General features: G+C 44.1%; 1 long non-coding RNA gene across 1 annotated transcript; it reads right to left on the reverse strand.

Annotated features, from left to right (window-relative positions):
* Positions 1-20,626: 20,626 nt before the first annotated feature.
* LOC141055720 (uncharacterized) lies at positions 20,627-49,572 on the reverse strand. Its single transcript, XR_012221520.1, has 2 exons — positions 49,353-49,572; positions 20,627-21,329 (listed from the first exon to the last, which is right to left on the reverse strand). It is a non-coding gene; the product is annotated as an uncharacterized lncRNA (long non-coding RNA).
* Between the last annotated feature and the right edge of the window lie 22,517 nt (positions 49,573-72,089).

Here is a 72,089-nt window from a genome sequence, read left to right on the forward strand (position 1 = left end):
ACCACAAGTTAGATGACCAATAGGAGGCTCAGCCTTACACTATTCAACCATCTAGCAATGACAACAGCAAAGTGTGTACTATCTCCAAGGACAGCGGAAAAACGTGTACCACCGTATCCAGAGACAATCTGAAAGTATGTCCAGCACAATTGCGTGAACGAGTTGAGAATGAAGGTACTGTCACACTTAGCGATGCACCAGCGATCCCGACCAGCGATATTACGCGGTCAGGATCGCTGGTACATTGCTAAGTGGTCGCTAGTGAGCTGCCACACAGGCAGATCTCACCAGCGACATCGCTGGGGACGGGGGTCGCTACTTACCTGTCACACTAGGCGATCCTGATGTTCTCCCGCCCGGCTCCACGCTCGTCTCTCCACAGGAAGCGCCGCAGGAAGCTGAAGACGAGAAACGGTCCAGCCTATTCTCGCACGATCAGCAATAAGAAGCGGGGGAGCGGGTCATAGGTAAGTATCAGACACAGCGATATCGCTATAACGTCACAAGTTATAGTGATATTGCTAGCGATATCGCTTAGTGTGACAGTACTTTTAGGAAGACTCTCAGCTAAAAGAAAAGACTGATACAAAGATTTGCACTGTTCTATGTGAATTCCCTAGTTCTTGGCTACAAGTTAACAACACAGTGGTAGTTCTTTACCAGAGACACCAAATTGTTCTGGAAGCGACGAGTCGCTAATGCCAACCACTATCACTTTGCAGGTGGAAGAATCAGAAAACGTGCCCATAGTCAGCAGTGAACCTGTTGTACCCATTGTTAGGTTTAAAGAATAGCACATAGCGCCAAACCCCTTCTCCCTATAGAAATTATTTGTAAATAGTCTAAGATTAACAATTAAGTTTAGAGTTGTACTTACGTTGAACTTTGCCTTAGGTAACGTTACTAAAAATGTTAAAGAAATTGTGCCCACATGGACTAATGTGAGATTTCAGTAGTTATATATTTTCTACTACAAGAACTGTTGAAAAGACTCTTAAACTTGAGAAGAAAAATCTGTTTATCATGCCTTGGCAGGAAGCCATCTAAAACAGCCTGTGCAGTGAATTTTCTATTATGGTCTGTGTGCCCTGCAGCTGCACTCAGGGATGATCCAAACAATTGGAAGTGGTTTTGGGCTGTAATCCACGCTTCAACTCAGTTACTGGGACTGTTCACCCATACCCAGGTTAAATGTTATGTCATTTTGTTGTATGCTTATGTTCCGTGTGTAGCCCGAGGACAGCCAGTCAGTTTATAAACCCCATCTACACAGCCCATCAGTTTATTCCCCCATCTGCACAACTCCTCACCTCATTTTATTTCCCCCATTAGCACAGCTCCTCACCTCATTTTATTCCCCCCATTAGCACAGCTCCTCACCTCATTTTATTCTCCCTCATTAGCACAGCCACTCACCTAATTTTATTCCCTCTATCACCACAGCCCCTACACTGATTTTATTCCCCCCATTAGCACAGACCCTCATTTCATTTTATTCCCCCATCTACACAGACCCTCAACTTATTTTATTCCCTCATCAGCACAGCTTTCATATCATTTTACCGCCCACCATCCACACAGCCCCTCCGCTCATTCCCCCCTCTGCACAGCACCTCCCTCCATTTTATGCCCTTCTTAACAGTAATATAAGAATTACAAAAAAGCTCACACTCACCGAATCCAGGCTCCCGGTCTACCGTCTTCTCCGTGCATCAATGAACGCTGGATCTCGCGATGACACTGCGCAGCGCCAACCAACGTCCTCTGCGCGTGCATATTCTCCAACAAAGCGCAGTCCAAATGTGGCCTGTGTATTGCTGGAGATCCCGGCAGAGCAGGGGAGATGACAGTTCCACTGCTCGTGTCCCATGCGGCACATACAGCACAAGAATGGGGTGATGATTGTTACGTGGGACAGAGAGAGGGGTGAGTGGTGACAGTGGCAGACATTGCTTACCCTGCCTACCTCTCATCCTAGCCAAGTGTGGGTTATATCATGCTCTACCTGCCCTCTATGTGGAGTCTGTCACTCCCTACCTGCCCTCCATGTGTAATGCAGGGGTCTGTCACTGTCTACATGCCCTGCATCTGTAGAGCAGAGGTCTGTCACTCTCTACGGGCCTTCCATGTGTAGTGCGGGATATGTAACTATCTACCTTTCCTCCATGTGTAGTTCGGGGTCTGACACTCTCTATCTGCCCTCCATGTGTAGTGCAGGGTCTGTCACTCCCTACCAGCCATCCATGTATAGTGCAGTGTTCTGTCACTGTCAACCTGCCCTCCTTGTGGAGTGCAGGTGTCAGTCACTCTCTACCTGCCTCTGTGTAGTGCGGGGTCTGTCACGCCCTACCTGCCCTCCATGTGTAGTGCAGCAGGCTGTCACTCCCTACCTGCTCTCCATGTGTAGTGTGGGGTCTGTCACTCTCTACCTGCCCTCTATGTGTAAGGCGGGGTCTGTCACTGCCTACCTGCCCTCCATTTGTATTGCAGGGTTCTTTCACTCTCTACCTGCCTCTGTGTAGTGCGGGGTCTTTCACGCCCTACCTACCCTCCATGTGTAGTGCAGCAGGCTGTCACTCCCTGGACCTGCTCTCCATGTGTTGTTTGGGGTCTCTCACTCTCTACCTGCCCTCTATGTTTTCTGTGGGGTTCTGTCACTCTCTACCTGCCCTCCTTGTGTAGTGCAGTGGTCTGTCACTCTCTACCAGCCCGCTATGTGTGGGTCGCCCTCCCAGGGCTGTGGGGTACTCGGTAGCAGGCTGGTGTCGTCGGGATGTGTCACAGCAGCGGGGACCCGGTCCATGGCCCTGGGCGCCCAATTAATAGGGGGAGTTTGAATGGTAGAATGTAGTAAATGGAATAGTTCGTGACGCCACCTGTGGTGTTCGGCAAGTGAGATGTTAAGCCGACGCTGCTTGCAGATCCTCTGGAGCTGGTGGTGTGTTGCAGCAAAGATGGTGAAGCTCCCCACAGGTGAAGCTATAGCCCCAGGGCAGTGTAGATGTGGAGTTAGAGGAGAGGCACAAGCAGTGTCGAAGCTGGTACCCAGATGTTGCAGTGCTGGGTGTGCTGACGCAAGAATCAATGGAGGATACCTGGGCTTGTAGTTCCAAAGTTTTAATCACAGTCTGTAGTACACACAGGTGCCTGCCTCCGTACTGTGTTCTCCGGGTCAGAGGCTCAATCAACCTCCAGGTCAGATGGAATGCTCCCTTCCAGCGCTCCACCAACATGTACCTTTCTGAACTTCTCCTCTTATAGCGCCTTTAAGTGTGAAGATGTCCTAGTACTGAGTTACACTGGAGTTCCACCTGACAGATGTTCCCAAGAACTCTACTTGTATGGCAGACAGCTGTAGCCTGCTTCGGGGACTCCTCACTCCTGAGTCCCGGCTCACTATCCAAGTTGCTGTTGTGCCCAAGTCTTAGATGGGAGTAGTGCATTTACAGCCCACTACTCCACCGGTGTCTGCTGCAGAACCATTAGTGTCCATACAACCTCGGGGACCGGACCCCGGCCTTGCGCTTAGAACTTCTAGGCAGGGCTCTTCCTCTAACCCATGTCCTCTGTTCCCTTTTACTCCTTCGTTCTGTACTAATCTCTCTCTCTGATGGAAGATCAGGTTTCAGTTCAATGTCTTTCTCCTTCTTTCCTTTCCCGTGCCAGCAGACCCAGGTCACTGAGGTCTGCAGCAGCACCTCCTTCCTCCATCCCTATCTCAGGGATCTTCTTTCCTCACTCCTCTCTGAGTGGCTTCCTCTCCCATACTGACCTGTAATCCTAAACATTCCCGCTCTTTTATGTATTCTGAACTCCACCCGCCTCCCAGCATGTTTCGTGTTCCAAACAGGGAGCCACCAAAGGTGATCTGCTACACTCCAAGCAAGGAGTCGCAATGTGGCTTTGCTGAACTACTGTGTTGTGTGGGGTGTGAGTGTTGGAGCATGGTCAGGAGCCTCCAACTTACCTGGATGGTGGGGCACCACACCTCAGGAGGAGGTGCAGTACCTCTGTGGCGACTGAGCCTCAGGGGCGCCACATGTGTAGTGTGGGGTCTGTCACTATTTACCTGCCCTCCTTGTGTAGTGCAGTGGTCTGTCACTCTCTATCTGCCCACTATGTGTAGTGCGTCGGCCTGTTACTTCCAACCTGCCTTCCATGTGTAGTGCGGTGGTCGATCACTCCCTACATGCCCTCCATGTCTAGTGTGTGGTTTGTCAATCCCTTCCTCCCCTCCATGTGTAATGCGGTGGTCTGTCACTCCCTTGTATTGCCAAGTTTTTAACACTAAGGTTCGGACACGGCTTTAAAGAAGGCTACTGCTTGCAATATAGCACAATTTTATTACAAAATTAAAGGAATGGTATGATTAGACAGTATGATTGCGTACACTTTTGTATAATTTAAGATACAAAGGTTAAGTACAGATAAAGATTGAATACATATGATTAGGTATATATATAAAGATTAACTATATACAGTATACTCACATCATCAATCACCAAGAGGCTTTTAAACATCATCCGTCTGGAATATCAGAGAAGCAACACTAAGACAGAGACCCCTGGAAGATTCACAACACTGCACGGGCGTCCCCACTTATGCAGGTATCAACACTGTACACATACAGGTATCCAGTTTTTGCTTCTGTCTAAGTCATGTTTCTCTGGCCTTATATAATAAATTACACTAATGTGTAACTAGCTTCACCCAGCCCATCCAGTGGCCGGTCTTCAAGGTTGGATGAAACAGACAACATGGCATCATCAGACAATGTGTCATAAACACTAACAATATAAAAGCCACATGGGTTTAGATAAAATCAACACAGGTGGAGGTTAATAAACCTTAGGCTGTGTTCACACACAGCGTTTTTTTAGCGGTTTTTACCGCGGTTTTCACTATAAAACCGCTAAAAATAAGCTTCCCATTCATTTCTATGCATTTTGCACTTTCTGTGCACATTGATGCGTTTTTTACCGCGAAAAAACCGCATCGCGGTAAAAAACGCAGCATGCACATTAATTTTGCGTTTTTTTCCGCGGTTTAGGCTTCTCCCATGCTTTTAGAAACCGCTGCGGTAAAAAACGCATCAAAAACGCATCAAAACCGCGCAAAAAACGCGCAAAAACCGCCGCGGAAAAATAGGTGCGGTTTCTGGGAAGGGATTCAGGTTTTTGTGCAGAAATTTTCTGCAACGTGTGCACATACCCTTAATGTTTTACAATGACAAACAGCAAACATAGATTCTCAAGATTGTCAATATAACCATTATCTTGTCTGTAACTGTTTGACTGTTTGGTATCAACAAGAGTTACTCTGTCAACAAAAGCGGAAACAAATGACACTCAAAAACACTCACGAGCAACAAGCAGTGCGTTCGGAAAGAAAAGAAGAGTGGTAGTTGTGGGCGACTCACTACTAAGGGGCACGGAGGCAACTATCTGCAGGCCGGACATAACCGCACGAGAAGTATGCTGCTTCCCAGAAGCAAAAATCAAGGATGTGGCCAACAGGATACCAACTATCCTCAAATCCAAGGACGACTACCCTTTCCTACTGATACATGTAGGCACAAACGACATGGCAAGAAATGACCTACCAACTATCTGAGAAGACTTTGAAATTCTGGGGAAGAAAATAAAGGAACGGAACGTACAGGTTGTTTTCTCATCAATCCTCCCAGTCGATGGCCATGGCATCAGAAGATGGAATAGGATACTAGAGGTGAACAACTGGCTACGACGTTGGTGCAGGCAGCAAGGATTTGGATTCTTGGACGATGGCGTGAATTACCTCTACGATGGACTTCTCGCAAGAGATGGGATACACCTCACAAAACCTGGGAAACACACATTCGCCAGAAGACTTGCCACACTCATCAGGAGGGCTTTAAACTAGAAGAAGAGGGGATGGGAGGAAAAACAGCAGACAAGAACATGCAGCAGAAGGACAAACTAATCAAGAATACTAGACGTGGTAAAGAGGACCCAAGACAGGGTACTCAGAAGGAAGCTAAGAAAAAGGAAGCAAAACTTCTTTCCTGCATGCTGACCAATGCAAGAAGCCTGACCAATAAGATTGAAGATCTGGAGTTGGTAATGTATGAGGAAAAATACGACATAGTAGGAATAACTGAGACATGGTTAGACGACAGCTATGACTGGGTGGCTAACTTGCAAGGATATGATTTGCTTAGTGATCGTAAAAAAAGGAAAGGGGGTGGAGTCTGTCTATATATAAAGTCTACTTTAAAGCCCACACTAAGAGAATATATACAAGAGGGAAATGAAGAGGTGGAGTCTCTATTGTGTGGAGATACAAGGAGAGAAAAGTAAAAAAATCCTCATAGGGGTTTGTTATAAGCCATAACAGAAACCACTGAAAATGTATTATTGAAACAAATAGACAAAGCAGCAAATCACAATGAGGAGATTATTATGGGGGACTTCAACTACCCCGACAGACTGGGAAACTGAAACCTGCGTATCTTAGAAAGGAAACCAATTTCTGTTAGTAACCAAGGATAATTATCTGTCACAACTTGTGCAGGGCCCAACTAGAGGGACAGCCCTTCTGGACTTAATTTTAAGCAACAGGCCAGATAGAATAACAGAAGTATGAGTCGATGGTCACCTAGGGAACAGTGACCACAATATAATACAATTCCACTTGTCCTTCAGTCAGGTGCCCTGGAAGGGGGTTACAAAAACGCTGAATTTCAGGAAAGCAAAGTTTGATCAGCTTAGAGAGGACCTTCGCCGAATTGATTGGGACAATGTCCTCAAAAATAGGAGCACAGAAAATAGATGGGAAATATTTAAATCAGTTTTACACACCCACTGCGAGCTAGCCATACCGTACAGAAATAAAAGGGCTAGGAACAGGAGAACACCAATGTGGCTAAATAAGGATGTAAAAAGGGCAATAAATAACAAGAACAAGGCATTTAGGAAGCTAAAACAAGAAGGCAATGAAGAAGCATTAAAATTTATAGAGAAAAAAATAAAATGTGTAAAAAAACAAATACATTTAGCAAAAGTGGAAACTGAGAGACTCATTGCTAAGGAAAGGAAAACAAACCCCAAACTATTCTTTAATTATATAAACAGTAAAAAAATGAAAATTGATGGTGTCGGCCCTTTAAAGAACAATGAGGGTGAAATCATAGAGAGCGATGTGGGAAAAGCAAATGATGTAAATACTTTTTTCTCAACAGTGTTCACACAGGAAAAGGGTTTGCCAGGGGAAATGCAGAGTGATAATGTAAACTCCCAATTAAGTATTACCTGCCTAACCCAGGAAGAAGTGCAGAACCGCCTTAGTAAGATTAAAATTGACAAATCACCAGGCCCTGATGGCATTCACCCTCGGGTATTAAGGGAGTTAAGTAATGTGATAAACAGGCCTCTATTCCTTATATTTAAAGACTCTATAGAAACAGGGTCTGTTCTTTTTGATTGGCGGCAAGCAAATGTGGTACCAATATTCAAAAAGGGGTGTAAAACGGAACCTGGAAACTATAGGCCGGTAAGCTTTTCATCTGTTGTGGGTAAAATTTTTGAACGGTTTCTAAGGGATACCATTATGGAATATCTCAATGTTAATAAATGTTTAACTAAATATCAACATGGATTTATGAAGGATCGCTCCTGTCAAACTAATCTGATCAGCTTCTATGAGGATGTAAGCTCTCGAATGGACCAAGGAGAATCATTGGATGTCATTCATCTCGACTTCTCTAAAGCATTTGACACTGTCCCACATAAAAGATTGATAAGTAAGATGAGAAAGCTTTGGCTAGGGGAAAATGTGTGTAGATGGGTAGGTAGCTGGCTTAGTGATAGAAAACAAAGAGTGTTTATTAATGGGGCATACTCAGATTGGGCCAGGGTTACTAGTGGGGTACCACAGGGTTCTGTATTGGGCCCCCTACTATTTAATATATTTTTTAATGATCTAGTGGATGGCTTACACAGTAAAATATCAGTATTTGCAGATGATACAAAACTATGAAAGGTAGTTAACACAAAGGAGGACAGTTTGCAGCTACAGACAGATTTGAGTAAATTGGAGAATTGGGCTGAAAAATGGCAAATGAGGTTTAACACAGATTATGTAAGGTTATGCACATGGGAAGGAGAAACAAATGCTATAATTACTTACTAAACGGGAAACTGCTGGTGAAATCAGACATGGGAAAAGACTTAGGCATCTTAGTCAATAAGAAGCTAAATTGGAGTGCCCAGTGTCAGGCAGCTGCCACTAAAGCAAATAGGGTCATGGGATGCATTAGAAGAGGTCTGGGGACACGAGATGAAAACATTATTCTCCCTCTGTACAAATCACTCGTCAGACCACACTTGGAATATTGTGTGCAATTTTGGACGCCGGTGCTCAAAAAAGACATTACTGAACTTGAAAGGGTATAAAGGCGGGCTACTAAAATGATAAATGGAGTTGGTTCACTACAATACCCAGAAAGGTTATCAAAATAGGTCTATTTACTCTAGAAAAGAGAAGACTTAGGGGAGACCTAATATATATGTACAAGTATATCAGAGGGCAATACAGAGATCTCTCCAATGAACTGTTTGTACCAATGACTGTGACAAGAACAAGGGGGCATTCTCTTCGTTTGGAGGAAAGACAATTTCTGCACCAGCATAGAAGAGGGTTCTTCACGGTAAGAGCAGTGAGGCTCTGGAATTCTCTTCCTGAGGAAGTGGTGATGGCCAACTCACTGAATGAATTTAAGAAAGGAATGGATGCTTTTCTTGTGAGTAACAGTATAGAAGGTTACAAATAACAGAATATTATAGGTAGATGGATGACGCAGCTTAGGGGAAGGAATTTTTTTCCCTATGGAGAAAATTGGCTTCTACTCTGTGGTTTTTTTGCCTTCCCCAGGATCAACAGTACAGAACAGCTGCACTAAAAATAGGCTGAACTAGATGGACATAAGGTCTTCCTTCAGCCTTCAAAACTATGTTACTATGTAAATGCAGCTCTGTCATATACAGAATTCATTCTATATATTTCAATATGGACTCAAAATAGCCATTTTTATATTCACACTACAGCCCTCCAAGTGTAGGTTGGGGTCTGTCACTCCCTACCTGCTGTCTATGTGTATTGTTGGGTCTGTCACTACCTTTTTGCCTTCCATGTGTAGTACAGTGTCTGTCACTATCTACCTGCCCTCCATGTGTAGTATGGGGTCTGTCACTCTCTACCTGCCCTCTATGTGTACTGTGGGGTTCTGTCACTCTCTACCTGCCCTCCTTGTGTAGTGCAGCGGTCAGTCACTCTCTACCTGCCCGCTATGTGTAGTGTGGGGTCTGTCACTCTCTACCTGCTCTGTGTGTGCTGTGGGGTTCTGTCACTCTCTACCTGCCCTCCTTGTGTAGTGCAGCGGTCTGTCACTCTCTACCTGCCCGCTATGTGTAGTGTGGGGTCTGTCACTCTCTACCTGCTCTCTGTGTGTGCTGTGGGGTTCTGTCACTCTCTACCTGCCCTCCTTGTGTGCTGTGGGGTTCTGTCACTCTCTACCTGCCCTCCTTGTGTAGTGTAGCGGTCTGTCACTCTCTACCTGCCCGCTATGTGTAGTGTGGGGTCTGTCACTCTCTACCTGCTCTCTTGTGTAGTGCAGTGGTCTGTCACTCTCTACCTGCCCGCTATGTGTAGTGCAGCGGTCTGTTACTTCCTACTTGTCATCCATGTGTAGTGCGGTGGTCGGTCACTCCCTACTTGCCCTCCATGTGTAGTATGTGGTCTGTCACTCCCTACCTGACCTCCAAGTGTAGGTTGAGGTCTGTCACTCCCTACCTGCCATCTATGTGTATTGTTGGGTCTGTCACTACCTTTCTGCCTTCCTTGTGTAGTACAGGGGTCTGTCACTATCTACCTCCCCTCCATGTGTAGTGTGGGGTCTGTCAGTCCCTACCTGACCATCCATGTGTACTGTGGGGTTCTGTCACTCCCTACATGACCTCCATGTGTACTGAAGGGTTCTTTCACTCTCTACCTGCCCTCTGTGAAGTGCGGGGTCTGTCTCTCACTCTACCTGCCCTCCATGCGAAATGTTCTACCTACACTTCCAGCAAGCATCGGACTGGAGCACCCTGGGCCTACCAAAGAAAATCATTCTTGGGACCCACTTTGTAGCTACATAGAAATAAATACAATACCACCAATTGTATGGTTATACACACTAATGTCAGGGTATAATATAAGGTAGTACACTTCTTAATAATATGCTAAGGATTGGCACCCATATTGTGGTACAAACTCAATGATCTCCTGGTGCTTATTAACCATATAGAGTCTGCCTATGGGGAGTGCATTATACAATATAGAGTCTGCGTACGGGGGTGCATTATACAGTATAGAATCTGCCTTTGGGGTGTGCATTATACAATATAGAGTCTGTCTATGGGGAGTGCAGTATACCATAAAGAGTATGCCATAGAGGCCTATGGGGAGTGCATCATAGTATATATTCCTATGGGGGGTGCATTATACAATATAGAGTCTGCTTATGGGTGGTGTGTTTTACAATATGGTATCTGGCTATGTGGGGTGCATTATACTATTTAGAGTCTGCCTACAGGGGTTCATTACATAGTATAGAGTGTGCCTATGGGGGGGCATTATTCCATACAGAGTCTGCCTATGGGGGGTGCATTATACTACAGTTGAAATTAGATAAATAAAATGCCTTAAAACATTCTCTCTCTCATTATTCTGGCATTTGGCAAATATTAATAATTATGGTAATCCTAATTGACCTAAAACGGAAAAGATTTATTCTGATTTCTTGTCAGCTATTGAGAAAAACATGCATATGTGTTTTTATATAGTGTATGTAAACTTCTGGTTTCATACATACAGCATTGAAATAACCTGTTCACAATATCAAGTATCAAGTATGTCATAGGGTGGGCAGGGGTTAAACAGTCAGCTTTGATGACATCACAAAGCACATACACATCACAGACATCATATGACATCACAATTGGCATAGAATGAGGAAAGTGCAACACATGAGCCATCTTGTTTCATTAGAGCCTGACAGCTTGAAGGAAACAAGTCCAGGTAGGGAACTCTTCACTTATGACGCCACTCACAAATTGTTTAGATGGGGGATTAAAAGTGGGATTCAGAGCTGCATCATTCATCTGAAAATCTTATCAAAAAGTGCTATAGCCTGTGAAATTTATAATGATTCTAAGATTTAAAAAAATGCTATTGATCAGCTTCTAAGGAAAATCTGCACATTTGGGTTCTTTCTAAGCGAGTGTGAGCCCAGCCAAACAGGAGTTACCACTCTGGACCACCCCTTCCCTAAATGTGGAGGTGCTGGCGATCAAATGATCATTGTCACTGGTCTTCAAGAACCTCAGGAATCGGCTGGTTTTGCCCTCTATGACACCCATGTGCTCTAATAAAAGCATATAGGAAGGGGTGGGGCAGTGAGACAACTCCACTTGGTTCCATTTTTGGGTAGCTTTGCCATTAATGCTGTGAAAATGGTATCAGAACATAGATTTAAATGAAGACTGCTACAGTTCTCCATTGTCAGCTCTCTTGGTCCTGTTGGATCAGGGGTGACCAGGAACTGACGGTTTACCGTGGTCAGGAATTGCAGTATGGCGTCCTGTGTTTTCCTTTAGTGCGTAGAAAAGCAGGTGATACAGACTAGAAAAATTGGGGGCAAATGCTTAGGTTTTAATATGCGTCATGACTCAGTAAAAAATGAGGTTGGTGGTTATTTGCGGCCTGTGATTTTGCTTTATTAATTCTGCTCTTGATGTTGGAAACTTGATACATAACACACCAGTGGCAGTTATTACGACAGGACACATGACATCACTGGGCACATGACATCATAGAGATCACAGGACACATCACATCATACATATCACAATTGGTACAGAATGTATAAAGTCATTATCCTGAACCACCTTGTATCCCCAGCGGAAGCATTTTGAGGAAGACAAGTCCAAGTAGGTAGCTGCTCAATTAACACTAAGGCCCCATTCACACATTGTGTAGCTGTGAGGTGTTTGTGGTGAAGTTTAGAACTGCACTATTTACCCCTAAAAAATCTCAGCAAACATCTCGCTCTTTTGTGCATTAGAATGATTCCTTAAATAGAACTTACCATTTAATCCTCTTTTTTGTACTGATAGGTGTTATGTCTCATCTAGTTCAAATGATCTGCTGCAATGAAGAACGGACACATGACGGTGGTGCAGCAGGAAGGCTGAGCAGAATCAATGGAGAACGTAGTAGCACGATGGAAGCAGGAGGACCAGAACTGGAACCACAGGATATCATGAGCAGAATTGATTTAACGGCAACTGCCGTAAGAGTTGCAGACTCCGATCAGGCACAGATCAGAATTGCATCAGTTTTTCTCGGGCGTTGAGAGGGGGGACAAAAGGTTTCTCCACCTTCTGAATTATGTCAGTCTGTGAAAATCAGACACACTTAGATGTCATCCAAGTGGAGTCCAATTTTTTCATGGGCCCAAAGACTTGCATTGCCGATTTTGATCTGACACTGGGATCAAAATCGGATTTGTCTCCGATTTTTTCCATGGAGCACTGGGTCCGAGCAAAAAATCTGACATTTGCACAGGCCCATAGAATATCATAGGTACGAGTGCTATTCGTCAAAACCATGAACAGCAAACTCATATATATTTATTTATTTTACTCGTTCACATAGCGCCATTAATTCCACAGCGCTATGTATACATACTATATATAGAAATGAAATAAATATTTAGAAATAAATATAAATATATTTATAGATATATATGCACTCATATATATGCTCTTCGATTTTCACAGACTGACAAAATGGAGAAAATTTTTCCCCCCTTCTCCACCTCCAAGAAAAACTGATGCCACTCTGATCACACTCTAATCAAAGCCTGATCGGTGTCTGCAACTCTATTATGTATGTGGGTATGTGTATGAGTGTGTATAGTACAGTCAATGTGTTGCATAGTATATGTATTGTATAGTATATGTATTGTTTAGTAAATGTATAAATTTATTGCATATCTAATATAAAGTATATGTATTTTATAGTATATGTAAAGTATATGTATTGTATAGTATATTTATAGTATAGTGTAGTAAATGTATAGTATATATGTATCTCTATTGCATAGCATACGTCTATGTCTGTTGCATGGCATACGTCTATGTCTGTTGCATGGCATATGTCTATGTCTTTTGCATGGCATATGTCTATGTATGTTGCATGGCATACGTCTATGTCTGTTGCATGGCATACGTCTATGTCTGTTGCATGGCATATGTCTATGTCTGTTGCATGGCATACGTCTATGTCTGTTGCATGGCATACGTCTATGTCTGTTGCATGGCATACGTCTATGTCTGTTGCATGGCATACGTCTATGTCTGTTGCATGGCATACGTCTATGTCTGTTGCATGGCATACATCTATGTCTGTTGCATGGCATACGTCTATGTCTGTTGCATGGCATACCTCTATGTCTCTTGCATGGCATTCGTTTATGTATGTTGCATGGCATACGTCTATGTCTCTTGCATGGCATACGTCTATGTCTGTTGCATGGCATATGTCTATGTCTTTTGCATGGCATATGTCTATGTATGTTGCATGGCATACGTCTATGTCTGTTGCATGGCATACGTCTATGTCTGTTGCATGGCATATGTCTATGTCTGTTGCATGGCATACGTCTATGTCTGTTGCATGGCATACGTCTATGTCTGTTGCATGGCATACCTCTATGTCTCTTGCATGGCATTCGTTTATGTATGTTGCATGGCATACGTCTATGTCTCTTGCATGGCATACGTCTATGTCTGTTGCATGGCATATGTCTATGTCTTTTGCATGGCATATGTCTATGTATGTTGCATGGCATACGTCTATGTCTGTTGCATGGCATACGTCTATGTCTGTTGCATGGCATACGTCTATGTCTGTTGCATGGCATACGTCTATGTCTGTTGCATGGCATACGTCTATGTCTGTTGCATGGCATACATCTATGTCTGTTGCATGGCATACGTCTATGTCTGTTGCATGGCATACCTCTATGTCTGTTGCATGGCATTCGTTTATGTATGTTGCATGGCATACGTCTATGTCTCTTGCATGGCATACGTCTATGTCTGTTGCATGGCATATGTCTATGTCTGTTGCATGGCATACATCTGTGTCTGCTGCATGGCATACGTATATGTCTCTTGAATGGCATATGTCTGTGTCTCTTGCATGCCATACGTCTATGTTTCTTGAATGGCATACGTCTATGTTTCTTGAATGGCATACGTCAGTGTCTCTTGCATGGCATACATCTGTGTCTCTTGCATGTAATACATCTATGTCTCTTGCATAGTATTTGTATATGTCTATTGCATAGTATTCTTCTATGCCTATTGTATAGTATTTGTCTAGATCTATTGTATAGTATATGTATTTGTCTATCGTATCGTGTATGTCTACTGTATAGTAGTCGTATATGTCTATTGTATAGTATTCAAATATGTCTATTGTGTAGTATTCGTACGTTAAGTCTATTGTATAGTATTCGTATAAGTATATTTTATAGTATTCGTATATGTCTATTGTATAGTATTTGTATATGTTTAGTGTATAGCATTAGTATAAGTCTATTGTATAGTATTCGTATATTTCTATTGTATAGTATTTGGTTATGTTTAGTGTATAGCATTCGTATAAGTCTATTGTGTAGTATTCGTATAAGTATATTGTATAGTATTCGTATTTATCTATTGTATAGTATTTGGTTATGTTTAGTGTATAGCATTCGCATAAGTATATTGTATAGTATTTGTATTTATCTATTGTATAGTATTTGTATATGTTTAGTGTACAGTATTCGTATAAGTCTATTGTATAGTATTCGTATAAGTGTATTGTATAGTATTCATATATGTCTATTGTATAGTATTAGTATATATATATATTGTATAGTATTTGTATATGTTTAGTGTATAGCATTCGTATAAGTCTATTTTATAGTATTCATATATATCTATTGTATAGTATTTGCATATGTTTAGTGTATAGCATTTGTATAAGTCTATTGTATAGTATTCGTATAAGTATATTGTATAGTATTCGTATATGTCTATTGTATAGTATTTGTATATGTTTAGTGTATAGCATTAAAATAAGTCTTTTGTATAATATTTGTATAAGTATATTGTATAGTATTCGCATATATCTATTGTATAGTATTTGGTTATGTTTAGTGGATAGCATTCGTATAAGTCTATTGTATAGTATTCGTATGAGTATATTGTATAGTATTCATATTTATCTATTGTATAGTATTCATATTTATCTATTGTATAGTATATGTATATGTTTAGTGTACAGTATTCGTATAAGTCTATTGTATAGTATTCGTATAATTATATTGTATAGTATTCATATATGTCTATTGTACAGTATTAGTATATATCTATTGTATAGTGTTTGTATATGTTTAGTGTATAGCATTCGTATAAGTCTATTGTGTAGTATTCGTATAAGTATATTGTATAGTATTCGTATATATCTATTGTATAGTATTTGGTTATGTTTAGTGTATAGCATTCGTATAAGTCTATTGTATAGTATTCGTATAAGTATATTTTATAGTATTCGTATTTATCTATTGTATAGTATTTGTATATGTTTAGTGTACAGTATTCGTATAAGTCTATTGTATAGTATTCGTATGGGTGTATTGTATAGTATTCATATATGTCTATTGTATAGTATTAGTATATATATATTGTATAGTATTTGTATATGTTTCGTGTATAGCATTCGTATAAGTCTATTTTATAGTATTCATATATATCTATTGTATAGTATTTGCATATGTTTAGTGTATAGCATTCGTATAAGTCTATTGTATAGTATTCGTATAAGTATATTGTATAGTATTCGTATATGTCTATTGTATAGTATTTGTATATGTTTAGTGTATAGCATTAGTATAAGTCTATTGTATAATATTTGTATAAGTATATTGTATAGTATTCGTATATATCTATTGTATAGCATTTGGTTATGTTTAGTGGATAGCATTCGTATAAGTCTATTGTATAGTATTCGTATAAGTATATTGTATAGTATTCGTATTTATCTATTGTATAGTATATGTATATGTTTAGTGTACAGTATTCGTATAAGTCTATTGTATAGTATTCGTATAATTATATTGTATAGTATTCATATATGTCTATTGTACAGTATTAGTATATATCTATTGTATAGTATTTGTATATGTTTAGTGTATAGCATTCGTATAAGTCTATTGTATAGTATTCGTATATATCTATTGTTTAGTATTTGCATATGTTTAGTGTATAGCATTCGTATAAGTCTATTGTATAGTATTCGTATAAGTATATTGTATAGTATTCGTATTTATCTATTGTATAGTATTTGTATATGTTTAGTGTACAGTATTCGTATTCGTATAAGTCTATTGTATAGTATTCATATAAGTATATTGTATAGTATTCATATATGTCTATTGTATAGTATTTGTATATATCTATTGCATAGTATTTGCATATGTTTAGTGTATAGCATTCATATAAGTCTATTGTATAGTATTCGTATAAGTATATTGTATAGTATTCGTATTTATCTATTGTATAGTATTTGTATAAGTTAAGTGTACAGTATTCGTATAAGTCTATTGTATAGTATTCATATAAGTATATTGTATAGTATTCATATAAGTCTATTGTATAGCATTCGTATAAGTCTATTGTATAGTATTCATATATGTCTATTGTATAGTATTTCTATATGTTTATTGTATAGCATTCGTATAATTATATTGTTTAGTATATGTATGTGTCTCTTGTATCGTTTATGTATATGTCTATTGTATAGTATATGTATATGTCTATTGTATTGTATAGTATTCATATAAGTCTATTGTATAGTATTGGTATATATCTATTGTATAGTATTCGTATTATTCGTATATGTTTATTGTATAGTATTTCTATATGTTTATTGTATAGTATTCGTATAAGTATATTGTTTAGTATATGTATGTGTCTCTTGTATAGTTTATGTATATGTCTATTGTATAGTATATGTATATGTCTATTGTATTGTATAGTATATGTATATGTCTATTGTATAGTATATGTATATGTCTCTTGTATAGTCTATGTATATGTCTGTTGTATAGTATATGTATATGTCTATTGTAAATTAGAGTGTAAGCTCCTAGGAGCAGGGTGTATATTTTATATTAGATTGTTAGCTCCAAGAAGCAAGATGCATTTATCTTTTCCCTTCCATATCAACTCTCCTTTATAATACGTGCAGATATACAGCAATATGCAGCAGGACAGATGTGATCCAGGGAAATATCCGATCGCCACAAATGGGGTCAGGAAGGAATTTTTTCCCCCCCTGAGGCAGAACTCTCCGGGGGGTTTCTTCGCCTTCCTCTGGATCTTGTGGTCCAGTGGCTCTCAGCCGGTCCTCAATGCCCACAGCTAGTTCTGTGGTCTGTATAGGGACTGACCTGAGAGTCATTGTGATTATGGTTTAATTTCTTAAAGGACCCGTAATATTTTTATTACAGTGTTGCTTATTGCTATTCCAATAAAAAAAAATAAGAAAGAAAATAAAAGTTTCATGGGATCTTTTTTCTGTTCACTTTATTTTTGCACAGTTGCAATGATGGGAGTGATCATTACTACTCTCAGTACTCTACAAGTTGAACCAGGAATTATGGGGGGGTGCCATTTACAGAAGGTAGACAACATAAATCTTCACCCATTGTGGTATCGTAATGTCTACTTCTGTTCCAAATTACATTAAAATTGTTATGGAGGCAGTACCCTAAAATAGTATATGTCCTACACAAAAAACTACCCGATAGAAGACTGAAGACGGGGACACAGAGCTGCAGAATACAAGGGACACAAGCAGTGTCGGACTCGGGTGCCCAGGGCCCCCAAGTTGCCAACTCCAGTAACCAACTTAAGTGCCCCACTTTTACAGCTACTTGCAAATGTGACATTATGCTCAATCACAAATTTATATAACAATGAACTGGGAAGATTGTTACATGAATAAGATGCTGCTTCTGTAAGTACATAGTGAATAAAGGCTATTTTTCCAAGTACTGCTGTATAAGAGTGTGGTGGCCCGTAATGCACAGTGACCCACCGGAGGATTCTCCTGTTCTCCTGTGAGCCAGTCCAAGCCTATATGTGTAATATATGGAAATGTAATACTTTGTGTTTGTAGGGACAGACTTAGTTAAAGCTTAGTACTGGCCCATAGTGGGAGGGGGACCCCCCAATAAAAGAGGACTACTTCCTGATAGTCAGGGATGTACAGTACCCAAGGTCAAGTTCAAGTTGCAGTGGGAGGGCACTTATCGTTCAAAGCAGTGGGAGGCCTTACTAGAATCTCTTGCGGACATTCCTGCAACATCCGGCGCCTAGGGTTTGGTACAGATACTGCCAAGAGTGCCTTATCTTCTAGTGTACGGAGGAAAAGCATGTGAAACTGCATTAAGAGAAGGTAGAGGATGCCCAGTGCACTGAGGAACTGGACTGGAAATCCCTGGAAAATCAGTTAACGTGAGGATAGTGCAAGAGGAACGTAGAGTGATGCTGGAGACATATTGTTCTAAAGAGACAAAGAATAAGAAGTGTTGCACCAGAAACTGCATGTTACAGTCTGATGAACTTAAACTGCCCAATAAATTGCTTGTTACAATGAACTGCGTGTTCCCTTAGTTAGGTGTGGCATCTCCTGAGGAGGGAGATCTGGGGAAAGCAGTGGTCTGCGGTCTACAGGTGAATGTGATGCACCCCACAATTGCCAGTAAGTTAGGACCGGGACCAGGGCAAGTTTTAGACAAAATGGGGCCCTGGGCAAAAGTTTAAAGTGGGGCACTAAATGCTCACATATTGCACCATCACCATTTACATGCGCAGAGCTCAGGCCATTAAGCGAGCGTGATCAACAATATTGAAGTCATTCGATGCTTGTTTCCCAGCCTCTGAACTCCAGCTGACGAAGAATGATGGGGACAGATTCAGAAATCTACAAGCCATTAACCCTCATACACTTTCAGAAGCCTACACTCATCATTGTCCCCAATCTCCTATTTTTCATGTCCTGATCTGGCTGTACATCACTACAATGACACTCTCAGAAGCAGCCTGGACCAAGTGGCACCCCTCAAACAGCCCTGGTTCACATTGCAAACTCGATTTCTCCAGCGATGCTCTAGGAGTTTCGCACGCCTATGGAAGAAAGCTCGATCACCAAAAAACTTTATCCAATACAAATTTATGCTACGGACCTATAACGCTGCCCTTTTCCTTGCCAAACAGAGAAAATAGAGACTATCTCTCAGGAAATCAGCTCCCTGCCATCAAGTGCCACAACTCCGATCCCTCCCCCAGGGCCGGTTTTAGGCAAAGTGGGGCCCTAGGCAAAGTTTAAAATGGGGCCCCAAATGCTAACATATTGCACATCACACAGAAGCATTTCGGTTGTAGTTACATGTGCTGAGTTCTGAAGTCGTTCAACACTTGTTTCCCGGCCTCTATCCACCGTCTGAGAAAGAATGATGGGGACAGAGTGATCACTAATGGATCACTAACAGATCACCATACAGTATCATGTTATCAGCAGCACATCTACAGTTTACACCCCATAGACTTTCATATAATATAATGTGCCCTATAGTCCTTCATATACTATAATACTCTCCTCAGTCCTCCATATATTAAAATGCACTGCTCAGTCCTCCATATAGTATAATACACTCCTCATTGTGCTCCATAGTATAATGCACTGCCATAGTCATCGATGTAGTACAATGCACTTCCCATAGTATAATGCACCCCTTAGTTCTTCATATAATGTATTCCCCATAGTCCTTGATACAGTAAAATGCAGCCCACATATAGTATAATGCAGCCACCCCACAGAGCATAATGCAGCCACCCCACAGAGTATAATGCAGCCCCGCCATACAGTATAATGTAACCCCCCTTACAATATAATGCAGCCCCCTCTTAAAGTATAATGCAGCCACCGCATAGAGCATAATGCAGCCAGCCAACATAGTATAATGCAGCCCCGCCATAATATATAATGTAACCCCCATAGAATGTAATGCAGCCACCCCATAGTGCATAATGCAGCCACACCACATAGTATAATGCAGCACCACCATAAAATAGAATGTAACCCCCCATAGAATATAATGCAACCCCTTATATAGTATAATGTAGCCACTCCATAGAATACAATGTAGCCCTCCTCATATAGTAAAATGCTGCCCCCATAGAATATAATGTAGCCACCTTATAAAGTATAATGAAGCCCTCATACAATATAATCTAGCCCACCATTGAATATAATGCAGCCTCCCATAGTATAGAATTTAGCCTCCTCTTATAGTATAATGTTGCCCCCTCATAGAGTGTCGAGGTAGCTATTTTGGGAGGGCTAAATTAACCCTTCACGGTTGAGCCAGTGATTTCCAAATTATTCCAGTGTTACTAGCAACTCAAATGACCACACGGAGACTGGGTTCTCTGTACGGGAGGATCGAGGCAGATCACTAAGCCCCTCTATTTTAGTTACATCTTTTATAATCTTTTGCTTAATTATGCAAGGTTCTCAAGTACCAATAGCATCATTTCACTTTATAAGCCAATAATATTGCAAGAAAACGAGAAACTACATATATGTCCGTACCTAAATAGCGTAGAAAGTAGTATAATGGCATATTCTTCAGAGTTTGACATTCCCACCTCCCTTATCTTTGCACCTGATGAGAACAATCTGGTTTCATGACAGCCCATGCCAATTACAAAAATTTATCTTACAACAACAAAACTAAGAAACGAAACCTTACAGAGAAATGGAGAAGTGAAACTTAAGTGAAACTTAAGCTCTGATTTTAGTATTAACCCTTCACATTCCCCCCTAGATAAAATTTTTTAACACATATGCAGCATCAGAGGTGCTATCCCAAGCTAACAGCTTTAGGGGTACTGGTCTTCACATGACTGATGCCGTGTTACCAGTCATGGCTGTCCCGGCGCACCCGTCCCCCTGTATACTGCAGTTCACGAATAACAATTTTTGATGACGGTGGTGGGGATCTTTTGTAGGTAGGCATGTGCATGGCTTCAACATCTTCATCAAGTAGCCTTTTGAGATCGGTGCAGAGAAGAGCAGGGGCAACGACACCTTTGGTATCATCATTAGCTGTCTTAGTGCAGAATTTCCTAATACATACAGAAATACACCAAAGAACAAGTTTTAGTATGACATATACAACAAGGATACAGGCAGCAATGTGTAACAAGCTCTGTAAGATCCCAGCTATCCAGCCCCCAATACCCTTAAACCAATTGGCTGGATTGAGAAAGGAGAAGGTGTCTGACCACCAACTGTCCTTATTACAATCATTGTCTTTATCATATTGATCTCTGAGTCTTTGAATATCTTCTAACTTTAACTTTTAACTTCTACCAATAATAATATGGAAAATGTGAAAAAACAGAACATTATGTCCCTTCATTTGCTATTGGCTTGTTGGGTGATGAGGAGGACTTGATAGGGACCGTCATACAAGGGTTCTAGTCCGTGCTTCCTGACATGCCTCTTCAAGACTACCAAATCACCAGGCTTCAGGTTGTGACAGGTGTCGGTTTCTGCTGAATCTGGAAAAGAAAAGAAAACTAGAACATAGGTGTTAGCAAGATTTTTACTAAGCTGAATAACACATTGAACAGCACAGTCAGTTTCTTCTGATAACTGCTGGGGCTGGAAATTTACAACTGGGGGCCTAGTACCAAACAATATCTCATATGGGGACAGGCCATGCTTTGCAATAGGGGTAGTACGAATGTGGTATAGTACAGTGGGTAGGAGCTCTGGCCATGGAGCCGTAGTCTCCTGCATCATTTTGTTCAATTGTCCCTTCAGTGTGCCATTCAACCTCTCAACTTTCCCACTGGATTGTGGGTGGTACGGAGTATGGAGGGCTACAGTGGATCCAAGCATTGTCAGAACTTCTTGGTACACATGAGAAGAAAAGGCCGGGCCTTGATCACTTTCAACAACTTCTGGAACCCCATATCTGCATATAACTTCCATCACCAGTTTCTTCGCTGTAGTTTTTGCAGTAATGTTGGTAACAGGGAATGCTTCCAACTGGAGAACCGGGGCCCAGGAGAATTTTTACACCAGTGCGAGGGCCTGATTCTTTCTTTGATATATAGGTCCATGTGCCCATATGGCAATAGCAGGGTACATCCACTTAGGGAGACACACAAGTCGCTCCTTTTTCCAGAGACCATTATCCATTCATGCCCCGTCAGTCTTCCATTGCTTCACCTCTTCCTTTGGAGACATTCTCTGCATCATCATTAAGCGGTCTCGCGGGGTCCGACAGAAAACTTAGAAAACTTCAGTCTGTTGTAGATCATCAGGTTCTTGCAGGGTCAGTGCTTCTTGTAACTGTTTACGCTGAGAGCGTGTGGTCACCATAGTTGGTATGGTTGGTTTAACGGGTAAAAGAGCGGTGGCTTTTGCTTGCATATCCGCAAATGTGTTGCCAACAGTCTGTGGACTGGTCCTAGGACCGTGCGCCTTAACTTTGATAATAACACCTGAGTAGGTAATTTGATCGAGTCCATGAGGGTTTTAACAGCTTCAGCATTTTTCACTGGGGTTCCGGCAGTAGTAATAAACCCTCGATTGGCCCATAGAGCCCCAAAATCGTGAGCAATACCAAATGCATACCGTGAGTCCGTGTATATATTAGCCCGTCTGCTCTTGGCCAAAGTACATGCAGTAGACAGAGCCTGGAGTTCTGCTTCTTGTGCTGACTGTGAGTGCAGGAGCGCAGCTGAGTGCGCTGCAGTGTCCTCTGTGGTAACAGCATATCCCGGGTGGAATCTACCAAACTCGTCTGCATATCTTGAACCATCCGTGTATAACACCAGATCAGGATTTGGGAGTGGATTCTCACTGACATTTGGTGGAGTAGCTGTTTCTTCTGTCAGAAGTTGGGAACAATCATGTTGGAGGTAATCCTCATCACTGCCATCTTTCCTTATAGTTCATTATACGTCTTTCAAGGCGTTGTAAAGGGGTTGCATTATGCAGGGTGCATCCGGTATCCACTGACAACAATAAGTGCATAAGAAAACGCTGGAGTTCAGTTTCATCTTTTGGGAAAGGAAGGGAGCTGACAGCTATTTTTCTTCTGCGAAGTGTCTGGCACCCTGAAGGAGACAGTGACCCAAGAATATCACTTGACCAAGGCAGAACTGAAGTTTCGAGGCCGAAACCCGACAGTTCAGTGCTGCCAGATACTTAAGGAGGCTAACAGTGGCAACAATGGCAAAAGACACCTGCTCATATTTTTTTTTTTTTTTTGCAAACTGGTTGGGACTGTTTTGGGCACCTTGTGGCATAACTGTCCATGTTAACTGTCGTTCCTGCTAAGTGATTGCAAATAGAAACTGGCAATCTGGGTGTAACGGAATGCTAAAGAAGGCATTGGTAAGATCAATAACTGTAAACCAAGTAGCATCCTGGGGTATTTGGGACAAAAGAGTATGTGGATTAGGCACCAGGTTTGAGAAACACTTTTACTGGTTCTACAGGAATTTTCCCTATATCATTTAGCCCTTTTGACCAGAGTTTAGATGGTATCTCTGAGAGGTATGGGGTGAGTCATTGATCCTCAAGCAATATTGGGGGTGGATCTGAGCCTATCAGGGCCATCATAACTGTAGGAAGGGCATGCAAAATACAAATTTCCTCACTGTCTTCATCTACATAGGGATTTTATAACAAAAAAAAACCATCTGACCATCATCTTGGAATTGTATTCTGGAGCAGAACTGTGATAATTAATCTGCCCCTAGTAAATTTACAGGACATGTGGGAGAGATCACGAACTGAGCAGTAACGAGAATTAGCAGGGAGGGGCTGAGGAGCAAGATTCCCACTAGCTGAAGTCTGAGGAAGGGGGGCAAGAGTTTGCTGTATGGGCTGAAGGGCACACTGTGTGCTCGCAGCTGCGGTGGGGGCTAGAGGCTGCTGTTTGCTCTTTTTTTTTTTTTTTTTCTCTCTCTCCTGAACAGAGCAGGTTAAAGTCTGAAAACTTTTTTTTACTTTCAATGCATCATCCGGGGTGGAATTCTCAACGTCAGGTCTAACAGAGATTATTGCCTCTTGCAATTCGGGTTTAAGGCCGGACATCAAAGCTGACACAAAAAGATGTGTATGGGCTTTATTATACAGTGAGAATCCCAGATGTCTAAATACCACCATAAGACGCCCATAGAACTTCTCGGCAGTCTCCCCCTTGTCCTGTGTGACATCTGTGAGAGAGGTAGCTTGGTCCGCCAATCTATCTTGTGCCCAAACTTTTAAAGCATTGCAAAAATCAACACCACTCTCATAAGTTCCCCCATCCATATCCACATTATACATTATGCCATCCTCCATAATTGGAAAATACCCCTCCCCAACTTTTACTCGAAGTATGTGTAATAGATCTCTTCGGGGAGTGGAATAAATGTCTCGATTTGATGCCATTTGCCTGTAAAAAGCCATGGGGGAAGTCTCTGGATCGGGTAATTGATTGCAAACAGTGTCTATTTGTGATGGGGTGAATGGAGTATACTTTGGCCTGTCAGGAGTGCTTTCCACGTTATCTTCCTCAAATTCGGATATTACTGACAACTCGGAGGGAGGAGGTAGCGGCAGTACGGGCACAAGAGGCATCTGCTGTGGGAGCGGGGCAGGAGGCTCTGTTACAGTTAGAGATTGTATTGCCTGATGGGCCGTTAGGCGGCTGTCGAGGACAAATCGGACCTCCTCCAATTTTATGGGGTTTTCCTGTATACACCGCTCTATTGCTGATACTATGACCATGGCGGCATCCTTCCTGGGATATTGAAAAATACCGGCAGAGATTAATGGTATGGCCACTGTACGTTGAGGCATCGTACTGGGGGGACAGAGGAGGCATACAGGATTGCGTTCTGGACAGCCTCAGTAAGCAATTGTTGGGACCTAGGAATATTGATAGGGTCATATCGTGGTCCCACTGCATGTATTACATATTGACACGGCAGCTGTCCTGCTCTGGTTGCTGCGACCTGTCCTGTTTCTACCTGGCCATACATTTGTATATATGAATCAGATTCTTCCTGTATCATGGGTCCGCCTTTCTGTGAAATTTTTGGGGCCAGTCCTCCAGCATGGCGGAGTTGATTATTCGTGGCATTTACTATGGCCCCAACGTGCTGCTTCGTGAGATCCCCTGTCCCTATCCTAAAGAGCACATCATAACAGTGGGGTCCAGGAATAATATTGGAATACATTTCCTGGAAATCTTCTAACTCCTCTGAGCATCCTGTCTCTGACCTGGTAACTAAAGTAGGAGGGGGTGTATATTCATAACTAGAGTTGAGCGAAACGGGTCGAAAAAATTCAAAAGTCGCCGACTTTTGGCAAAGTCGGGTTTCATGAAACGAAACCCGACCCTAGGATGAGGTCGGCCACGAGGTCGGCGACTTACGCGCCAAAGTCGCGTTTCAAAAGTTTGTTTTGCGCTCTTTTTCAGCCAATCAGGATCCACGGACACTGTGGGCAACGTGATGACATAGGCACGGGTCACCACCATCTTTCAGAAGGGCATGCAAGTGATTGGCTTGCTTTAGTGGGCGTCACAGGGGGTATAAAAGGGCGTGCACGCCGACCGCCATCTTACTTCTGCCGATCTTAGTATAGGGAGAGGTTGCTGCTGATTCTGTAGGGAGAGCGTTAGGCAGGGAAGAAGACAAAAAAACTGCTTCTGCTGCTAGCGATTTGGCCTGCACAACACACCAGTCACTGTGTGTGCAGTGCAAGGGGAGGCTATATAGTGGTGTATCAGTGGTGTTGGTTGTTGGGCTGCCTTCTAAGGCTTCCTGACATTCCTGCATTGCTGTTTACCCACTGCTCCGCAAACTGCTTTTTTAAAAGCAATCCCAATTTTTTTTTTTTGTCCCGCTGAGAAGACAAAAAAACTGCTTCTGCTGCGAGCAATTTGGCCTGCACAACACACCAGTCACTGTGTGTGCAGTGCAAGGGGAGGCTATATAGTGGTGTATCAGTGGTGTTGGTTGTTGGGCTGCCTTCTAAGGCTTCCTGACATTCCTGCATTGCTGTTTACCCACTGCTCCGCAAACTGCTTTTTTAAAAGCAAGCCAATCTCCCTTATCCTCTAGTCACTTTTGTCACAGCTGTGCCATCGAGCCTGTGACATAGCGCTCAGATATCAGTGGGCCTCACACAATCCAAAAGTGTCCAGTGTCCAAAAGTGTGTGCAGAGATTCAAAATCTCCCTTATCCTCTAGTCACTTTGGTCACAGCTGTGCCATCGAGCCTGTCACATAGCGCTCAGATATTCATTGGGCCTCACACAATCCAAAAGTGTCCAGTGTCCAAAAGTGTGTGCAGAGATTCAAAATCTCCCTTATCCTCTAGTCACTTTGGTCACAGCTGTGCCATCGAGCCTGTCACATAGCGCTCAGATATCAGTGGGCCTCACACAATCCAAAAGTGTCCAGTGTCCAAAAGTGTGTGCAGAGATTCAAAATCTCCCTTATCCTCTAGTCACTTTGGTCACAGCTGTGCCATCGAGCCTGTCACATAGCGCTCAGATATCAGTGGGCCTCACACAATCCAAAAGTGTCCAGTGTCCAAAAGTGTGTGCAGAGATTCAAAATCTCCCTTATCCTCTAGTCACTTTGGTCACAGCTGTGCCATCGAGCCTGTCACATAGCGCTCAGATATCAGTGGGCCTCACACAATCCAAAAGTGTCCAGTGTCCAAAAGTGTGTGCAGAGATTCAAAATCTCCCTTATCCTCTAGTCACTTTGGTCACAGCTGTGCCATCGAGCCTGTCACATAGCGCTCAGATATCAGTGGGCCTCACACAATCCAAAAGTGTCCAGTGTCCAAAAGTGTGTGCAGAGATTCAAAATCTCCCTTATCCTCTAGTCACTTTGGTCACAGCTGTGCCATCGAGCCTGTCACATAGCGCTCAGATATCAGTGGGCCTCACACAATCCAAAAGTGTCCAGTGTCCAAAAGTGTGTGCAGAGATTCAAAATCTCCCTTATCCTCTAGTCACTTTGGTCACAGCTGTGCCATCGAGCCTGTCACATAGCGCTCAGATATCAGTGGGCCTCACACAATCCAAAAGTGTCCAGTGTCCAAAAGTGTGTGCAGAGATTCAAAATCTCCCTTATCCTCGAGTCACTTTGGTCACAGTTGTGCCATCGAGCCTGTCACATAGCGCTCAGATATCAGTGGGCCTCACACAATCCAAAAGTGTCCAGTGTCCAAAAGTGTGTGCAGAGATTCAAAATCTCCCTTATCCTCTAGTCACTTTGGTCACAGCTGTGCCATCGAGCCTGTCACATAGCGCTCAGATATCAGTGGGCCTCACACAATCCAAAAGTGTCCAGTGTCCAAAAGTGTGTGCAGAGATTCAAAATCTCCCTTATCCTCTAGTCACTTTGGTCACAGCTGTGCCATCGAGCCTGTCACATAGCGCTCAGATATCAGTGGGCCTCACACAATCCAAAAGTGTCCAGTGTCCAAAAGTGTGTGCAGAGATTCAAAATCTCCCTTATCCTCTAGTCACTTTGGTCACAGCTGTGCCATCGAGCCTGTCACATAGCGCTCAGATATCAGTGGGCCTCACACAATCCAAAAGTGTCCAGTGTCCAAAAGAGAGTGCAGAGATTCAAAATCTCCCTTATCCTCTAGTCACTTTGGTCACAGCTGTGCCATCGAGCCTGTCACATAGCGCTCAGATATCAGTGGGCCTCACACAATCCAAAAGTGTCCATTGTCCAAAAGTGTGTGCAGAGATTCAAAATCTCCCTTATCCTCTAGTCACTTTGGTCACAGCTGTGCCATCGAGCCTGTCACATAGCGCTCAGATATCAGTGGGCCTCACACAATCCAAAAGTGTCCAGTGTCCAAAAGTGTGTGCAGAGATTCAAAATCTCCCTTATCCTCTAGTCACTTTGGTCACAGCTGTGCCATCGAGCCTGTCACATAGCGCTCAGATATCAGTGGGCCTCACACAATCCAAAAGTGTCCAGTGTCCAAAAGTGTGTGCAGAGATTCAAAATCTCCCTTATCCTCTAGTCACTTTGGTCACAGCTGTGCCATCGAGCCTGTCACATAGCGCTCAGATATCAGTGGGCCTCACACAATCCAAAAGTGTCCAGTGTCCACAAGTGTCTGCAGAGATTCAAAATCTCCCTTATCCTCTAGTCACTTTGGTCACAGCTGTGCCATCGAGCCTGTCACATAGCGCTCAGATATCAGTGGGCCTCACACAATCCAAAAGTGTCCAGTGTCCACAAGTGTCTGCAGAAATTCAAAATCTCCCCTGTCCTATAGACACCTTGTACCTTGTTTTACATTACTATATAGTTTGTTGGATTTTGTCTACATTTCTACCAAAAATGAGGAAGGCTGGTGGAAGAGGCCGTGTAATTGGGCGGGGGTTGGCAGCTGGTAATGATGGTGTTGGTGGTGGATCTGATGGTAGTGGCAAGAGCAAAATAGGACCGAATGCAGGAGGTGCTGACCCTGCGTCATCGTCTGGCTACATAAGGCCTCGAACGCTTAGTTTTCTAGGAGTTGGCAAACCGCTTTTAAAGCCAGAGCATCAGGAAAAAGTTTTGTCTTACATTGCTGACTCAGCCTCCAGCTCTATCGCCTCCTCTTCTTCAGTTGTAAAAAGTAAAAGCACTGAGTCGTCATTGGAGGCTCATGTTCATGAACCACACCTTTCCTTGTGTCCTTCACCCCAACCAAGATTGAAGGATGACGCAGGCCATACTACTGATTACTCCATGGAGCTGTTTTCACATACCATGCCTGGATTATCAAGTCAAATGGTGAATTACCCAGGCCAAGATGAATCTGACATGGAGTGCACTGATGCACAGCCGCTGATGGATGATTCTGCTGGTACATTCACTCAGAGCACTACATTGTCCTCGCAGTGTACAGAGTCAGATTCTGACCCTGATGAGACTCAGGTGCCCCTTCCCGCACACTATACCACCATACACGGTGACACAGAGGAAGGTGCACATGACATAGAAGAGGAGGTGATGGATGACCCAGTTGTTGACCCAGATTGGCATCCATTGGGGGAAGAGGGTGCTGCTTCCAATAGCTCAGATGAGAAGCATCCACAGCAGACATCGACATCGCAACAGCTGTTATCTGGCAGGCCCGGAGCACTCCAAAGACAGGTTCCAAACATCAAAAGAGTTGCTGGACAGCTTGTCCAGAGGGTCAAAAGCAGAAAAAAATTAATTAATGGAGATTAGAAAAGACTTGGTGTACATAAAAATCCCCTTAAAACACAATTTTATTAATGATCATAAAAACACACCTTCCCAGTGACGTTGAAAAAATGTCAAAAATTAAACCTAGTATAAGGTGCTGCATAACCCTACATTAAGGCCTAACTGATACCTTCCTATCCGTGGAGGTTGGCACCCTAATAGTACGATATTGGCGCCCCCACTCAACGAGGACTATCCCTCACTTCCCTAGTGATCCCTAGTATCACAGAGAGGAAAACAATTTCAAGATAGAACAGTAATGAAAAGATCAGAATGCCCTAGGACTTATGCAGACCAAACAAATAATACAACAATAAGAAATAACCCACATCATGATATCATGTGACCCACAAAAAAATAGCAGCTATTCTCACTTAGAGAGATAAACATCCTCAAATACAATCAGCAATAAATGAAAAGGTCACTTATCATGTCTCATGGGGGACCCTCAACGCGTTTCCCCGCCGTAGCGGTTCATCAGGAGGAATAGTCCTATCAAAAATATTGTTGCTGCTTCATGCCTGATATCTTCAATAATAGTGGCACCAGAAGTCTAGGAAACCGGATTTAAATAACCGGTGTGATTGTTTTGCATACCACCCACTATCCGGCAGTCCAATCGGTGTGAAGATGCAAATAACTGAGAGCCAGGTGTGCAGCAAAAAATACATCATATACCTGAGAGCCCGCCGCTGCATTCAAAATTCAAAGCGGAAGAAGGGGTCATTAGCGTGCGTTCCACCGTGGGGCGTATCCAATATGGCGCCCATACTTCCGGTCGCGCAACCCCCTCAACGGATAGTAGCCTCCGGAACCATACTGTGCGGGCAGAGCGGAGGGGAATCAAAGATGGCGCCGGCACTTCCGGTCACATGTTTCCCCTTAGCTCCCGGACACGCCCATAGATACCAACAATGGGCGCATCACCAATGTGGGCCGGACCTTTCGATCACATGCTTACTCCCTGCTCAATAATGTAAACAAACAGGGCGCATCATATGAAATCGCCAGGAGATCAAGAGTCTGCCAGCAATACAGTGTCCCACAGATTTATCGCAGTAAGGATGACCCCAATAAATCTAGTAGTACCAATGTCCTCATATTCGGCTTAATGCTGCACATCAGAAATTCAAGAAATATAGAAAAATAAAAGTACATATTGCTATGCGGTAAATCAAATCAACCATCCAATGTGGTCCATGCCATACAGGCATCATCCAATATGCCAGACATATAGAGCCCCCTATCATAACCCCATAACAGAAAAAAGGGGCAAGTTCAACCAACCAGAGACTCAAAAGATCACAGAAAACAGGCATATGAGATGCATTCATTCATCCCATTAGGGAAAACCGATTGCAATCTGAACATCCATTCACACTCCCGTCTCAGAATTAGATTGTCCAGATTACCTCCCCTAGCCCTTGGTTTGATTAATTCTATCATATTAAAGGTGATGTCACTCATTCGACCCTGATGTATACCATTGATGTGTCTGGCGACAGGAGTATCACGTTTATTTCTGATATCCCCCAGGTGTTCACCCACCCTCACCCTTAATTCTCTAGTGGTTTTTCCCACATAATCCAATGGGCAGGTACACGTGGCCTTATAGACCAGACCTGTTGATTTACAGTTTCCAAAATCCCTCAGATAAAAGGTCTTACCATTGTGTGAACTCATAAAGGTCTTACATTGAAGCATATATTTACATTTAGTACAGTCCCCACACTTGAAGAAGCCCAGAGGTTTTCTATCTAACCATGTACCCGTTCCCTTGGGTCTTTGGTAGAAGCTATGCACAAGTCGATCCCCTATAGATCTACCTTTTCTATATGTAATGGAGGGTTTAGGTGGTATCAGCCCCTTCAAGTTCGGGTCAGCTAAGAGTATCCCCCAGTGCTTTTTAAGAACATGGTACACCCTGTCTGACTGACCATCATACGTGCCAATAAGTCTGACAACAGTGTCCCTGACAGTATCTTCTTTTTTTGACTGGAGGAGAGAGGGCCTATCCGCTATGAATGCTATGAATCCCACTGTTATATCAACGAAAGACTGATTCTAGGCCATCAGAAAGAACACCAACTCCATCACCATCATCAACCCTCTCTCAGTCCGCCCTGTCCACCGCTACTTCCACCATATGCAGCTCTCAAGTCCAGCTCACCCTCCCAGACGCTATGAGTAGGTCAAGAAAGTACTCAGTCTCTTATCCGCGTACACTGGGTTTGAACGCCCACATTGCCAAACTAATCTCGTTTGAGATGATGCCCTTTCGGTTGGTGGAAAGCACAGCTTTCCGCGAACTCATGGCCTATGCAGTACCACGCTATGACCTACTCAGTCGCCACTTCTTCTCTCGCAAAGCCATCCCAGCCCTCCACCATCATTTGAAAGACCGCATTGTCCATGCACTCAAGCAGTCAGTGAGCGGAAAGGTGCACCTCACAACTGATGCATGGTCCAGTCGGCATGGTCAGGGCCATTACGTGTCCATCACTGCGCATTGGGTTAATGTGGTGGATGCAGGGTTCACAGGGGACAGCGGTGGTGGGACAGTGCTGCCTAGCCCACGGTATAGGAAACAGTTGGCCGTAGGCGTTCGACCCTCCTCCTCCAGAAGCAAAAGCTCGTCCACAGAGCGCAGTCGTACGAGCACTCCATCTGCAGCTGCCACTGTTGCACACGATGTGTCCCCCTATCGAGCAGCTAGTGGAAAGCGTCAGCAGGCTGTGTTGCAGATGATGTGTTTGGGCAACAGACACACCGCCGAGGTGCTGGCCGAGTACTTGAAGCGACAAACTGAGTCATGGCTGGGCAGTGTACATCTTGAGGCAGGCAAGGTAGTTAGTGATAACGGCCGTAATTTTGTGGCAGCCATAGCCCTTTCAAAACTCAGCCACATACCTTGCTTGGCTCACACCTTGAACCTGGTGGTGCAGTGCTTCCTCAAAAATTATCCGGAGTTAACAGCCCTGCTCCAGAAGGTGCGAAGACTGTGCGCGCACATTCGCCGGTCGCCTGTACACTCCGTTCGTATGCAGAAGCTGCAGCGATTGCTCCACCTTCCCAACCACCGCCTCATTATCGACATTGCAACAAGGTGGAACTCCACCCTGCACATGGTGGAGCGGCTGTGCGAGCAGAGGCAGGCCATAATGCATTTGTGGGAGGATACACGGCCAGGCACTTTGAGAGCAGACATGGAGTTGACAGGTGTGCAGTGGTCGAAGCTGAAAGACCTCTGTAAAGTCCTTCAGTGTTTTGAGGAATGCACACGGCTGGTAAGCTCAGATGACGCCATCCTAAGCATGAGCATCCCACTTATGCGTCTGCTCATGCAAACTATGACGCACCTTAAGGAGCAGGCGTCTGCAGCCAATGTTGATGAGGAGGAAGAGGAGGAGGGAATCCTTGATGACATTCAGCCATTGTCTGCTCAGGGACCTCTCCTGGACGAGGTGGAGGAAGAAGAGGAGGAGGAGGATGATGATGGGGATGATTACTTAGGGGAGGAGGATGCATCTCGTGGGGCAAGTGAAAATGTTGGCGTGGCAAGGTCTGGTACAGGGTTTGTGCGTGACTGGAGGGATGTGGATTTGCCAGAAAGTGCTCCTCCAACCAGCACTCGCAGTGCATCATTGACACCGGGAACATTGGCCCACATGTCAGATTATGCCTTGCGGATCCTAAAAAGGGACCCCCGCATTGCCAAAATGATGAACGATGACGACTACTGGTTGGCCAGCATCCTGGATCCACGCTATAAAGGCAAATTACAAAACATCATGCCACAGGAGAACCTTGACCTAATATTGGCTAATAAACAAGCAACTCTGGTAAATCGGTTGCTTGAGGCATTCCCAGCACACATCAGCGGTGATGGTTCTCACACGAGCCGTACGGGCCGGGGGCAGCTTGGCAGAGGTGTTCGTGGTGCACACAGCAGAAGTGGCATTGGAGACAGGGGTTTCATGACAATGTTGTGGACTGATTTTTCAAATACCACTCACACAACTGGTAATACTGCATCGATGGAAAGTGACAGGAGACAGCAGTTGTCAACTATGGTTACAAACTACTTTTCCTCCCATATCGATGTTCTCCCACACAGGTCATTCCCCTTTGACTATTGGGCCGCTAAACTGGACACCTGGCCTGAATTGGCCCAATATGCCTTACAGGAGCTCGCTTGCCCAGCTGCAAGTGTGTTATCGGAAAGAGTCTTCAGTGCAGCTGGATCAATCCTGACAGAAAAGAGGACCCGTCTGTCAACCCAAAATGTGGATGATCTAACCTTCATTAAAATGAACCACGCATGGGTTTCCAAGGATTTTGTCCCACCTTCCCCTGATGACACATAGGGTGACAGAAAAATGGCTTGCTTTGGTCCACCTCTTCCTGGGACTTCACCTATTTTGCCTTTTGCATCAGCTGAATGTCCAACATCAACATATGCCACTTTCTAAAACTCCCTAACTGTGCTGCCTCCCCCCCCATGGCCGGGGTCACCACCTAGCGCACGACACCGTGCGAGTGCTGTTGCCCTGGACAGGTGGGCAGGCCGACTCTTGGGCGCGGGCACTGGCACAGGGTCCCTCATAGTGCAATCAAGTGTCTCTGACGGTGGTGGTGCACACCCGCCGTCAGACACACCGCTGTACTATGAGGGGCCCAGTGCCAGTACCGACGCCCATGAGTGGGCCCCCCTTGCTTGGGCAGGGCCCCAGCATTTGCAATCTTTACCTCTCCCTGCTCCTCCGCTGTGTAATCTGGGCCGTCAAATCCATACTGTGCCTGACACCGTCTGAGCCTGCCTCCTGAGACATATATTTTGAATGTGTACGCTATCCATACATATTATCTGGGGATACGGTACCCTTTCTAACCTTTGTGCAATCACGTGCAATCCATACTGGGCCTAACACCGTCTGAGCCTGCCTCCTGAGACATATATTTTGAATGTGTACGCTATCCATACATGTTATTTGGGGATACGGTACCCTTTCTAACCTTTGTGCAATCACGTGCAATCCATACTGGGCCTAACACCGTCTGAGCCTGCCTCCTGAGACATATATTTTGAATGTGTACGCTATCCATACATGTTATCTGGGGATACGGTACCCTTTCTAACCTTTGTGCAATCACGTGCAATCTATACTGGGCCTAACACCGTCTGAGCCTGCCTCCTGAGACATATATTTTGAATGTGTACGCTATCCATACATGTTATCTGGGGATACGGTACTCTTTCTAACCTTTGTGCAATCACGTGCAATCCATACTGGGCCTAACACCATCTGAGCCTGCCTCCTGATGTATAGACATATATTTTGAATGTGTACGCTATCCATACATGTTATCTGGGGAAACGGTACCCTTTCTAACCTTTGTGCAATCACGTGCAATCCATACTGTGCCTGACACCGTCTGAGCCTGCCTCCTGATGTATAGACATATATTTTGAATGTGTACGCTATCCATACATGTTATCCAGGGATACGGTACCCTTTCTAACCTTTGTGCAATCACGTGCAATCCATACTGGGCCTAAAACCGTCTGAGCCTGCCTCCTGAGACATATGTTTTGAATGTGTACGCTATCCATACATGTTATCTGGGGATACGGTACCCTTTCTAACCTTTGTGCAATCACGTGCAATCCATACTGGGCCTGACACCGTCTGAGCCTGCCTCCTGAGACATATATTTTGAATGTGTACGCTATCCATACATGTTATCTGGGGAAACGGTACCCTTTCTAACCTTTGTGCAATCACGTGCAATCCATACTGTGCCTGACACCGTCTGAGCCTGCCTCCTGATGTATAGACATATATTTTGAATGTGTACGCTATCCATACATGTTATCCAGGGATACGGTACCCTTTCTAACCTTTGTGCAATCACGTGCAATCCATACTGTGCCTGACACCGTCTGAGCCTGCCTCCTGATGTATAGACATATATTTTGAATGTGTACGCTATCCATACATGTTATCCGGGGATACGGTACCCTTTCTAACCTTTGTGCAATCACGTGCAATCCATACTGGGCCTAACACCGTCTGAGCCTGCCTCCTGAGACATATATTTTGAATGTGTACGCTATCCATACATGTTATCTGGGGATACGGTACCCTTTCTAACCTTTGTGCAATCACGTGCAATCCATACTGGGCCTAACACCGTCTGAGCCTGCCTCCTGAGACATATATTTTGAATGTGTACGCTATCCATACATGTTATCTGGGGAAACGGTACCCTTTCTAACCTTTGTGCAATCACGTGCAATCCATACTGGGCCTAACACCGTCTGAGCCTGCCTCCTGAGACATATATTTTGAATGTGTACGCTATCCATACATGTTATCTGGGGATACGGTACCCTTTCTAACCTTTGTGCAATCATGTGCAATCCATACTGTGCCTGACACCGTCTGAGCCTGCCTCCTGATGTATAGACATATATTTTGAATGTGTACGCTATCCATACATGTTATCCAGGGATACGGTACCCTTTCTAACCTTTGTGCAATCACGTGCAATCCATACTGTGCCTGACACTGTCTGAGCCTGCCTCCTGATGTATAGACATATATTTTGAATGTGTACGCTATCCATACATGTTATCCGGGGATACGGTACCCTTTCTAACCTTTGTGCAATCACGTGCAATCCATACTGGGCCTAACACCGTCTGAGCCTGCCTCCTGAGACATATATTTTGAATGTGTACGCTATCCATACATGTTATCTGGGGATACGGTACCCTTTCTAACCTTTGTGCAATCACGTGCAATCCATACTGGGCCTGACACCGTCTGAGCCTGCCTCCTGAGACATATATTTTGAATGTGTACGCTATCCATACATGTTATCTGGGGAAACGGTACCCTTTCTAACCTTTGTGCAATCACGTGCAATCCATACTGGGCCTAACACCGTCTGAGCCTGCCTCCTGAGACATATATTTTGAATGTGTACGCTATCCATACATGTTATCTGGGGATACGGTACCCTTTCTAACCTTTGTGCAATCGCGTGCAATCCATACTGGGCCTAACACCGTCTGAGCCTGCCTCCTGAGACATATATTTTGAATGTGTACGCTATCCATACATGTTATCTGGGGAAACGGTACCCTTTCTAACCTTTGTGCAATCGCGTGCAATCCATACTGGGCCAAACACCGTCTGAGCCTGCCTCCTGAGACATATATTTTGAATGTGTACGCTATCCATACATGTTATCTGGGGATACGGTACCCTTTCTAACCTTTTTGCAATCACGTGCAATCCATACTGTGCCTGACACCATCTGAGCCTGCCTCCTGATGTATAGACATATATTTTGAATGTGTTCGCTATCCATACATGTTATCCGGGGATACGGTACCCTTTCTAACCTTTGTGCAATCACGTGCAATCCATACTAGGCCTAACACCGTCTGAGCCTGCCTCCTGAGACATATATTTTGAATGTGTACGCTATCCATACATGTTATCCGGGGAAACGGTACCCTTTCTAACCTTTGTGCAATCACGTGCAATCCATACTGGGCCTAACACCGTCTGAGCCTGCCTCCTGAGACATATATTTTGAATGTGTACGCTATCCATACATGTTATCTGGGGATACGGTACCCTTTCTCACCTTTGTGCAATCACGTGTAATCCATACTGGGCGTGAGAACGGCTGGCGAGCTGTTAAGCAAGCTACAGCACCTGTGGTTTGCACACGTAAGTTTTTCATTTTTTCAGGAATGACGGTTAGGCCTAATTCCGGAATTGCGGTTGACCTGCACTTACTGGGAAATCATTGTTCGCGGGTAATAATTGTAATCAGTGATCCCCATCACTAACGTTGTTCAGCGGGTTATCTACACCTGTAAGCGACAAACGCTGGCCTTTTCAGTGTAGCGCACATGCAGCCACGGACATGTAAGGGCATGACACACCAGTTATTGGCCAATCTCATGTGCCAGAGCCTCACGTGTCCCTCTAGTAAGCCGGACTCGGACCGCGGGGCATGACGGAGTCTCGTTCGTTAACGGAATTAAGCTTGCAATGTGTGCATCTGTTCTGTAGCTGGCATGGTTGAGGCTTCCCAGGTGGAGTCGAATTTAACCGTAGGCTCCACTCCTGGTGGTGCCCTTCTAGACATTCCTTTAAGGTTCAGCTTTGCAACCATACTGCCCACATAAAACAAACACTTTGCCTTCATGAACGCTGTTTGGAGGGTCATGACTCGTGGGAATAACGCCGCCCAATCAGTTAACCTGCTAGAGAGATCCTTCGTTGCTCCCAAGCATGACATCACACTCCCTAGGAAGAAGGTAATGCCACTGTGGCGACTGTACTCCTGGGGGCGACACAAGTGCACTGATGCCCAGCCACTGCTCGATGAATCTGCTGGTACATTGACCCAGACCACTACATTCCCCTCGCACGCTACACGACCTGAATCTGACCCTGATGAAACTCAGGTTACCCTTCCCATATACAGTTCCATCTTACACGGTGACAAAGAGGAAGCTGCAGATGAAAGTGCAGGTTCGTCCCACCCGCCATCAGACACACCACCGTACTATCAGGGGCCCTGTGCCAGTGCCATCGCCAATGAGTGGGCCCCCCCTGCTTGCTCAGGATCACAGCACTTGCAAAGTTGAAATACTGTGCAGCGAGATGGAAGATGGGGACGACAAGGAGTCCAGACAAGTACAGGGATTCCCTAGCGAGGAGACTTATTTGATTGTTTTCAATGTTGGGACAGCAATTTTTGGGGAGCACTATACTCTGGAGAATGATAGATGGGGCCCACCATACACTGGAACATTCCAAAGGTGGACATCAGACACTGGAGCAGCATTTACAGGGCCCATTATACACTAGAGCATTAGAAATGGGGCCCATTATGTTTGGAGCATTATTTGGGCCCATAAGACAGTGGAGCTTCATCCATGGGGACCAACATATACTGTAGCATTATGTGGAGCTCATCATATACTGTTTCAAACATTATATGGGACCAATGATTCTGTATGGAGAAATAGATGGGCCTCGTCATGAGATGTAAAAAGTGAGGTATTTTTCATTGTACTATACCGCTATTTCTCTGCCGTATCGGAGCATGATGAGTTGTGGTATGTGTTAAAGGGGCGCTCTTTCGCCCAGGGCACATGAAAACCTGCAGCCAGCCCCCCCCCACAACTTTAGCCAAATAACCCCCATTTTTCAGTGCGTAACTTGTATTATGAAGTTAATTAAGGTTGACAAGCTTAAGTAAGAAGAATTGATGCTTTTGGCATTCAAATGGGCACTGTAGGTGTGTTTCCTGTCCTCCTCTCACTGCCGACTTTTATTCCCCATTGACTTACATTGGGTTTCGTGTTTCGGGACGACCCCGACTTTTCCCTATAATCGGACGATCTTGCTCGACCCGACTTTTGGAAAAGTCGGGTTTCGCGAAACGAAACGCGACCCTAAAAAACCAAAAGTCGCTCAACTCTATTCATAACCACTAGCAATATTAGTCATAACGGAGACTGGGGCTGCCGGTGGATGATAATAGGTACCATCAGCATTCAACAGAGGAAAGGTGGGGGCTGTAACACCCGGTCTTCTTGTGCCACAATTATAACAGACCTCTCTCCAATGAGGATTAGTAACTCCGCATACAGCACAGATCCACCCGGCAGGATCATAGGGTGGGGGCATACTGAGTTTCGGTAGTCCAGGATATATTGGTGCCCTGGGGTTAAGGGGCACAGAGCTTACAGTCGGGAGAAGAGGCTTGATTTCCTGGGGAAGGACCTTATCATCTAGCAGGGAAACTTCTTGTTTCAAATCATTCTTAACTAATTTCCTGCCCGACACATTAACCTCGATCTCAGTGTTTTGTCTAATCACATTGTCAATTCCTTCTTGTACCACAACACTTTCTGTCTTTTTCACAGTGTTAGACAATTTTCCTTTTTTCCACATAGCAATAAAAACAATCAGAATTCACTTGCTGTTCAACTTCCACATAACCTTCATTATACAATTCATGTGCCAAGCCACGGAATTCCTCAGCGCCTTTAAGTAATCCATCATCAGTCAACCTTTTAACTCCTTCATCCCATAGCGTAGGCTGCAACCTCCCGCCCTTAGGAAATCCCAGAATCGAAAATATTTTTCCTGCATTCCTGACACATTTCTTTCCTCGTCTTTGAATCATAAGACTAACAGTATCTGATCCTTCACACAATTCCAAACTTTCCTTTTTCTTCCACAGAAACATAATTCTCTCCTTTAGAGCTAAATATCCTTACTTCATTTGTGCTCAATACTGGAGCAGCCGTCTCCGTTTGTTCCACAGGGTCAACCCCCTCTGGGAAGCCCAAAATTCACGGTACTCAGTGAAAGGAGGAGGGCGTCTCAGACTATCCCTCCGGACACCTCTGGTTATATATATCTATCTATATAAACCTGAGTTACGTATCCTACCCATCTTTGATCACATGACCACGCCTGATAACTAACAATGACCAGGAATTCAGGATATTTTGACTATAAAGAGAGCCACAATCACTGGTCAATCCGGGGTGTCCGTCCCTTATGAGGTACGGTTCGAGCACTGGGCCCCCAACGGGACTACACCTCTATATGATTCCACCCATGAATCACCCCACCAGGGGACAAACCTCAGATCCTCTTTGCAGCAACAAGCACAGGAAAACCACACCAACGGTCAGTCTGAACAGTATAACTGCCAACTTACCGTGGCTGTGGGGGGTGATCAGTCCCAATTTTCCAGCACCTGTCTCCGCTCCGAGGGTCCTTTGTCTTGTTGTCCTCCGGGGCAGAGGCGTCCCTATTCCGGGGCCCCACGTTGGGCGCAACTGTCGAGGTAGCTATTTTGGGAGGGCTAAATTAACCCTTCACGGTTGAGCCAGTGATTTCCAAATTATTCCAGTGTTGCTAGCAACTCAAATGACCACACGGAGACTGGGTTCTCTGTACAGGAGGATCGAGGCAGATCACTAAGCCCCTTTATTTTAGTCACATCTTTTATAATCTTTTGCTTAATTATGCAAGGTTCTCAAGTACCAATAGCATCATTTCACTTTATAAGCCAATAATATTGCAAGAAAACCAGAAACTACATATATGTCCGTACCTAAATAGCGTAGAAAGTAGTATAATGGCATATTCTTCAGAGTTTAACATTCCCTCCTCCCTTATCTTTGCACCTGATGAGAACAATCTGGTTTCATGACAGCCCATGCCAATTACAAAAATTTATCTTACAACAACAAAACTAAGAAACGAAACCTTACAGAGAAATGGAGAAGTGAAACTTAAGTGAAACTTAAGCTCTGATTTTAGTATTAACCCTTCACAAGAGTATGATGCAATCACCCCCATAGAATATAATAAATATAATACAGCCCCCATAGAATATAATGTAACCCCAAATAGAATATAATACAGCCCACCTCCCCATAGAATATAATGTAGCCCTCCCCCATATTATATAACACAGACCCCCCCATAGAATATAATTTGAATGTAACTCTTCATGGTATATAAACACAGCCGCATAGTATATAGCCCAGCACCACATAGTATATAGCCCAGACCCACATGGATTATAGCCCAGCCCTCATGGTATATAGCACAGCATCACATGGTATATTGCCCATCACCACATGGTATATAGCCCAGTCACACATGGTATATAGCCCAGCACCACATGGTATATAGTACAGCCCACCATAGAATATAGCCAAGCACCATATGGAATATAGCACAGCATCACATGGTATACAGTACAGCACCTCATGGTATGTAGTACAGCACCACATGGTATGGTATATAGCACAGCACCACATGGTATATAGCACAGCCACACATGGTATATAGCACATCAACACATGGTATATAGCACAGCAACACATGGTATATAGCACAGCAACACATGGTATATAGCACAGCCCAAATGGTATATGGCACAGCCACACATGGTATATAGCCAAGCACCACATGGTATGTAGCCCAGCACCACCTGGTATATAGCACAGTCAAACATGGTATATAGCCCATCACCACATGGTAAACAGCCCAGCACCACAGAGTATATAGCCCAGCACCACATGGTATATAGCCCAGCACCACATGGAATATAGCCCAGTCACACTTGGAATATAGCCCAACACCACATGGTATATAGCACAGCCACACACGGTATATAGCCCATCACCACATGGTATATAACACAGCCACACATGGTATACAGCCCAGCACCATGGTATACAGCCCAGCATCACATAGTATATAGCCCAGCACCACAAGGTATATAGCCCAGCCACACATGGTATATAGCCCAGCACCACATGGTATATAGCCCTGCCACACATGGTAAGACCTGGAAGAAATGGAGATGCCAGCATTCTACCGTCATGGTGCCTCCCAAGACACTAACAATGTGACAGGGAGAAGTCTTGCCGTTCATGATGTTTCCCGTAGTCCACTACCTCACCAAGGTTGGGCAGAGATGCAGAGCTGTGACCTGGCTATATGTATGGTCAAAGAACTCCTTGGTGAAGCAGATTCATCTCCAGCTCCTGATGCGCCTGCAGATGTCCAACAGTTGAGGAAAGAAAGAAGCTGTTCCTTTTTGAAGACAAGTTGATCCGAAGAGCTAATAACCCACGTACGCATGAACTGGTCTGGCAGATCGTGGTCCCCAGAAAAGACATGCCCATGGTCTTGGAAGCTTACCACAATCAAGTGGGACACTTTGGTTGGATAAAGCTGGAAGTAGTCATCCGCGACCGCTTCGTCTGGACAGGTATGAGACGGTCTATTGAACAGTGGTGTAGGGAATGCGGTGGCCCATGTAGTCTCAGAAGAAAGAATTCTGCAAATCAAAGTGCCCCCTTGCAGCCCATCATCACTAAATAACCTTTGGAACCGGTGGCCTTAGACCACGTGCAACTAACCCCAAGTCGATCAGGGTATACCTATGCCGTGTATCCCTATTCCCGTTTCCTAGTGGTCGTTCCGGTGAAAGACCAAACAGCAAGAACAGCTGCAAAGGCATTCCAAGAATATTTCTGCAGACCCCATGGCTACCCAGATAAAGTGCTGAGAGACAGAGGTCCAGTCTTCGAAGCAGAAGTCTTTCAAGAATTTTGCTCCCTCTACGGATGCAAAAAGATCAGAACTACACCATACTATCCACAAGGCAATGGTCTTTGTGAAAAACTGAACCATCTGGTAAATAATTTATTACAGATCTTACCGCTAGAAGAAAGGAACTAATGGCCTGAGAAATTGCCTGATTTGATCAAAATGTACAATCATATACTAACCAGCGCAACAGGATATGCCCCAGCTTACTGGATGCGTGCACAGCCAGGTAAACTCCCCATCGACCTGGAAATGGGAGTCTTAACTCCTGAAACCATATCCTGCCAATTGGACACGGATTGGAATACAGAAAGACAACTGCAGTATCAAAAAGTTCAGCAATGTGTAAAGGAAAGTCTGGCTCAAGCTAAGCAAAATCAGGAAAGGAACTTAAATAGACATGCTTTGGCAACCCCCTTACCAATAGGTGAACAAGTGCTGAAGAAAAAGAGAAGTAACCACAAGTTAGATGACCAATAGGAGGCTCAGCCTTACACTATTCAACCATCTAGCAATGACAATAGCAAAGTGTGTACTATCTCCAAGGACAGCGGAAAAACGTGTACCACCGTATCCAGAGACAATCTGAAAGTATGTCCAGCACAATTGCGTGAACGAGTTGAGAATAAAGGTACTGTCACACTTAGCGATGCACCAGCGATCCCGACCAGCGATATTACGCGGTCAGGATCGCTGGTACATCGCTAAGTGGTCGCTAGTGAGCTGCCACACAGGCAGATCTCACCAGTGACATCGCTGGGGACGGGGGTCGCTACTTACCTGTCACACTAGGCGATCCTGATGTCCTCCCGCCCGGCTCCACGCTCGTCTCTCCACAGGAAGCGCCGCAGGAAGCTGACGACGAGAAACGGTCCAGCCTATTCTCGCGCGATCAGCAATAAGAAGCGGGGGAGTGGGCCATAGGTAAGTATGAGACACAGCGATATCGCTATAACGTCACAAGTTATAGCGATATTGCTAGCGATATCGCTTAGTGTGACAGTACCTTTAGGAAGACTCTCAGCTAAAAGAAAAGACTGATACAAAGATTTGCACTGTTCTAGGTGAATTCCCTATTTCTTGGCTACAAGTTAACAACACAGTGGTAGTTCTTTACCAGAGACACCAAATTGTTCTGGAAGCGACGACTCGCTAATGCCAACCACTAACACTTTGCAGGTGGAAGAATCAGAAAACGTGCCCATAGTCAGCAGTGAACCTGTTGTACCCATTGTTAGGTTTAAAGAGTCGCAGGAAGTTATCTAGTATTCCTATCTTGCGCAGATCACAGAATAGCACATAGCGCCAAACCCCTTCTCCCTATAGAAATTATTTGTAAATAGTCTAAGATTAATAATTAAGTTTTGAGTTGTACTTACGTTGAACTTTGCCTTAGGTAACTTTACTAAAAATGTTAAAGAAATTGTGCCCACATGGACTAATGTGAGATTTCAGTAGTTATATATTTTCTACCACAAGAACTCTTGAAAAGACTCTTAAACTTGAGAAGAAAAATCTGTTCATCATGCCTTGGCAGGAAGCCATCTAAAACAGCCAGTGCAGTGAATTTTCTATTATGGTCTGTGTGCCCTGCAGCTGCACTCAGGGATGATCCAAACAATTGGAAGTGGTTTTGGGCTGTAATCCACGCTTCAACGCAGTTACTGGGACTGTTCACCCATACCCAGGTTAAATGTTATGTCATTTTGTTGTATGCTTATGTTCCGTGTGTAGCCCGAGGACAGCCAGTCAGTTTATAAACCCCATCTACACAGCCCATCAGTTTATTCCCCCATCTGCACAACTCCTCACCTCATTTTATTCCCCCCATTAGCACAGCTCCTCACCTCATTTTATTCTCCCTCATTAGCACAGCCCCTCACCTAATTTTATTCCCTCTATCACCACAGCCCCTACACTGATTTTATTCCCCCCATTAGCACAGACCCTCATTTCATTTTATTCCCCCATCTACACAGACCCTCAACTTATTTTATTCCCTCATCAGCACAGCTTTCATATCATTTTACCGCCCACCATCCACACAGCCCCTCCGCTCATTCCCCCCTCTGCACAGCACCTCCCTCCATTTTATGCCCTTCTTAACAGTAATATAAGAATTACAAAAAAGCTCACACTCACCGAATCCAGGCTCCCGGTCTACCGTCTTCTCCGTGCATCAATGAACGCTGGATCTCGCGATGACACTGCGCAGCGCCAACCAACGTCCCTGCGCGTGCATATTCTCCAACAAAGCGCAGTCCAAATGTGGCCTGTGTATTGCTGGAGATCCCGGCGGAGCAGGGGAGATGACAGTTCCTCTGCTCGTGTCCCATGCGGCACATACAGCACATGAATGGGGTGATGATCGTTACGTGGGACAGAGAGAGGGGTGAGTGGTGACAGTGGCAGACATTGCTTACCCTGCCTACCTCTCATCCTAGCCAAGTGTGGGTTATATCATGCTCTACCTGCCCTCTATGTGGAGTCTGTCACTCCCTACCTGCCCTCCATGTGTAATGCAGGGGTCTGTCACTGTCTACATGCCCTGCATCTGTAGAGCAGAGGTCTGTCACTCTCTACGTGCCTTCCATGTGTAGTGCGGGATATGTAACTATCTACCTTTCCTCCATGTGTAGTTCGGGGTCTGACACTCTCTATCTGCCCTCCATGTGTAGTGCAGGGTCTGTCTCTCCCTACCAGCCATCCATGTATAGTGCAGTGTTCTGTCACTGTTAACCTGCCCTCCTTGTGGAGTGCAGGTGTCTGTCACTCTCTACCTGCTTCTGTGTAGTGCGGGGTCTGTCACGCCCTACCTGCCCTCCATGTGTAGTGCAGCAGGCTGTCACTCCCTACCTGCTCTCCATGTGTAGTGTGGGGTCTGTCACTCTCTACCTGCCCTCCATGTGTAAGGCGGGGTCTGTCACTGCCTACCTGCCCTCCATTTGTATTGCAGGGTTCTTTCACTCTCTACCTGCCTCTGTGTAGTGCGGGGTCTTTCACGCCCTACCTACCCTCCATGTGTAGTGCAGCAGGCTGTCACTCCCTGGACCTGCTCTCCATGAGTAGTTTGGGGTCTCTCACTCTCTACCTGCCCTCTATGTTTTCTGTGGGGTTCTGTCACTACCTGCCCTCCTTGTGTAGTGCAGTGGTCTGTCACTCTCTACCAGCCCGCTATGTGTGGGTTGCCCTCCCAGGGCTGTGGGGTACTCGGTACCGGGCTGGTGTCGACGGGATGTGTCACAGCAGCGGGGACCCGGTCCATGGCCCTGGGCGCCCAATTAATAGGGGGAGTTTGAATGGTAGAATGTAGTAAATGGAATAGTTTGTGACGCCACCTGTGGTGTTCGGCAAGTGAGATGTTAAGCCGACGCTGCTTGCAGATCCTCTGGAGCTGGTGGTGTGTTGCAGCAAAGATGGTGAAGCTCCCCACAGGTGAAGCTATAGCCCCAGGGCAGTGTAGATGTGGAGTTAGAGGAGAGGCACATGCAGTGTCGAAGCTGGTACCCAGATGTTGCAGTGCTGGGTGTGCTGACGCAAGAATCAATGGAGGACACCAGGGCTTGTAGTTCCAAAGTTTTACTCACAGACTGTAGTACACACAGGTGCCTGCCTCCGTACTGTGTTCTCCGGGTCAGAGGCTCAATCAACCTCCAGGTCAGATGGAATGCTCCCTTCCAGCGCTCCGCCATCATGTACCTTTCTGAACTTCTCCTCTTATAGCGCCTTTAAGTGTGAAGATGTCCTAGTACTGAGTTACACTGGAGTTCCTCCTGACAGATGTTCCCAAGAATTCTACTTGTACGGCAGACAGCTGTAGCCTGCTTCGGGGACTCCTCACTCCTGAGTCCCGGCTCACTATCCAAGTTGCTGTTGTGCCCAAGTGTTTCCTCACTATCTTTCAGTTTATAGATATCCTGGATTCTTCTATACCCTTAATAGGACAGTGAGGAAATGTGACATCAACTGTTCTTCACTGTCCTATTAAGGGTATAGAAGAATCCAGGATATCTATAAACAGAAAGATAGTGAGGAAACACTTAGCTAACCTAAATGAATTCAAGTCTCCAGGTCCAGATGAATTACACCCCAGAGTACTGAAGGAGATAGCAGAAGAAATTTTTGAACCCCTCTCCATAATATTTGAAAATTCTTGGAGAACAGGAGAAGTCCCAGAAGACTGGAGAAGAGCAAATGTTGTTCCTATCTTCAAAAAGGGGAAGAAGGTGGACACAGGCAACTATAGGCCGGTGAGTCTGACTTCTATACCAGGAAAGATCTTTGAACAAATTATTAAACAACATGTATGTCAGTACCTGGATAAGAATGAAGTGATTAAACAGAGTCAGCATGGGTTTGTAACTAATAAGTCATGTCAGACTAACTTAATTTCCTTCTATGACGGAATCACTGATTGGGTGGATCAAGGAAATGCTGTAGATATAGTATATCTTGACTTCAGCAAAGCATTTGACAAAGTATCTCATACAATCCTTATTGAAAAAATGACTAAGTATGGAATGGACAAGGCAACTGTTAGGTGGATTCATAACTGGCTTAGTGATCGGACCCAAAGAGTGGTCGTAAATGGCTGCACATCCAGTTGGAAGAATGTCTCAAGTGGGGTACCACAGGGCTCTGTCCTGGGCCCTGTATTGTTCAACATCTTTATCAACGATTTAGATGAAGGAATTGAGGGTAAACTGATTAAATTCGCTGATGACACAAAGCTAGGAGGGATAGCTAATACTAGAGAAGAGAGAGAGAGGATTCAAAAAGATATAAATAAACTGGAGAACTGGGCAGCAACTAACAGAATGGTTTTTAACAGGGACAAATGCAAAGTACTACATCTGGGCAATAAAAATGAAAAAAGCATATACAGAATGGGAGGAATAGGCCTAAGCAACAGCACATGTGAAAAAGACTTGGGTATACTAATAGATCACAAACTGAATGAGTCAACAGTGTGATGCAGCAGCAAAAAAAGCAAATGCAATTCTAGGATGTATTAACAGAAGCATACAGTCTAGATCACATGAAGTCATTATTTCCCTCTACTCCTCTTTGGTCAGACCTCATCTGGAATATTGTGTCCAGTTTTGGGCACCACATTTTAAAAAAGACATCAACAAACTGGAGCAAGTTCAGAAAAGAGCAACCAGAATGGTGACCGGTCTACAAACCCTGTCTTATGAGGAAAGGTTGCAGGATTTGGGATTGTTTAGTTTGCAAAAGAGAAGACTGAGAGGAGACTTAATAGCTGTCTACAAATATCTCAAGGGCTGTCACATTGTAGAAGGATCATCTTTATTCTCATTTGCACAAGGAAAGACTAGAAGCAATGGGATGAAACTGAATGGGAGGAGACACAGATTAGATATTAGAAAAAACTTTTTGACAGTTAGAGTGATCAATGAGTGGAACAAGCTGCCACGAGAAGTGGTGAGTTCTCCTTCAATGGATGTCTTCAAACAGAGGCTGGACAGACATCTGACTGGGATGATTTAGCGAATCCTGCTTTGAGCAGGGGGTTGGACAAGATGGCCCAGGAGGTCCCTTACAACTCTACGATTCTATGATTCTAAGTCTTAGATGGGAGTAGTGCATTTACAGCCCACTACTCCACCGGTGTCTGCTGCAGAACCATTAGTGTCCATACAACCTCGGGGACCGGACCCCGGCCTTGCGCTTAGAACTTCTAGGCAGGGCTCTTCCACTAACCCATGTCCTCTGTTCCCTTTTACTCCTTCGTTCTGTACTAATCTCTCTCTCTTATGGAAGATCAGGTTTCAGTTCAATGTCTTTCTCCTTCTTTCCTTTCCCGTGCCAGCAGACCCAGGTCACTGAGGTCTGCAGCAGCACCTCCTTCCTCCATCCCTATCTCAGGGATCTTCTTTCCTCACTCCTCTCTGAGTGGCTTCCTCTCCCATACTGACTTGTAATCCTAAACATTCCCGCTCTTTTATGTATTCTGAACTCCACTCGCCTCCCAGCATGTTTCGTGTTCCAAACAGGGAGCCACCAAAGGTGATCTGCTACACTCCAAGCAAGGAGTCGCAATGTGGCTTTGCTGAACTACTGTGTTGTGTGGGGTGTGAGTGTTGGAGCGTGGTCAGGAGCCTCCAACTTACCTGGATGGTGGGGCACCACACCTCAGGAGGAGGTGCAGTACCTCTGTGGCGACTGAGCCTCAGGGGCGCCACATGTGTAGTGTGGGGTCTGTCACTATTTACCTGCCTTCCTTGTGTAGTGCAGTGGTCTGTCACTCTCTATCTGCCCACTATGTGTAGTGCGTCGGCCTGTTACTTCCAACCTGCCTTCCATGTGTAGTGCGGTGGTCGATCACTCCCTACATGCCCTCCATGTCTAGTGTGTGGTTTGTCAATCCCTTCCTCCCCTCCATGTGTAATGCGGTGGTCTGTCACTCCCTACCTGCCCTTGTATTGCCAAGTTTTTAACACTAAGGTTCGGACACGGCTTTAAAGAAGGCTACTGCTTGCAATATAGCACAATTTTATTACACGGTACAAAATTAAAGGAATGGTATGATTAGACAGTATGATTGCGTACACTTTTGTATAATTTAAGATACAAAGGTTAAGTACAGATAAAGATTGAATACATATGATTAGGTATATATATAAAGATTAACTATATACAGTATACTCACATCATCAATCACCAAGAGGCTTTTAAACATCATCCGTCTGGATTATCAGAGAAGCAACACTAAGACAGAGACCCCTGGAAGATTCACTACACTGCACGGGCGTCCCCACTTATGCAGGTATCAACACTGTACACATACAGGTATCCAGTTTTTGCTTCTGTCTAAGTCATGTTTCTCTGGCCTTATATAATAAATTACACTAATGTGTAACTAGCTTCACCCAGCCCATCCAGTGGCCGGCCTTCAAGGTTGGATGAAACAGACAACATGGCATCATCAGACAATGTGTCATAAACACTAACAATATAAAAGCCACATGGGTTTAGATAAAATCAACACAGGTTGAGGTTAATAAACCTTAATGTTTTACAATGACAAACAGCAAACATAGATTGTCAAGATTGTCAATATAACCATTATCTTGTCTGTAACTGTTTGACACGGAAACAAATGACACTCAAAAACACTCACGAGCAACAAGCAGTGCGTTCGGAAAGAAAAGAAGAGTGGTAGTTGTGGGCGACTCACTACTAAGGGGCACGGAGGCAACTATCTGCAGGCCGGACATAACCGCTCGAGAAGTATGCTGCTTTCCAGGAGCAAAAATCAAGGATGTGGCCAACAGGATACCAACTATCCTCAAATCCAAGGACGACTACCCTTTCTGACTGATACATGTAGGCACAAACGACACGGCAAGAAATGACCTACCAACTATCTGTGAAGACTTTGAAATTCTGGGGAAGAAAATAAAGGAACGGAACGTACAGGTTGTTTTCTCATCAATCCTCCCAGTCGATGAGAGGCCATGGCATCAGAAGATGGAATAGGATACTAGAGGTGAACAATGGGCTACGACGGTGGTGCAGGCAGCAAGGATTTGGATTCTTGGACGATGGCGTGAATTACCTCTACGATGGACTTCTCGCAAGAGATGGGATACACCTCACAAAACCTGGGAAACACACATTCGCCAGAAGACTTGCCACACTCATCAGGAGGGCTTTAAACTAGAAGAAGAGGGGATGGGAGGAAAAACAGCAGACAAGAACATGCAGCAGAAGGACAAACTAATCAAGGAAACTAGACGTGGTAAAGAGGACCCAAGACAGGGTACTCAGAAGGAAGCTAAGAAAAAGGAAGCAAAACTTCTTTCCTGCATGCTGACCAATGCAAGAAGCCTGACCAATAAGATTGAAGATCTGGAGTTGGTAATGTATGAGGAAAAATACGACATAGTAGGAATAACTGAGACATGGTTAGACGACAGCTATGACTGGGCGGCTAACTTGCAAGGATAAGATTTGCTTAGTGATCGTAAAAAAAGGAAAGGGGGTGGAGTCTGTCTATATAAAAAGTCTACTTTAAAGCCCACACTAAGAGAAGATATACAAGAGGGAAATGAAGAGGTGGAGTCTCTATTGTGTGGAGATACAAGGAGAGAAAAGTAAAAAAATCCTCATAGGGGTTTGTTATAAGCCATAACAGAAACCACTGAAAATGTATTATTGAAACAAATAGACAAAGCAGCAAATCACAATAAGGAGATTATTATGGGGGACTTCAACTACCCCGACACAGACTGGGAAACTGAAACCTGCGTATCTTAGAAAGGAAACCAATTTCTGTCAGTAACCAAGGATAATTATCTGTCACAACTTGTGCAGGGCCCAACTAGAGGGACAGCCCTTCTGGACTTAATTTTAAGCAACAGGCCAGATAGAATAACAGAAGTACGAGTCGATGGGCACCTAGGGAACAGTGACCACAATATACAATTCCACTTGTCCTTCAGTCAGGTGCCCTGGAAGGGGGTTACGAAAAAGCTGAATTTCAGGAAAGCGAAGTTTGATCAGCTTAGAGAGGACCTTCGCCGAATTGATTGGGACAATGTCCTCAAAAATAGGAGCACAGAAAATAAATGGGAAATATTTAAATCAGTTTTACACACCCACTGCGAGCTAGCCATACCGTACAGAAATAAAAGGGCTAGGAACAGGAGAACACCAATGTGGCTAAATAAGGATGTAAAAAGGGCAATAAATAACAAGAACAAGGCATTTAGGAAGCTAAAACAAGAAGGCATTGAAGAAGCATTAAAAAGTTATACAGAAAAAAATAAAATGTGTAAAAAACAAATACATTTAGCAAAAGTGGAAACTGAGAGACTCATTGCTAAGGAAAGTAAAACAAACCCCAAACTATTCTTTAATTATATAAACAGTAAAAAAATGAAAATTGATGGTGTCGGCCCTTTAAAGAACAATGAGGGTGAAATCATAGAGAACGATGTGGGAAAAGCAAATGTTTTAAATACTTTTTTCTCAACAGTGTTCACACAGGAAAAGGGTTTGCCAGGGGAAATGCAGAGTGATAATGTAAACTCCCAATTAAGTATTACCTGCCTAACCCAGGAAGAAGTGCAGAACCGCCTTAGTAAGATTAAAATTGACAAATCACCAGGCCCTGATGGCATTCACCCTCGGGTATTAAGGGAGTTAAGTAAAGTGATAAACAGGCCTCTATTCCTTATATTTAAAGACTCTATAGAAACAGGGTCTGTTCTTTTTGATTGGCGGCAAGCAAATGTGGTACCAATATTCAAAAAGGGGTGTAAAACGGAACCTGGAAACTATAGGCCGGTAAGCTTTTCATCTGTTGTGGGTAAAATTTTTGAAGGGTTTCTAAGGGATACCATTATGGAATATCTCAATGTTAATAAATGTTTAACTGAATATCAACATGGATTTATGAAGGATCGCTCCTGTCAAACTAATCTGATCAGCTTCTATGAGGATGTAAGCTCTCGAATGGACCAAGGAGAATCATTGGATGTCATTTATCTCGACTTCTCTAAAGCATTTGACACTGTCCCACATAAAAGATTGGTAAGTAAGATGAGAAAGCTTGGGCTAGGGGAAAATGTGTGTAGATGGGTAGGTAGCTGGCTTAGTGATAGAAAACAAAGAGTGGTTATTAATGGGGCATACTCAGATTGGGCCAGGGTTACTAGTGGCGTACCACAGGGTTCTGTATTGGGCCCCCTACTATTTAATATATTTATTAATGATCTAGTGGATGGCTTACACAGTAAAATATCAGTATTTGCAGATGATACAAAACTATGAAAGGTAGTTAACACAAAGGAGGACAGTTTGCAGCTACAGACAGATTTGAGTAAATTGGAGAATTGGGCTGAAAAATGGCAAATGAGGTTTAACACAGATAAGTGTAAGGTTATGCACATGGGAAGGAGAAACAGATGCTACAATTACTTACTAAATGGGAAACTGCTGGGGAAATCAGACATGGAAAAAGACTTAGGCATCTTAGTCAATAAGAAGCTAAATTGGAGTGCCCAGTGTCAGGCAGCTGCCACCAAAGCAAAAAGGGTCATGGGATGTATTAGAAGAGGTCTGGGGACACGAGATGAAAACATTATTCTCCCTCTGTACAAATCACTCGTCAGACCACACTTGGAGTATTGTGTGCAATTTTGGACACCGGTGCTGAAAAAAGACATTACTGAACTTGAAAGGGTATAAAGGCGGGCTACTAAAATGATAAATGGAGTTGGTTCACTACAATACCCAGAAAGGTTATCAAAATAGGTCTATTTACTCTAGAAAAGAGAAGACTTAGGGGAGACCTAATATATATGTACAAGTATATCAGAGGGCAATACAGAGATCTCTCCAATGAACTGTTTGTACCAATGACTCTGACAAGAACAAGGGGGCATTCTATTCGTTTGGAGGAAAGACAATTTCTGCACCAGCATAGAAGAGGGTTCTTCACGGTAAGAGCAGTGAGGCTCTGGAATTCTCTTCCTGAGGAAGTGGTGATAGCCAACTCACTTGTGAGTAACAGTATAGAAGGTTACAAATAACAGAATATTATAGGTAGATGGTTGACGCAGCTTAGGGGAAGGAATTTTTTTCCCTATGGAGAAAATTGGCTTCTACTCTGTGGTTTTTTTGCCTTCCCCAGGATCAACAGTACAGAACAGCTGCACTAAAAATAGGCTGAACTAGATGGACATAAGGTCTTCCTTCAGCCTTCAAAACTATGTTACTATGTAAATGCAGCTCTGTCATATACAGAATTCATTCTATATATTTCAATATGGACTCAAAATAGCCATTTTTATATTCGCACTACAGCCCTCCAAGTGTAGGTTGGGGTCTGTCACTCCCTACCTGCTGTCTATGTGTATTGTTGGATCTGTCACTACCTTTTTGCCTTCCATGTGTAGTGCAGTGTCTGTCACTATCTACCTGCCCTCCATGTGTAGTATGGGGTCTGTCACTCTCTACCTGCCCTCTATGTGTACTGTGGGGTTCTGTCACTCTCTACCTGCCCTCCTTGTGTAGTGCAGCGGTCAGTCACTCTCAACCTGCCTGCTATGTGTAGTGTGGGGTCTGTCACTCTCTACCTGCTCTCTGTGTGTGCTGTGGGGTTCTGTCACTCTCTACCTGCCCTCCTTGTGTAGTGCAGCGGTCTGTCACTCTCTACCTGCCCGCTATGTGTAGTGTGGGGTCTGTCACTCTCTACCTGCTCTCTGTGTGTGCTGTGGGGTTCTGTCACTCTCTACCTGCCCCCCTTGTGTAGTGCAGTGGTCTGTCACTCTCTACCTGCCCACTATGTGTAGTGCAGCGGTCTGTTACTTCCTACTTGTCATCCATGTGTAGTATGGGGTCTGTCACTCTCTACCGGCCCTCCTTGTGTAGTGCAGCGGGCTGTCACTCTCTACCTGCCCGCTATGTGTAGTGTGGGGTCTGTCATTCTCTACCTGCTCTCTGTGTGTGCTGTGGGGTTCTGTCACTCCCTACTTGCCCCCCTTGTGTAGTGCAGCGGTCTGTCACTCTCTACCTGCCCGCTATGTGTAGTGTGGGGTCTGTCACTCTCTACCTGCTCTCTTGTGTAGTGCAGTGGTCTGTCACTCTCTACCTGCACGCTATGTGTAGTGCAGCGGTCTGTTACTTCCTACTTGTCATCCATGTGTAGTGCGGTGGTCGGTCACTCCCTACTTGCCCTCCATGTGTAGTATGTGGTCTGTCACTCCCTACCTGACCTCCAAGTGTAGGTTGAGGTCTGTCACTCCCTACCTGCCATCTATGTGTATTGTTGGGTCTGTCACTACCTTTCTGCCTTCCATATGTAGTACAGGGGTCTGTCACTATCTACCTCCCCTCCATGTGTAGTGTGGGGTCTGTCAGTCCCTACCTGACCATCCATGTGTACTGTGGGGTTCTGTCACTCCCTACATGAGCTCCATGTGTACTGCAGGGTTCTTTCACTCTCTACCTGCCCTCTGTGAAGTGCGGGGTCTGTCTCTCACTCTTTACCTGCCCTCCATGTGAAATGTTCTCTCACTATCTACCTACACTTCCAGCAAGCATCGGACTGGAGCACCCTGGGCCTACCAAAGAAAATCATTCTTGGGGCCCACTTTGTAGCTACATAGAAATAAATACAATACCACCAATTGTATGGTTATACACACTAATGTCAGGGTATAATATAAGGTAGTACACTTCTTAATAATATGCTAAGGATTGGCACCCATATTGTGGTACAAACTCAATGATCTCCTGGTGCTTATTAACCATATAGAGTCTGCCTATGGGGAGTGCATTATACAATATAGAGTCTGCGTACGTAGGTGCATTATACAGTATAGAATCTGCGTTTGGGGTGTGTATTATACAATATAGAGTCTGTCTATGGGGAGTGCAGTATACCATAAAGAGTATGCCATAGAGGCCTATGGGGAGTGCATCATAGTATATATTCCTATGGGGGGTGCATTACACAATATAGAGTCTGCTTATGGGTGGTGCATTATACAATATGGTATCTGGCTATGTGGGGTGCATTATACTATTTAGAGTCTGCCTACAGGGGTTCATTACATAGTATAGAATCTGCCTATGGGGGTGCATTATTCCATACAGAGTCTGCCTATGGGGGGTGCATTATACTACAGTTGAAATTAGATAAATAAAATGCCTTAAAACATTCTCTCTCTCATTACTCTGGCATTTGGCAAATATTAATAATTATGGTAATCCTAATTGACCTAAAACGGAAAAGATTTATTCTGATTTCTTGTCAGATATTGAGAAAAACATTCATATGTGTTTTTATATAGTGTATGTAAACTTCTGGTTTCATACATACAGCATTGAAATAACCTGTTCACAATATCAAAGTATGTCATAGGGTGGGCAGGGGTTAAACAGTCAGCTTTGATGACATCACAAAGCACATAAACATCACAGACATCATATGACATCACAATTGGCATAGAATGAGGAAAGTGCAACACATGAGCCATCTTGTTTCATTAGAGCCTGACAGCTTGAAGGAAACAAGTCCAGGTAGGGAACTCTTCACTTATGACGCCACTCACAAATTGTTTAGATGAGGGATTAAAAGTGGGATTCAGAGCTGCATCATTCATCTGAAAATCTTATCAAAAAGTGCTATGGCCTGTGAAATTTATAATGATTCTAAGATTTAAAAAAATGCTATTGATCAGCTTCTAAGGAAATTCTGCACATTTGGGTTCTTTCTAAGCGAGTGTGAGCCCAGCCAAACAGGAGTTACCACTCTGGACCACCTCTTCCCTAAATGAGGATGTGCTGGCGATCAAATGATCATTGTCACTGGTCTTCAAGAACCTCAGGAATCGGCTGGTTTTGCCCTCTATGACACCCATGTGCTCTAATAAAAGCATATAGGAAGGGGTGGGGCAGTGAGACAACTCCACTTGGTTCCATTTTTGGGTAGCTTTGCCATTAATGCTGTGAAAATGGTATCAGAACATAAATTTAAATGAAGACTGCTACAGTTCTCCATTGTCAGCTCTCTTGGTCCTGTTGGATCAGGGGTGACCAGGAACTGACGGTTTACCGTGGTCAGGAATTGCAGTATGGGGTCCTGTGTTTTCCTTTAGTGCGTAGAAAAGCAGGTGATACAGATTAGAAAAATTGGGGGCAAATGCTTAGGTTTTAATATGCGTCATGACTCAGTAAAAAATGAGGCTGATGGTTATTTGCGCCCTGTGATTTTGCTTTATTAATTCTACTCTTGATGTTGGAAACTTGATACATAACACACCAGTGGCAGTTATTACGACAGGACACATGACATCACTGGGCACATGACATCATAGATATCACAGGACACATCACATCATACATATCACAATTGGTACAGAATGTATAAAGTTATTATCCTGAACCACCTTGTATCCCCAGCGGAAGCATTTTGAGGACGACAAGTCCAAGTAGGCAGCTGCTCAATTAACACTAAGGCCCCATTCACACATTGTGTAGCTGTGAGGTGTTTGTGGTGAAGTTTAGAACTGCACTATTTACCCCTAAAAAATCTCAGCAAACATCTCGCCCTTTTGTGCATTAGAATGATTCCTTAAATAGAACTTACCATTTAATCCTCTTTTTTGTACTGATAGGTGTTATGTCTCATCTAGTTCAAATGATCTGCTGTAATGAAGAACGGACACATGACGATGGTGCAACAGGAAGGCTGAGCAGAAACGACGGAGAACGTAGTAGCACGATGGAAGCAGGAGGACCAGAACTGGAACCACAGGATATCATGAGCAAAATTGATTTAACGGCAACTGCCGTAAGAGTTGCAGACTCCGATCAGGCACAGATCAGAATTGCATCAGTTTTTCTCGGGCGTTGAGAGGGGGAAAAAAAGGTTTCTCCACCTTCTGAATTATGTCAGTCTGTGAAAATCAGACACACTTAGATGTCATCCAAGTGGAGTCCAATTTTTTCATGGGCCCAAAGACTTGTATTGCTGATTTTGATCTGACACTGGGATCAAAATCGGATTTGTCTCCGATTTTTTCCATGGAGCACTGGGTCCGAGCAAAAAATCTGACATTTGCACAGGCCCATAGAATATCATAGGTACGAGTGCTATCCGTCAAAACCATGAACAGCAAACTCATATATATTTATTTATTTTACTCATTCACATAGCGCCATTAATTCCACAGCGCTATGTATACATACTATATATAGAAATGAAATAAATATTTAGAAATAAATATAAATATATTTATAGATATATATGCACTCATATATATGCTCTTCGATTTTCACAGACTGACAAAATGGTGAAACTTTTTCCCCCCCTCCCCACCTCCAAGAAATACTGATGCCACTCTGATCACACTCTAATCAAAGCCTGATCGGTGTCTGCAACTCTATTATGTATGTGGGTATGTGTATGTGTGTGTATAGTACAGTCAATGTGTTGCATAGTATATGTATTGTATAGTATATGTATTGTTTAGTAAATGTATAAATTTATTGCATATGTAATGTATAGTATATGTGTTTTATAGTATATGTAAAGTATATGTATTGTATAGTATATGTATAGTATAGTGTAGTAAATGTATAGTATATGTGTATGTCTATTGTATAGTATACATGTATGTCTATTGCATAGTATACGTCTATGTCTGTTGCATGGCATACGTCTATGTCTGTTGCATGGCATATGTCTATGTCTGTTGCATGGCATACGTCTATGTCTTTTGCATGGCATACGTCTATGTCTGTTGCATGGCATATGTCTATGTCTGTTGCATGGCATACGTCTATGTCTGTTGCATGGCATACGTCTATGTCTGTTGCATGGCTTACCTCTATGTCTCTTGCATGGCATTCATTTATGTATGTTGCATGGCATACGTCTATGTCAGTTGCATGGCATACATCTATGTCTGTTGCATGGCATACATCTGTGTCTCTTGCATGCCATACATCTATGTTTCTTGAATGGCATACGTCTATGTTTCTTGAATGGCATACGTCAGTGTCTCTTGCATGGCATACATCTGTGTCTCTTGAATGGAATACATCTGTGTGTCTTGCATAGCATACGTCTGTGTCTCCTGCATTGCATACGTCAATATCTCTTGCATAGCGTAGGTCTATGTCTCTTGCATAGCATACATCTATGTCTCTTGCATAGCATACGCCTATGTTTCTTGCATAGTATTTGTATATGTCTATTGCATAGTATTCTTCTATGTCTATTGTATAGTATTTGTCTATATCTATTGTATAGTATATGTGATTGTCTATCGTATCGTGTGTCTACTGTATAGTAGTCGTATATGTCTATTGTATAGTATTCAAATATGTCTATTGTGTAGTATTCGTATGTTAAGTCTATTGTATAGTATTCGTATAAGTATATTTTATAGTATTCGTATATGTCTATTGTATAGTATTTGTATATGTTTAGTGTATAGCATTAGTATAAGTCTATTGTATAGTATTCGTATAATTATATTGTATAGTATTCGTATATATCTATTGTATAGTATTTGGTTATGTTTAGTGTATAGCATTCGTATAAGTCTATTGTATAGTATTCGTATAAATATATTGTATAGTATTCGTATTTATCTATTGTATAGTATTTGTATATGTTTAGTGTACAGTATTCGTATAAGTCTATTGTATAGTATTCATATATGTCTACTGTATAGTATTAGTATATATCTATTGTATAGTACTTGTATATGTTTAGTGTATAGCATTTGTATAAGTCTTTTGTATAGTATTCGTATATATCTATTGTATGGTTTTTGCATATGTTTAGTGTACAGCATTCGTATAAGTCTATTGAATAGTATTCGTATAAGTATATTGTATAGTATTCGTATTTATCTATTGTATAGTATTTGTATAAGTTTAGTGTACAGTATTCGTATAAGTCTATTGTATAGTATTCATATAAGTATATTGTATAGTATTCGTATATGTCTATTGTATAGTATTCATATAAGTCTATTGTATAGTATTGGTGTATGTCTATTGTATAGTATTCGTATTATTCGTATATGTTTATTGTATAGTATTTCTATATGTTTATTGTATAGTATTCGTATAAGTATATTGTTTAGTATATGTATGTGTCTCTTGTATAGTTTATGTATATGTCTATTGTATAGTATATGTATATGTCTATTGTATTGTATAGTATATGTATATGTCTATTGTATAGTATATGTATATGTCTCTTGTATAGTCTATGTATATGTCTGTTGTATAGTATATGTATATGTCTATTGTAAATTAGAGTGTAAGCTCCTAGGAGCAGGGTGTATATTTTATATTAAACTGTTAGCTCCAAGAAGCAAGATGCATTTATCTTTTCCCTTCCAGATCGACTCTCCTGAGCTTATAATACGTGCAGATATACAGCAATATGCAGCAGGACAGATGTGATCCAGGGAAATATCCGATCGCCACAAATGGGGTCAGGAAGGAATTTTTCCCCCCCCGAGGCAGAACTCTCCGGGGGGTTTCTTCGCCTTCCTCTGGATCTTGTGGTCCAGTGGCTCTCAGCCGGTCCTCAATGCCCACAGCTAGTTCTGTGGTCTGATAAGGGACTGACCTGAGAGTCATTGTGATTATGGTTTAATTTCTTAAAGGACCCGTAATATTTTTATTACAGTGTTGCTTATTGCTATTCCAATAAAAAAAAATAAGAAAGAAAATAAAAGTTTCATGGGATCTTTTTTCTGTTCACTTTATTTTTGCACAGTTGCAATGATGGGAGTGATCATTACTACTCTCAGTACTCTACAAGTTGAACCAGGAATTATGGGGGGTGCCGTTTACAGAAGGTAGACCACATAAATCTTCACCCATTGTGGTATCGTAATGTCTACTCCTGTTCCAAGTTACATTAAAATTGTTATGGAGTCAGTACCCTAAAATAGTATATGTCCTACACAAAAAACTACCCGATAGAAGACTGAAGACGGGGACACAGAGCTGCAGAATACAAGAGACACAAGCAGTGTCGGACTGGGGTGCCCAGGGCCCCCAAGTTGCCAACTCCAGTAACCAACTTAAGTGCCCCATTTTTACAGCTACTTGCAAATGTGACATTATGCTCAATCACAAATTTATATATACAATGAACTGGGAAGATTGTTACATGAATAAGATGCTGCTTCTGTAAGTACATAGTGAATAAAGGCTATTTTTCCAAGTACTGCTGTATAAGAGGGTTGGCCCGTAATGCACAGTGACCCACCGGAGGATTCTCCTGTTCTCCTGTGAGCCAGTCCAAGCCTATATGTGTAATATATGGAAATATAATACTTTGTGTTTGTAGGGACAGACTTAGTTAAAGCTTAGTACTGGCCCATAGTGGGAGGGGGACCCCCAATAAAAGAGGACTACTTCCTGATAGTCAGGGATGTACAGTACCCAAGGTCAAGTTCAAGTTGCAGTGGGAGGGCACTTATCGTTCAAAGCAGTGGGAGGCCTTACTAGAATCTCTTGCGGACATTCCTGCAACATCCGGCGCCTAGGGTTTGGTACAGATACTGCCAAGAGTGCCTTATCTTCTAGGGTACGGAGGAAAAGCATGTGAAACTGCATTAAGAGAAGGTAGAGGATGCCCAGTGCACTGAGGAACTGGACTGGAAATCCCTGGAAAATCAGTTAACGTGAGGATAGTGCAAGAGGAACGTAGAGTGATGCTGGAGACATATTGTTCTAAAGAGACAAAGAATAAGAAGTGTTGCACCAGAAACTGCGTGTTACAGTCTGATGAACTTAAACTGCCCAATAAATTGCTTGTTACAATGAACTGCGTGTTCCCTTAGTTATGTGTGGCATCTCCTGAGGAGGGAGATCTGGGGAAAGCAGTGGTCTGCGGTCTACAGGTGAATGTGATGCACCCCACAATTGCCAGTAAGTTAGGACCGGGACCAGGGCAAGTTTTAGACAAAATGGGGCCCTAGGCAAAAGTTTAAAGTGGGGCACTAAATGCTCACATATTGCACCATCACCATTTACATGCGCAGAGCTCAGGCCATTAAGCGAGCATGATCAACAATATTGAAGTCATTCGATGCTTGTTTCCCAGCCTCTGTACACCAGCTGGCGAAGAATGATGGGGACAGATTCAGAAATCTACAAGCCATTAACCCTCATACACTTTCAGAAGTGGCACCCCTCAAACAGCCCTGGTTCACATTGCAACTCGATTTCTCCAGCGATGCTCTAGGAGTTTCGCACGCCTATGGAAGAAAGCTCGATCACCAGAAAACTTTATCCAATACAAATTTATGTTACGGACCTATAACGTTGCCCTTTTCCTTGCCCAACAGACTTACTTCACCACCCTCATCTCCTGTCTAACAACCCCCAAAACATTTTTGACACTTTTCACTCCCTCCTCAGTCCAAAAACACAGGCCGTATCACAGACATCTGAGCTGATGAACTGGCCTCCCACTTTATAGAGAAAATAGAGAATATCTGTCAGGAAATCAGCTCCCTGCCATCAAGTGCCACAACTCCAATCCCTCCCCCAGGGCCGGTTTTAGGCAAAGTGGGGCCCTAGGCAAAGTTTAAAATGGTGCCCCAAATGCTAACATATTGCACATCACACAGAAGCATTTCGGTTGTAGTTACATGTGCTGAGTTCAGGCCGCTATATGAGTGTGATCGACAATATTGAAGTCGTTCAACACTTGTTTCCCGGCCTCTATCCACCGTCTGAGAAAGAATGATGGGGACAGAGTGATCACTAATGGATCACTAACAGATCACCATACAGTATCATGTTATCAGCAGCACATCTACAGTTTACACCCCATAGTCCTTCATATAATATAATGTGCCCCATAGTCCTTCATATAGTATAATACTCTCCTCAGTCCTCCATATATTAAAATACACTGCTCAGTCCTCCATATAGTATAATTCACTCCTCATAGTGCTCCATAGTATAATGCACCGCCATAGTCATCGATGTAGTACAATGCACTTCCCATAGTATAATGCACCCCTTAGTTCTTCATATAATGTATTCCCCATAGTTCTCGATACAATAAAATGCAGCCCACATATAGTATAATGCAGCCACCCCACAGAGCATAATGCAGCCACCCCACAGAGTATAATGCAGCCCCGTCCTACAATATAATGTAACCTCCCATACAATATAATGCAGCCCCTCTTAAAGTATAATGCAGCCACCGCATAGAGCATAATGCAGCCAGCCAACATAGTATAATGCAGCCCCGCCATAATATATAATGTAACCCCCATAGAATGTAATGCAGCCACCCCATAGTGCATAATGCAGCCACACCACATAGTATAATGCAGCCACACCATAAAATAGAATGTAACCCCCCATAGAATATAATGCAACCCCTTATATAGTATAATGTAGCCACTCCATAGAATACAATGTAGCCCTCCTCATATAGTAAAATGCAGCCCCCATAGAATATAATGTAGCCACCTCATAAAGTATAATGAAGCCCTCATACAATATAATCTAGCCCAACATTGAATATAATGCAGCCTCCCATAGTATAGAATTTAGCCTCCTCTTATAGTATAATGTTGCCCCCTCATAGAGTATGATGCAATCACCCCCCATAGAATATAATAAATATAATACAGCCCACCTCCCCATAGAATATAATGTAGCCCCCCCATATTATATAACACAGACCCCCATAGAATATAATTTAAATGTAACTCTTCATGGTATATAACTGTCATGGGAAGCCTAGGTAACTTTAGGCTGAAACCCCGGGGCCCCTGCGGTGTCCCTCAGACTAGGGGAAACCCTGTCTGTCCCTCAACCCAGGGTTTACACTGAAGGTGTGCCTGCCTGAGCCTCCACCCTGTCCTTGTCTCCTGTCCAGCCCTAAGCTGAACCCACCACCCTCCACCCAGTGAGGAGACCAAGCACCAGACCCCACAAATAAGTATGGACAGGGATAACGGAAATGCACCACACCGCGTACACACAGGGGAATACAGTAATGTGCAAGGGCAACCAAATAATACAACACAGGGAGGCAAAATGGCAACAATGGAATATACTACACCAGCAACCGTATGCTCCTTAGACCACCACTCCAGACCGGTATCGCTTAGCACAAGGCAAGATCTATAGTCGGCGACGCCCATAGTCACACAGGGCAATTTAAAGACAGAGGGCGTGGCTAAGCTCTCAGCCAGAATGACAGCCTGGTTAACCCAATCCAAGCCGGATCAGAAGACCAACCAGTGCCGCTGAGAACCATGTGGTAGGATGGGGTATTACCGCTGTCTGCCAGACACCCTGGCGCGAACAGTGTCCGACATGACAATAACACAGCCGCATAGTATATAGCCCAGCACCACATAGTATATAGCCCAGACCCACATGGATTATAGCCCAGCCCTCATGGTATATAGCACAGCATCACATGGTATATTGCCCATCACCACATGGTATATAGCCCAGTCACACATGGTATATAGCCCAGCACAACATGGTATATACCCCAGCACCACATGGTATATAGTTCAGCCCACCATAGAATATAGCCCAGCACCATATGGAATATAGCACAGCATCACATGGTATACAGCACAGCACCTCATGGTATGTAGTACAGCACCACATGGTATATAGCACAGCACCACATGGTATATAGCACAGCCACACATGGTATATAGCACAGCAACACATGGTATATAGCACAGCACCACATGGTATATAGCACAGCTCTAATGGTATATGGCACAGCCACACATGGTATATAGCCAAGCACCACATGGTATGTAGCCCAGCACCACATGGTATATAGCACAGCCAAACATGGTATATAGCCCATCACCACATGGTAAACAGCCCAGCACCACAGAGTATATAGCACAGCACCACATAGTATATAGCCCAGCACCACATGGTATATAGCCTAGCACCACATGGTATATAGCCCATCACCACATGGTATATAGCCCAGTCACACTTGGAATATAGCCCAACACCACATGGTATAGAGCACAGCCACACACGGTATATAGCCCATCACCACATGGTATATAACACAGCCACACATGGTATACAGCCCAGCACCATGGTATACAGCCCAGCATCACATGGTATATAGCCCAGCACCACAAGGTATATAGCCCAGCCACACATGGTATATAGCCCAGCACCACATGGTATATAGCCCTGCCACACATCGCATATAGCCCAGCAGAAGATGACGAAGACCTGGAAGAAATAGAGATGCCAGCATTCTACCGCCATGGTGCCTCCCAAGACTCTAACAATGTGACAGGGAGAAGTCTTGCCATTCATGAAGTTTCCAGTAGTCCACTACCTCACCAAGGTTGGGCAGAGATGCAGAGCTGTGACCTGGCTATATGTATGGTCAAAGAACTCCTTGGTGAAGCAGAATCATCTCCAGCTCCTGATGCGCCTGCAGGTGTCCAACAGTTGAGGAAAGAAAGAAGCTGTTCCTTTTTGAAGACAAGTTGATCCGAAGAGCTAATAACCCACATACGCATGAACTGGTCTGGCAGATCGTGGTCCCCAGAAAAGACATGCCCATGGTCTTGGAAGCTTACCACAATCAAGTGGGACACTTTGGTTGGATAAAGCTGGAAGTAGTCATCCGCGACCGCTTCGTCTGGACAGGTATGAGACGGTCTATTGAACAGTGGTGTAGGGAATGCGGTGGCCCATGTAGTCTCAGAAGAAAGAATTCTGCAAATCAAAGTGCCCCCTTGCAGCCCATCATCACTAAATAACCTTTGGAACTGGTGGCCTTAGACCACGTGCAACTAACCCCAAGTCGATCAGGGTATACCTATGCCGTGTATCACTATTCCCGTTTCCTAGTGGTCGTTCCGGTGAAAGACCAACCAGCAAGAACAGCTGCAAAGGCATTCCAAGAATATTTCTGCAGACCCCATGGCTACCCAGATCAAGTGCTGAGAGACAGAGGTCCAGTCTTCGAAGCTGAAGTCTTTCAAAAATTTTGCTCCCTCTACGGATGCAAAAAGATCAGAACTACACCATACCATCCACAAGGCAATGGTCTTTGCGAAAAACTGAACCATCTGGTAATCAATTTATTGCAGATCTTACCGCTAGAAGAAAGGAACTAACGGCCTGAGAAATTGCCTGATTTGATCAAAATATACAATCATATACTAACCAAGCGCAACAGGATATGCCCCAGGTTAATGGATGCGTGGTAAACTCCCCATCGACCTGGAAATGGGAGTCTTAACTCCTGAAACCATATCCTGCCAATTGGACAAGGATTGGAATACAGAAAGACAACTGCAGTTTCAAAAAGTTCAGCAATGTGTAGAGGAAAGTCTGGCTCAAGCTAGGCAAAAACAGGAAAGGAACTTAAATAGACATGCTGTGGCAACCCCCTTACCAACAGGTGAACAAGTGCTGAAGAAAAAGAGAAGAAACCACAAGTTAGATGACCAATAGGAGGCTCAGCCTTACACTATTCAACCATCTAGCAATGACAACAGCAAAGTGTGTACTATCTCCAAGGACAGCGGAAAAACGTGTACCACCGTATCCAGAGACAATCTGAAAGTATGTCCAGCACAATTGCGTGAATGAGTTGAGAATAAAGGTACTGTCACACTTAGCGATGCACCAGCGATCCCCACCAGCAATATGATGCGGTCAGGATCGCTGGTACATCGCTAAGTGGTCGCTAGTGAGCTGCCACACAGGCAGATCTCAACAGCGACATCGCTGGGGACGGGGGTCGCTACTTACCTGTCACACTAGGCGATCCTGATGTCCTCCCGCCCGGCTCCACGCTCTTCGCTCGTCTCTCCACCGGAAGCGCCGCAGGAAGCTGACGACGAGAAACGGTCCAGCCTGTTCTCGCGCGATCAGCGATAAGCAGCGGGGGAGCGGGTCGTAGGTAAGTATGAGACACAGCGATATCGCTATAACGTCACAAGTTATAGCGATATTGCTAGCGATATCGCTTAGTGTGACAGTACCTTTTGGAAGACTCTCAGCTAAAAGAAAAGACTGATACAAAGATTCGCACTGTTCTAGGTGAATTCCCTAGTTCTTGGCTACAAGTTAACAACACAGTGGTAGTTCTTTACCAGAGACACCAAATTGTTCTGGAAGTGATGAGTCGCTAATGCCAACCACTAACACTTTGCAGGTGGAAGAATCAGAAAACGTGCCCATAGTCAGCAGTGAACCTGTTGTACCCATTGTTAGGTTTAAAGAGTCGTAGGAAGTCATCTAGTATTCCTAACTTGCGCACAGCATAGCACATAGGGCCAAACCCCGTCTCCCTATAGAAATTATTTGTAAATAGTCTAAGATTAATAATTAAGTTTTGAGTTGTACTTACATTGAACTTTGCCTTACGTATCGTTACTAAAAATGTTAAAGAAATTGTGCCCACATGGACTAATGTGAGATTTCAGTAGTTATATATTTTCTACTACAAGAACTCTTGAAAAGACTCTTAAACTTGAGTAGAAAAATCTGTTCATCATGCCTTGGCCGGAAGCCATCTAAAACAGCCTGTGCAGTGAATTTTCTATTATGGTCTGTGTGCCCTGCAGCTGCACTCAGGGATGATCCAAACAATTGGAAGTGGTTTTGGGCTGTAATTCACGCTTCAACTCAGTTACTGGGACTGTTCACCCATACCCAGGTTAAATGTTATGTCATTTTGTTGTATGCTTATGTTCCGTGTGTAGCCCGAGGACAGCCAGTCAGTTTATAAACCCCATCTACACAGCCCATCAGTTTATTCCCCCATCTGCACAGCTCCTCACCTCATTTTATTCCCCCCATTAGCACAGCTCCTCACCTCATTTTATTCTACCTGATTAGCACAGCCCCTCACCTAATTTTATTCCCTCTATCACCACAGCCCCTACACTGATTTTATTCCCCCCATTAGCACAAACCCTCATTTCATTTTATTCCCCCATCTACACAGACCCTCAACTTATTTTATTCCCTCATCAGCACAGCTTTCATATCATTTTACCGCCCACCATCCACACAACCCCTCCGCTCATTCCCCCCTCTACACAGCACCTCCCTCCATTTTATGCCCTTCTTAACAGTAATATAAGAATTACAAAAAAGCTCACACTCACCGAATCCAGGCTCCCGGTCTACCGTCTTCTCCGTGCATCAATGAACGCTGGATCTCGCGATGACACTGCGCAGTGCCAACCAACGTCCTCTGCGCGTGCATATTCTCCAACAAAGCGCAGTCCAAATGTGGCCTGTGAATTGCTGGAGATCCCAGCGGAGCAGGGGAGATGACAGTTCCTCTGCTCGTGTCCCATGTGGCACATACAGGACATGAATGGGGTAGTGATCGTTACGTGGGACAGAGAGAGGGGTGAGTGGTGACAGTGGCAGACATTGTTCACCTCTGTGCCTGCGCACCCCTTGGGTAGGCAGGAGGAAGTGCTCTAGGCAGGTGCTTACCCTGCCTACCCCTCATCCTAGCCAAGTGTGGGTTATATCATGCTCTACCTGCCCTCTGTGTGGAGTCTGTCACTCCCTACCTGCCCTCCATGTGTAATGCAGGGGTCTATCACTGTCTACATGCCCTGCATCTGTAGAGCAGATGTCTGTCACTCTCTACGTGCCTTCCATGTGTAGTGCGGGATATGTAACTATCTACCTTTCCTCAATGTGTAGTTCGGGGTCTGACACTCTCTATCTGCCCTACATGTGTAGTTCAGTGTCTGTCACTCCCTACCAGCCATCCATGTATAGTGCAGTGGTCTGTCACTGTCAACCTGCCCTCCTTGTGGAGTGCAGGTGTCTGTCACTCTCTACCTGCCTCTGTGTATTGCGGGGTCTGTCACGCCCTACCTGCCCTCCATGTGTAGTGCAGCAGGCTGTCACTCCCTACCTGCTCTCCATGTGTAGTGTGGGGTCTGTCACTCTCTACGTGCCCTCCATGTGTAAGGCGGGGTCTGTCACTGCCTACCTGCCCTCCATTTGTATTGCAGGGTTCTTTCACTCTCTACCTGCCTCTGTGTAGTGCGGGGTCTATCACGCCCTACCTACCCTCCATGTGTAGTGCAGCAAGCTGTCACTCCCTGGACCTGCTCTCCATGTGTAGTTTGGGGTCTCTCACTCTCTACCTGCCCTCTATGTTTTCTGTGGTGTTCTGTCACTCTCTACCTGCTCTCCTTGTGTAGTGCAGTGGTCTGTCACTCTCTACCAGCCCGCTATGTGTGGGTCGCCCTCCCAGGGCTGTGGGGTACTTGGTACCGGGCTGGTGTCATCGGGATGTGTCACATCAGCGGGACCCGGTCCGTGGCCCTGGGCGCCCAATTAATAGGGGGAGTTTGAATGGTAGAATGTAGTAAATGGAATAGTTTGTGACGCCACCTGTGGTGTTCGACAAGTGAGATGTTAAGCCGACGCTGCTTGCAATTCCTCTGGAGCAGGTGGTGTGTTGCAGCCAAGATGGTGAAGCTCCCCACAGGTGAAGCTATAGCCCCAGGGCAGTGTAGATGTGGAGTTAGAGGAGAGGCACAAGCAGTGTCGAAGCTGGTACCCAGATGTTGCAGTGCTGGGTGCACTGACGCAAGAATCAATGGAGGACACCAGGGCTTGTAGTTCCAAAGCTTTACTCACAGTCTGTAGTACACACAGGTGCCTGCCTCCGTACTGTGTTCTCTGGGTCAGAGGCTCAATCAACCTCCAGGTCAGATGGAATGCTCCCTTCCAGCGCTCCGCCAACATGTACCTTTCTGAAATTCTCCTCTTATAGCGCCTTTAAGTGTGAAGATGTCCTAGTACTGAGCTACACTGGAGTTCCTCCTGACAGATGTTCCCAAGAACTCTACTTGTACGGCAGACAGCTGTAGCCTGCTTCGGGGACTCCTCACTCCTGAGTCCCGGCTCACTATCCAAGTTGCTGTTGTGCCCAAGTCTTAGATGGGAGTAGTGCATTTACAGCCCACTACTCCACCGGTGTCTGCTGCAGAACCATTAGTGTCCATACAACCTCGGGGACCGGGCCCCGGCCTTGCACTTAGAACTTCTAGGCAGGGCTCTTCCTCTAACCCATGTCCTCTGTTCCCTTTTACTCCTTCATTCCGTACTAATCTCTCTCTCTTATGGAAGATCAGGTTTCAGTTCAATGTCTTTCTCCTTCTTTCCTTTCCCGTGCCAGCAGACCCAGGTCACTGTGGTCTGCTGCAGCACCTCCTTCCTCCATCCCTATGTCAGGGATCTTCTTTCCTTACTCCTCTCTGAGTGGCTTCCTCTCCCATACTGACCTGTAATCCTAAACATTCCCGCTCTTTTATGTATTCTGAACTCCACCCGCCTCCCAGCATGTTTCGTGTTCCAAGCAGGGAGCCACCAAAGGTGATCTGCTACACTCCAAGCAAGGAGTCGCAATGTGGCTTTGCTGAACTACTGTGTTGTGTGGGGTGCGAGTGTTGGAGCGTGGTCAGGAGCCTCCAACTTACCTGGATGGTGGGGCACCACACCTCAGGAGGAGGTGCAGTACCTCTGTGGCGACTGAGCCTCAGGGGCGCCACATGTGTAGTGTGGGGTCTGTCACTATCTACCTGCCCTCCTTGTGTAGTGCAGTGGTCTGTCACTCTCTATCTGCCCACTATGTGTAGTGCGGCGGCCTGTTACTTCCAACCTGCCCTCCATGTGTAGTGCGGTGGTCGATCACTCCCTACCTGCCCTCCATGTCTAGTGTGTGGTTTGTCAATCCCTTCCTAACCTCCATGTGTAATGCGGTGGTCTGACACTCCCTACCTGCCCTTGTATTGCCAAGTTTTTAACACTAAGGTTCGGACACGGCTTTAAAGAAGGCTACTGCTTGCAATATAGCACAATTTTATTACACGGTACAAAATTAAAGGAATGGTATGATTAGACAGTATGATTGCGTACACTTTTGTATAATTTAAGATACAAAGGTTAAGTACAGATAAAGATTGAATACATATGATTAGGTATATATATAAAGATTAACTATATACAGTATACTCACATCATCAATCACCAAGAGGCTTTTAAACATCATCCGTCTGGATTATCAGAGAAGCAACACTAAGACAGAGACCCCTGGAAGATTCACAACACTGCACGGGCGTCCCCACTTATGCAGGTATCAACACTGTACACATACAGGTATCCAGTTTTTGCTTCTGTCTAAGTCATGTTTCTCTGGCCTTATATAATAAATTACACTAATGTGTAACTAGCTTCACCCAGCCCATCCAGTGGCCGGCCTTCAAGGTTGGATGAAACAGACAACATGGCATCATCAGACAATGTGTCATAAACACTAACAATATAAAAGCCACATGGGTTTAGATAAAATCAACACAGGCGGAGGTTAATAAACCTTAATGTTTTACAATGACAAACAGCAAACATAGATTCTCAAGATTGTCAATATAACCATTATCTTGTCTGTAACTGTTTGACTGTTTGGTATCAACAAAAGTTACTCTGTCAACAAAAGCGGAAACAAATGACACTCAAAAACACTCACGAGCAACAAGCAGTGCGTTCGGAAAGAAAAGAAGAGTGGTAGTTGTGGGCGACTCACTACTAAGGGGCACGGAGGCAACTATCTGCAGGCCGGACATAACCGCACGAGAAGTATGCTGCTTTCCGGGAGCAAAAATCAAGGATGTGGCCAACAGGATACCAACTATCCTCAAATCCAAGGACGACTACCCTTTCCGACTGATACATGTAGGCACAAACGACACGGCAAGAAATGACCTACCAACTATCTGAGAAGACTTTGAAATTCTGGGGAAGAAAATAAAGGAACGGAACGTACAGGTTGTTTTCTCATCAATCCTCCCAGTCGATGGCCATGGCATCAGAAGATGGAATAGGATACTAGAGGTGAACAACTGGCTACGACGGTGGTGCAGGCTGCAAGGATTTGGATTCTTGGACGATGGCGTGAATTACCTCTACGATGGACTTCTCGCAAGAGATGGGATACACCTCACAAAACCTGGGAAACACACATTCGCCAGAAGACTTGCCACACTCATCAGGAGGGCTTTAAACTAGAAGAAGAGGGGATGGGAGGAAAAACAGAAGACAAGAACATGCAGCAGAAGGACAAACTAATCAAGGATACTAGACGTGGTAAAGAGGACCCAAGACAGGGTACTCAGAAGGAAGCTAAGAAAAAGGAAGCAAAACTTCTTTCCTGCATGCTGACCAATGCAAGAAGCCTGACCAATAAGATTGAAGATCTGGAGTTGGTAATGTATGAGGAAAAATACGACATAGTAGGGATAACTGAGACATGGTTAGACGACAGCGATGACTGGGCGGCTAACTTGCAAGGATATGATTTGCTTAGGAGTGATCATAAAAAAAGGAAAGGGGGTGGAGTCTGTCTATATATAAAGTCCACTTTAAAGCCCACACTAAGAGAAGATATACAAGAGGGAAATGAAGAGGTGAAGTCTCTATTGTGTGGAGATACAAGGAGAGAAAAGTAATAAAATCCTCATAGGGGTTTGTTATAAGCCACCAAATATAACAGAAACCACTGAAAATGTATTATTGAAACAAATAGACAAAGCAGCAAATCACAATGAGGAGATTATTATGGGGGACTTCAACTACCCCGACACAGACTGGGAAACTGAAACCTGCGTATCTTAGAAAGGAAACCAATTTCTGTCAGTGACCAAGGATAATTATCTGTCACAACTTGTGCAGGGCCCAACTAGAGGGACAGCCCTTCTGGACTTAATTTTAAGCAACAGGCCAGATAGAATAACAGAAGTATGAGTCGATGGTCACCTAGGGAACAGTGACCACAATATAATACAATTCCACTTGTCCTTCAGTCAGGTGCCCT

The sequence above is a fragment of the Dendrobates tinctorius genome, unplaced genomic scaffold, assembly GCF_039654945.1.
Source record: "Dendrobates tinctorius isolate UK_male_01 unplaced genomic scaffold, ASM3965494v1 ptg000191l, whole genome shotgun sequence".
In the NCBI taxonomy this organism is placed as follows: domain Eukaryota; kingdom Metazoa; phylum Chordata; class Amphibia; order Anura; family Dendrobatidae; genus Dendrobates; species Dendrobates tinctorius.